Source organism: Coffea arabica, chromosome 3c (assembly GCF_036785885.1).
Source record: "Coffea arabica cultivar ET-39 chromosome 3c, Coffea Arabica ET-39 HiFi, whole genome shotgun sequence".
Lineage (NCBI taxonomy): Eukaryota > Viridiplantae > Streptophyta > Magnoliopsida > Gentianales > Rubiaceae > Coffea > Coffea arabica.
In genome coordinates this window covers 16635260-16707348 of record NC_092314.1, presented here as the reverse complement: position 1 = coordinate 16707348, position 72089 = coordinate 16635260, and the positions used below count along the sequence as shown (strand labels likewise).

Below are 72089 nucleotides of genomic sequence, written 5' to 3'. Positions count from 1 at the left end.
ATACAAAAAAGAATATTAGAACTAGAAGAATTATTTCAAAAAGAAATTTGTGCAGATATTCCTAATGCTTTTTGGGATAGAAAACAACATATGATAGAATTACCTTATAAAAAAGATTTTAATGAAAAAAACATTCCAACAAAAGCTAGACCAATACAAATGAATTTTGAGTTATTAGAATTTTGTAAGAAGGAAATAAAAATGCTAATAAATAAAGGATTAATAACACCCTCAAAATCACCTTGGAGCTGTGCGGCATTCTATGTAATGAATCAAGTTGAAAAAGAAAGAGGAGTTTCAAGATTAGTAATAAATTATAAACCTTTAAATAAAGTATTGCAATGGATTAGATATCCTATTCCTAATAAAAAAGATTTGCTTAATAGATTATTTAATGCAAAAATATTCTCAAAGTTTGATATGAAATCAGGATATTGGCAAATAATAATAGACCCAAAAGATAGATACAAAACAGCATTCACAACACCTTTTGGACATTATGAATGGAAAGTTATGCCATTTGGATTAAAAAATGCACCATCAGAATTTCAAAATATAATGAATGATATTTTCAATCCTTATAGTTCATTTAGTATAGTCTATATAGACGATGTATTAATATTTTTAGAATCAATAGAACAACATTTTAAACATTTAAGTATATTTTTAAAAATAATTAAGAAAAATGGTTTAGTTGTTTCTGCTCCAAAAATGAAATTATTTCAAACAAAAATAAGATTTTTAGGACATAATATATATCAAGGAACAATAAAACCGATTAATAGAGCTTTAGAATTTGCTACTAAATTTCCAAATGAAATAAAAGATAAAAACCAATTACAAAGATTTTTAGGATGTCTAAATTATATAGCAGATTTCTTTCCTAAATTAAGACAAGAATGTTCTATATTATTTAATAGATTAAAGAAAAATCCAAAACCTTGGACAGAGGAACATACTCAAAAAATAAAATATTTAAAAGAAAAAATTGAATCATTACCATGTTTATGTTTACCTCATCCTAAAGCATTCATGATAGTTGAAACAGATGCATCAGAATTAGGATATGGAGGTATATTAAAACAAAAGGTAGATAATTCAAAAGAAGAATTAGTTAGATTTCATTCAGGAACATGGTCTGATCCTCAAAAGAATTATTCAACTATTAAAAAAGAAATTCTATCCATAGTTTTATGCATATCAAAATTCCAAGATGATTTATATAATAAGAAATTTTTGATTAGAATAGATTGTAAATCAGCAAAAGAAATTTTACAAAAAGATGTTCAAAATATAGTTTCTAAACAAATATTTGCAAGATGGCAAGCAATTCTTTCAGTATTTGATTTTGATATTGAATTCATCAAAGGAGAGAATAATTCTCTTCCTGACTTCTTAACAAGAGAATTTTTACAGGGAAATGGAAAGTGAAACTCACAAAGAATATCTTCGAAGACTTCGAGCTGAAAGAGATAACCCTATTCTTCGAAAAAGAGATTCAAATATCTCCCATAGACACTTTACCTACTACATTAAAAATCCTGACAAAACCATTCAACCAATTCCTTATTCTCAAATTCTAAACCATGATACAGTTCATATTAGACACAGCTTTTGGGCTGCAACCACACCAAAAGAACAAGCCTTTCTTTTAAAAAGGCAGATCAATTCAAATATTATTTTTAAAAACGTCCTAGAAAAAGCTGGTCATCCTCCAGAAGATACTCAACATATTAAAACCCGTATTCAACAGCTTAAAGAAAGCCTTAACAGAATTATTTGCTAAAATTTGCAGGAATATGGATTCAAAAGCAGGCAATTCCAGGCCAAAGACTCCTCAAGATTATGAGATGAGTCTTACTCCTGTTTCTCAAAATAGATTTCAAATCTTACAAGACTTTCCAGCTTTGACTTATAGTCAAGCTGCTCGTACTCCAACCTTTCCTCCCATAAGATCTCTTCAACAGATTCCAAGTCCCAATGAAAAATCCAAAGAAAATACTTATTTCACAAAACCAACCACTCAACATATCACTTTGACCAGATTCCAAGAAACACCATTATACACTACACTAAATCAAACCGTTCAAAGAATTTTTCCTCCAAAATGTTATTGGCAACCAGATGACCCTTCCAAAAATCTGGATTATTATGAATTGATTCTTACAGACACTCAGTCTGTAGAAATTTATCCTATTCCAGATAGAAAAAATCCAAATATTATTAGCCATTCAAAATGCATCATAAAGAAAGTTTGTTCACCCAATGAATGGACTTCTCTTTATTCTAAAAAATCCTTCTCAGTCAATTTCATTCCAGATGGATTCACATATCAGGATTACAAAATGGCATGGTATCGTGCTTTCCTTTTTAGACCATTCAATCATTCCTGGTTCTTCACTTTCAAAGAAAGTTGCATTAGAGAATTTCCAATTTGGTTCAACCACTGGTGGAAATGGTTTGGACTCCAAGCAGAGATACTTCCTCCAAATGTGCTTATGGGATTTCAAACTTATCTAAAAAGAGCAAAGGGGGAAGAGTATACAAGACCAATTTTATTCCATATGGAATTCAAAGTACCATGGATATTTTGCTGGAGTTTCAAAATTCATCAAGAATTAGAAAAGCCACTTCCAATGTCTCTAGTCAGAGAATTCAAAATTAAATGGTGGATAGGATTCAATCAAGAATTCGGAGATCAAGCAAATGTGATAAGATTTCTAACAACTGGAGAAAAGCTCAAATGGATAAAAGATTCAACCACTACTTCAACAACTTTATCACCAACTCCAATGACAATGCCACCTAATCCAACTACTATTCTACCTAATCCAACCACTCCAAGGAAAAAAGAAAAAGAAAAAGTCACTAGTATAGCATCCGAGGCATTTTCAAATGACTTTCTGATGAAAAAGATGATGCAGAATCCAGAGATGCTCAAAGAATATTTGGACTATCTACAAAAGCAAGATAAGGATGACAAAAGCGACAAAATAGAGGAGTCAGCAAATTCATCTGAATCAACTTTTGATCCGTTTGGGGGATCATGCGGACAAGACCCAAATGACTTTTAAGAGGTTGCAATTTCAAAAGAAAAAGCAATCACTCAAAGATGTCGGCCACTTCTCAAAGCAAATGAAATTCAAATTCAAATGAAGACTGAGATGAAGATTCAAGTGAAGCCCCGAGCCTCTATAAATAGAATCAGATTTTAGAAGATAGGCATCGGCGAAAAAATCATATTAGCAATCTTAGAAAATCCTCTCAAAAGCCTTCTTACCTACTCTCAACTACTCCTATTAGTTTTCAAAGATATTGTACTCAAAAGTCTGTGTATTAGACTTTAACATTGAATAAAGTCTTCAAAGTTGAATTCCTCTTTAAGTTAATTACAAGTATATATTTCCTTAGTTTTATGCTTATCAAAAGTTTTATATTGCCCAGTAACTTTCTGATAAAGCAAATGATGCAAGAAATATAGAACAAACTACTGTTGAAGATATTATAGAAAAACCTGATGGAAATACTTTAATAAGATTCGCTTCATTAAGAGAAAGACCTAGTTCAAGTTATTCATGGATACCAGCTAGACATTCTAATTATGAATCCACTGAAATAAATTTTCCTGTAGAAAATACTTCAACATTTAAATATAAAACTCCTGTTCCAGAAGTAATAAATCAAAATCAATCAGAATATTCACCTACCCATTCACAAATGAAAGGAGAAATAAATGTTATAAATAAACCATATAAAATAAATCATAAATATTTACAAGAAGATTTTGATGATGAAAAAAATACTGAAAAAAGAATTTGATTTTTTCAATTAGAATCAGAATATAAAGAAAAACTAATTATCGAATGGAAAAATGAAATAGATAAACAAAAGTTTGATTTTCCTTTCTTTACATGGTTAACATTTTATACATCAAAATTAGGAATAAATGATGTTTATAATACACTACAAATAAATGTTCAAACTAATTTATATAAAAAATAGAAATTAAAAGATGATCAAATTATAACCTCTATACATCCCCCATTACAAGAAGTAAAAATCAACATAGGACAAGGAAATATAATAGCCTCACCTTTTAAAAAGGGAAGAGAAGCTGAGTCAAGTACAAATAATAATGTAAATTTAGACGATATTAAAAAAGTTTATCAACAAAATAATTACACAAATCAAATTCTTCATACAATTTCTCAACATATGGAAATATTAAATACTAAAATAGATACAATAAATAAATCAGAATTAAAATTCCCAAATGATATATCAGCAACTCATTTTAAACCTAGAAGTCTGACAAGAGAAAAAGAGCAAGACTTAGTACAAAATATTAACAGTCAAAAAATAAATACTACAGATAATTTATTAAATAAAATATCACAAGCACTACAAAACTTAACCACAGAATCTAAACCTTCAACTCCAAAAATAAATACATTAGATAGAATAATAGAAGAAAATTCAACTGAAGAAATAGAAGATTTATCTGAAAAATTAACAGAATCAGAAATAGAAGAAGAAGATATAATTTTACCAATAAAAAATCAATTTGAAGAAACAGAAGGAAATCAGATAAATAGAATAAAAAGAAAAAATTATAATAAAAATAATTGGAAGATGGTAAGTTCAAAAAATTATTATCCTAGACCCAGTCCTCCGGATATTCAATACGAAGAAAGATCAAAATTTAGAACTACTAAATATGATGGAGATTCAATATATGAATGGAATATAGATGGAAAAGTTGAATATGAAGTATTAAATAATTTGCAAGAAATGGGAATGGCTAGATTAGCTTATAAAATTAAAAATATTCAAGAAAGAAATATTGCAACATTATTAGTCTCAAGATTTACTGGATAATTAAAAAATTGGTGGGATAATGCTTTAACATTACAAGATAAACTATCAATATTAGATCATACACAAGAAATCGAAGATGATCAAGGAAATATTCAAATACAGTCTGATGCTGCAGAATTTTTAATTGTAACAATAGTCATGTATTTTATAGGAAATCCAAAAGAAGAATTAAATTCTAATAAAATATTTTTAACAAATTTAAGATGTCCAACCTTATCAGATTTTAGATGGTATAAAGATATGTTTTTAACAAATGTATTAAGAAGACCGGATTGTAATGCTTCATTCTGGAAAGAAAGATTCATAACTGGATTACCAAGCTTATTTTCACAAAGAATAATGGATAATTTACAAAAAGAAATGGGAACAGATGTCATTTCATTTGAGAATATTACTTTAGGACAATTATTTGCTTTTGTGAAAAAAGAAGGATTAATGTTATGTTCCGAATTAAGATTACAAATAAAATATGGATCAAAACAAAAAGAAGTAGGATCATTCTGTGATGCATTCGGAATTAAAAGAATTAAGTCACCATCAGCATACAAAAAGAAAGTTAAAAAATATTCCAAGAAAATAAGATATAAAAACCCTAAGGAAAATGAACCAACTAAGAAGAGAAAATTTATTAAAAAGAAAATTGTTTGTTATAAATGTGGAAAAATAGGTCATAAAGCAAACAAATGTAAATTAAAAGAAAAAATTACAGAAATCTGTGTAAACGAAGAAGAAATTAAAAATAAATTAATAAATTTGTTAATAAATGAAAAAGATAAAAGTTCTGAAGAAGACTATTATGATGATATTACTAATTCCGAAAGTGAAGAAGATTGTAATTGTACTCCAAAATATATAAATGTTATAACTAAAAAAGAAGACAAAGAATTCTTATTAGACATAATAGACAAAATTGAAGATCCAATAGCTAAAAAAGAATATTTAGAAAGATTAAAAAGCTTAATTATTCAAGAAGACAAAATGCCTAAGATAATAGAACCTTTTAGTATTTCTAAATTAATAGACAAATATCCTAATATAAATATAATGAAAAAGGAAACTACTAAAGATCTTCAATCAGAAATTAATAATCTTAAAATACAAGTAAAACAATTACAACAAGAAATTATAGATTTAAAGACAAAAGACTTAGAAATAGAAGCCAAACTAACATTAATTGATAACAATCAACCTTCAACTTCTAATGTTAAAACAAACGAAATAGAAATAGCAGAAAACCCAGTAAATGAAAATCAATATATAAATACTATAGAAAAAATGACTTTTCAAAAATGGTTTGCCTTAGTAACTATCACAGTAGAAGATTTCAAAGAAACCTTTGTAGCTCTAATATATAGTGGAGCTGATATAAGTTGTATTAAAGAAGGAATAATCCCCACAAAATATTGTGAAAGAACAAATGAAAAACTAATGGCAGCAAATGGAGAAGATTTAAAAGTAAAATATAAATTTACAAAAGGATCAATATGTAATAATGAATATTGTATTAGACATAATTTCATAATTGTAAATAATATAAATCATGATGTAATATTAGAAACACCCTTTTTAATTCAAATATATCCATTTTTAGTAAGTAATGAAGGAATTTCAGTAAACATAATGGGAAAAATTATTACCTTTAAATTTTTAACTCCAATAAGACAAAAGGAATTACAAACGTTACAAACATCTTCAATATATAAGACAATAAATACTATTACTAGAGTACAACAACATATAAATTATATTAAAGAGGAAAAATCTTATTTAAAAATTGAAGAATAACTAAATGATATTAAAATACAAAAAAGAATAATAGAATTAGAAGAATTATTTCAAAAAGAAAGTTGTGCAGATATTCCTAATGCATTTTGGGATAGAAAACAACATATGATAGAATTACCTTATGAAAAAGATTTTAATGAGAAAAATATTCCAACAAAAGCTAGACCAATACAAATGAATTCTGAGTTATTAGAATTTTGTAAAAAAGAAATAAAAATATTAATAAATAAAGGATTAATAACACCTTCAAAATCACCATGGAGCTGTGCTGCATTTTATGTTATGAATCAAGCTGAAAAAGAAAGAGGAGTTCCAAGATTAGTAATAAATTATAAACCTTTAAATAAAGTATTACAATGGATTAGATACCCTATTCCTAATAAAAAAGATTTGCTTAATAGATTATTTAATGCAAAAATCTTTTCAAAATTTGACTTAAAATCAGGATATTGGCAAATAATAATAGACCCAAAAGATAGATATAAAACAGCATTCACAACACCTTTTGGACATTATGAATGGAAAGTTATGCCATTTGGATAAAAAAATGCACCATCAGAATTTCAAAATATAATGAATGATATTTTTAATCCTTACAGTTCATTCAGTATAGTCTATATAGATGATGTATTAATATTTTCAGAATCAATAGAACAACATTTTAAGCATTTAAGTATATTTTTAAAAATAATTAAGACCGATATTATTCCATATGGAGTTCAAAGTACCATGGATATTTTGTTGGAGTTTCAAAATTCATCAAGAATTAGAAAAACCTCTTCCAATGTCACTAGTCAGAGAAATTCAAAATCAAATGGTGGACTGGGTTCAATCAAGAATTCGGAGATCAAACAAATGTGATAAGATTTTTGACTACCGGAGACAAACTCAAATGGACAACTCAGCCAACCACTACTTCAACCACTACTCCAAAGAGGACAAGACAGCCAACCACTACTCCAACAACTACACCTACTCCAACCACTCCACAAAAAAATAAGGAAAAAATGACAGATATAGCATCTGAGGGAATTGCAAGCAACTTTTTGATAAAGCAGATGATGCAGAATCCCGAGATGCTCCAAGAATACTTGAATTATTTGCAAAATCAGAACAAGAAAGAAGAAACAGACAAAATTGATGAGTCAGCTGGATCATCCGAATCCACTTTTGATCCCTTTGGTGGACCATGCGGACAAGACCCAAATGACTTTTGAAAAAGATGTTGGCCACAATTCAAGAAAAGAAAATGAAATTCAAATTCAGATGAAATGCAAAGGCAGACGTCCCTATAAATAGATTGAAGACAGAAAGAGGAAGCATCAGTAGAAAAACAAAGCAATCCTCTCGTGAAAAACCCCATTAGTAAAATCCCAATCTCTCATATTCAATCCCTTTGTACTCAACCACACTTGTACCTTTCCAATATTTTAATAAGAAGAACAAAGTTTGGAAGAATTCCACAATCATCAGATTCAAGCTTCCGTTAGCAACTCTAAATTTTATAAGTTCCATTGTTTAAATAATAGTCTATGTTTATTTGCAGAAACCTGGGTAGAAGTGGTATCAGAGCCACATTACGAATGCATATTTAGACTTTAAAATTATTATTTTATTGGAATTATTTTCTATCTTGAATTTGCTAATTCATGCATACATGTTTATATCTTTATAGAATTTTACTGAAATCATTGGTAAGACTTGGAGGCTTTGTAAGACCGTTGGTAAGTCCAGGATAGGATGTTCCAGGCATAATGCTCAATTGTTCCTGATTAAGTAAAATTTAAATAAAAAATTAAACATGGCTGCATTTCTTAGAGAATTTAAAATAGGATCTAATTCAAAGCAAGCTAATATAGTACAAAGTCATGAATATCATATGCCCATAAATAATTCAGATTGGACAATTCCAGAAGAAAAGATAGAACATATTTACCGAATAGGCCCTTTAGATTTCAAAACAGCATTATCGGTTAAAACTCATGAAGAGACAATATCTATTCAAGAAGAATATCAATCAATTCCATTATTAAATCATAGTACAATTCAAAAATATTTAAGTAAAGGATATAGATATATTCAAATAGGCTTAATACAAATTGCTGTAAAACCTTTATTCCATTTAGGAGTAGATGCTCCCATATATTTAGGTTTAAGAGACACTAGACTCAAACGCTATAAAACTTCTTTACTTTCTATGATTCAGACAAATGTTTGTAATGGACCCATATATTTTAACTGTGTCCCAAACTTTTCAATAGATTTAACAGATCCATACATCCTGAATTCAGTCATATTAGATATTCATCTACAAGGAAATGAATTTGAAAAACATACAAAGAATTTTGCAATAATATATAGAATATACTATAGACCGTTATCTTCACATTTAAATCCAAAATTTATAATGACTCCAACTCTTAAAGAAGAAACAACCTTATTACAAGTAGATGCAGACAGACCTACAACTTATACACCAAAAAGATTAAAATGGAATGAAATAACAATACCAAGTGAATTTGAAATAAAAAATCCACAACTAGCAAGAAATATAGAACAAACTACTGCATAAGATATTATAGAAAATCCTGGGTAGAAGTGGTATCAGAGCATATTTACCGAATAGAATAAAGGATTATCATACTTTAGATGGTATAAAGATATGTTTTTAACAAATGTATTAAGAAGACCAGATTGCAATGCTTTATTCTGGAAAGAAAGATTTATAACAGGATTACAAAGTTTATTTTCACAAAGAATAATGGATAATTTACAAAAGGAAATGGGAACATATATTATAATGGATAATTGTAAATCAGCAAAAGAGAATTTACAAAAAGATGTTCAAAATATAGTTTCAAAACAAATGGCAAGCTATTTTATCTATTTTCGATTTTGAAATAGAATTCATTAAAGGGGAAAATAATTCCTTACCAGATTTCCTTATTAGAGAATTTTTACAAGGACGTGGATCGAGAAATGATGGATCAAAGTGCTGATCGAGAATACACAAATTATCTTAGAAACCAAAGAGATTCTCCTAAACTCCAAAATAAAGAAGCTGTCCTTCAATCCAGAGGATATCAATACTTTGTTCAAGCTAGAAATGGAAGACAAAGTATTCCAACCTATCAAATTCCCCAATATGATACTGTATATATTCAAAGAAGCAATTATGCGACCATTACTCCAAAAGAGAGAGATTTTATCATCCAAAGAGAGATTCAGAGAAACACCATTAGAATTCAAGTTCTACGAAGAACAGAAAGGAGTGAAGAAATTCAGCAACATTATAAAGATCAAAATAAATAATTATCTAATCAGCTTAAAGATGTTGTTTATTAATTTTGCAGGATTATGGATTCAAAAGCAGGAAATTCCAGACCAAAGACTCCTCAAGATTATGAGATGAGTCTTACCGCTGTAACTAAAAATAGATTTCAATTATTACAAGATTTTTCAGCCTTAACCTACAGTCAAGCTGCTCGCACTCCAATTTCCCTTTAAGAGACACTGGACTCAAACGATATAAAACTTCTTTACTTTCTATGATTCAAACAAATGTTTGCAATGGACCCATATGTTTTAACTGTGCCCCAAACTTTTCAATAGATTTAACAGATCCACATATTCTGAATTCAGTTATACTAGATATTCATTTACAAGGAAATGAATTTGAAAAACATACAAAGAATTTTACAATAATATATAGAATATAAAAGGTGAGGCTATTATATCTCCTTGTCCTATATTTATTTTTACTTCTTGTAATGGAGGGTGTATTGATGTTATTATTTGATCATCTTTTAATTATCATTTTTTATATAAATTGGTTTGAACATTTATTTGTGGTGTATTATAGACATCATTTATTCCTATTTTTGAGATATAGAATGACAACCATGTAAAGAAAGGGAAGTCAAATTTTTGCTTTTCTAATTCATCTTTCCATTCTAAGATTAACTTTTCTTTATACTTTGATTCTAATTGAAAAAATCAGATTCTTTTTTCAGTATTTTCTTCATCATCAAAATCTTCTTGTAAGTATTTATGATTTATTTTATATGGTTTATTTATAACATTTATTTCTCCTTTCATTTGTGAATGAGTTGGGGAATATTCTGATTGATTTTGATTTATAACTTCTGGAACAGAAGTTTTATATTTAAAGAAATATTGCAACATTATTAGTTTCAGGATTTACTGGACAATTAAAGAATTGGTGGGATAATGCTTTAACATTACAAGATAAATTATCAATATTAGATCATACACAGGAAATTGAAGATGATCAAGGAAATATTCAAATACAATCAGATGCTGCAGAATTTCTAATAGTAACAATAGTAATGTATTTCATAGGAACTCCAAAAGAAGAATTAAATTCTAATAAAACATTTCTAACAAATTTAAGATGTCCAACATTATCAGACTTTAGATGGTATAAAGATATGTTTTTAACCAATGTATTAAGAAGACCAGATTGTAATGCTTCATTTTGGAAAGAAAGATTCATAACTGGATTACCAAGCTTATTTTCACAAAGAATAATGGATAGTTTACAAAAGGAAATGGGAACAGAGGTAATTTCATTCGAAAATATTACTTTTGGACAATTATTTGCATTTGTGAAAAAAGAAGGATTAATGTTATGTTCAGAATTAAGAATGCAAATAAAATATGGTTAAAAAACAAAAGAAGTAGGATCATTTTGTGATGCATTTGGAATTAAAAAAATTAAATCACCATCTACATATAAAAAGAAAATTAAAAAATATAATAAGAAAATAAGATATAAAAGACCTAAAGAAGATAAACCAGAAAGAAAGAAAAAATTTATTAAAGAGAAAATTGTTTGTTATAAATGTGGAAAGATAGGCCATAAAGCGAACAAATGTAAATTAAAAGAAAAAATTACTGAAATTTGTGCAGAAGAAGAGATTAAAAATAAATTAATAAATTTATTAATAAATGAAAAAGACCAAAGTTCAGAAGATGACTTTTATAATGATATATCTAGTTCAGAAAGTGACGAAAATTGTAATTGTTCTAGTACTCCAAAATATATAAATGTTATAACCAAAAAAGAAGATAAAAAATTTTTGTTAGATATAATAGAAAAAATTAATGATCCAATAGGTAAAAAAGAATATTTAGAAAGATTAAAAAGTTTAATTATTCAAGAAGATAAAATGCCAAAGATAATAGAACCTTTTAGCATTTCGAAATTACTAGATAAATACCCAAATATAAATATAATGAAAAAAGAAACTACTAAAGATCTTCAGTCAGAAATTAATAATCTTAAAATACAAGTAAAACAATTACGACAAGAAATTATAGAATTAAAAACAAAAGATTTAGAAATAGAAGCAAAAATAACATTAATAGAAAATCAGCCCTCAACTTCTAATTCTAAAACAGAAGAAATATTAATATCAGAAAAACCAGTAGATGAAGCTCAATATTTAAATACTATAGAAAAAATGATATTTTAAAAATGGTATGCTTTAGTAACCATTACAGTAGAAGATTTCAAAGAAACCTATGTAGCTCTAATAGATAGTGGAGCTGATTCAAGTTGTATTAAAGAAGGAATAATTCCTACTAAATATTGTGAAAGGACAAATGAAACATTAATGGCAGCAAATGGAGAAAATTTACAGGTAAAATATAAATTTACAAAAGGATCAATATGTAATAATGAATATTGTATTAGACATAATTTCATAATTGTAAAAAATATAAATCATGATATAATATTAGGAACACCTTTTTTAATTCAAATTTATCCATTCTCAGTAAGTCATGAAGGAATTTCAACAAATATAATGGGAAAAACTATTACTTTTAAATTTTTAACTCCAATAAAACAAAGAGAATTACAGATATTACAAACATCTTCTATTTATAAAACAATAAATACTATTACTAAAGTACAACAACATATAAGATATATTAAAGAAGAAAAATCTTATTTAAAAATTGAAGAGCAATTAAAAGAAGTTAAAATACAAAAAAGAATATTAGAATTAGAAGAGTTATTACAAAAAGAGATTTGTGCAGATATTCCTAATGCTTTTTGGGATAGAAAACAACATATGATAGAATTACCATATGAAAGAGATTTTAATGAAAAAAATATTCCAATACAAATAAATTCTGAGTTATTAGAATTTTGTAAAAAAGAAATAAAAATATTAATAGATAAAGGATTAATAACACCTTTAAAAAGGGAAGAGAAGCTGAATGTACAGATAACACTATAAATTTAGAAGATATTAAAAAAATTTATAACGAAATAATTATACAAATCAAATTCTTCATACAATTTCTCAACATATGGAAGTATTAAATACAAAAATAGATACACTAAAGAAACCAGAATCTAAATTCCCTAATGATATTTCAGCACCGCATTTTCAACCTAGAAGTTTAACAAGAGAAAAAGAACAAGAGTTAATCCAAAATATTAATAATCAAAAAACAAATAATACAGATAATATATTAAATAGAATATCTCAATCATTACAAAATTTAACCACACCCCAAACTCTAAAAATAAATACATTAGAAAAAATAATAGAAGAAGAAAATTCATCTGAAGAATCAATAAGTTCAGAAAATAAAGAAGATATGATCTTACCAATAGAAGAACAATTCGTAGAAAAAGTAGACAATCAAATAAATAAAATAAGAAGAAAAAGAGTTTATAATAAAAATAGTAACAAAGATTGGAAAATGATAAGTACTACAAATTATTATTCAAGACCTAGTCCTCCAGATATTCAATATGAAGAAAAATCAAAATTTCGTACTACTAAATATGATGGAGATTCAATTTATGAATGGAATATAGACGGTAAAGCAGAATACGAAATATTAAATAATCTGCAAGAAATGGGAATGGCTAGATTAGCTTATAAAATTAAAAATATTCAAGAAAGAAATATTGCAACATTATTAGTTTCAGGATTTACTGGACAATTAAAAAATTGGTGGGATAATGCTCTAACACTTCAAGATAAATTATCAATATTAGATCATACGCAGGAAATTGAAGATGATGAAGGAAACATTCAAATTCAATCAGATGCTGCAGAATTTTTAATTGTAACCATAGTAATGTACCTTATAGGAAATCCAAAAGAAGAATTAAATTCTAATAAAATATTTTTAACAAATTTAAGATGTCCAACATCATCAGACTTTAGATGGTATAAAGATATGTTTTTAACTAATGTATTAAGAAGACCAGATTGTAATGCTTCATTTTGGAAAGAAAGATTTATTACAGGATTACCAAATTTATTTTCACAAAGAATAATGGATAATTTGCAAAAGGAAATGGGAACAGAGGTTATTTCATTCGAAAATATTATTTTTGGACAATTATTTGCTTTTGTCAAAAAGGAAGGACTAATGTTATGTTCACTTCTTCCCAGGCTACTAAAACTTGAACTTGAAATGAACATGAAATATTTATGTTAAGATAGAACTTACAAAATTTAGAGTTGCTTTTAATAACGGAAGCTGTTGATTGTAGAATCCTCGTAAACTTTGACCTTCTTATTAAAATATTTGGAGAATGATACAAAAGTAGTTGAATACAAAGAGTGGTTGAAAGAAAGAAGGATTTGCTTAAGACTCTGTACTTAAGGATTTCACCGATGCTTGATTTTCTGATTTTGAATCTATTTATAGAGTCAGTCATTCACAACCCTTACTCCAAAAGAGAAAGCTTTTCTCGTACAGAGAGAAATTCAGAGAAGCCTGATTAGAATTCAAGTTCTTCGGAGAGCTGGAAGAAATGAGGAAATTAAAGAAAAAATTTTCCCCTCACTAACTGATATTACATTTACAATCAACAGCAAACAAGCAAACAAAATGCAAGCTGTAACTGAAGGATTCCCTAAAAAAAAAAAAAAAATTTCCCCTCACTAATAGATATTACATTTACAGTTGTTGATGTCAAGTTATTTAATCCACAAATCAAGCTCGGCAATCAACATTCATGTCAGATAACATTTTGAATGGAGTGAAATTGATTCTATTGTCTGACCAACTTTCTTGTGGAAGCATAAGAGAAAAGTCAATATATAAAAGAAGTGGGGAGGGAGGAAGGGGATTGAAATCAAGGGCCTCTAATTTATGAGATTTATATCTTAGACTGTGGACCAAGTTCTCTCGATATTCTTAACTAGGTTGGGGTACCTAACCAAAAAAATAACAATAATAAAGGAATTAATAATTTGGAATTTCCAAGCGCTCAGGTGGACTATGCCATAGTTACATTTCCAATATGAACATACTAAAAAGATTCCAAGAAATCATATGATACTACAACTTATGTGCTGATCACGGCTTTAAATCTCCATTCGCAGGCATAAAAGACCTTTCCGTGTTAAATTCACTAATCTCGTCACGTGATAATTTTTTAGAGCTGAGTTAGTGAAATTCACGTGACAGTGTCTCATTAGGTGACCGAAAACTTCTGTGACTGAGGATTTGAAACCGCTAATCACAATTAAGATATTGTTAGCTGATCTCATAATCAGCATTTTTTTAAATCTCGAATAATTGGGTGAAATCTTTGACTATATTACCAAGAAATGAAAAGCTAAAAGATGCAGGGAATTTGTTGATTGACCCACTCCAAAAATAAAGAAAACTACCGCGTTTAAGAGAAGACCAAAAGACACCAAAATAAATAACCGTCAAATGGGTACCCATATCGTTAAGATATATTTCAGGTGTTAGATTTTTAGAAATATAAGATTAATTTAAAAAAGTATATACATGCAAGGGGATTGATAAGGAAAAATATATAAATACAAGAGAAAATAATAATTATTAGTTTGTGTATATTTACATGGTAGATTGAGTGGAATATAGGTGTGTTAATAAGTGCTCATAATGCACCCGTTAAAAAAAATCCAATAAATAAATAGTTTGGCTAACAAGTGCCTAATGCATAGGGCAGCAGGTGTTAAATATTTGGATAAAGTGTTATTAATTTGAAAAAGCATATAAATATAGGACTGCACTAAATGTAAGTGTATGCATCTATATGATTAATTTAGTCAAGGAGGTATTTGTTAAAATATTTTGAATTTTTCTAGTACGTGCCCAACATATATAAATTTCACCCAATTTATCATACATATACACATTAATAATTACTACCATCCCTTGCATTTATGCAGTTTCTCTAATTAATTTTTTTTAAAAAAAAATTTAACTCATGAAGTATATTTTAATGAGGTCTCTTGAACACTTGTTAGATAGATAAAAAAAAATTATAAATAAATTATAAAAATGGAAGAGGAGAGAAAAGTAGTCGCCCATAATTTGCGGAAGGTTGTGTGGGATTTATGCATTGATTGATGGAGTCCGCAACAGATGACTAGATGAGATATGACTTTTCAATTGCCAGCATTACTACTTCTTGAGCCCACCATCATTACTACACATGCCTTCTAAATTGGCAGCGTGACTGGTTCTTCAGGTAACTCTATGCCCTCCAGTGACGGCTCTCGATGTCAATGGTCAGTGATGGGAATTGCAATGTAGAAAATTGTGAGGTTGATTTGGTCTAACAATAATTTGTACCGGTGCTTAAGGTACATTCAACGCATGCGCAAGAATAAATAAATATTTAAAATTTTTTAAAGATATTTGGTAAAATTATTTTTTTATGAGATTAGATTTTATATTTTTATAATACATACAAAAATTTGACATTTACATCAATAAAATGTACAAATAGACTGTTATTTGACAGTAGATTGTTATAAAAAGAGAAATAAAAGCAAATATAATAGTAGGTAGTTGAGATAAAGATAGCAGATATAAGAGACAAAAATAGATATGATAATGAATAGTTATACATAAAGGGTAATTTAGGAAATCATACGATGATAATTTTTTATTTACACCAAAAGGCTTCCTGCCTTTATATATGGTATAGATAGAGATAAGGGTAAATTTGAAAACACACAAAATTAACACCAAAATTGGTTCACAACCTAAAGAGCCTTTATTATTGTAAAGATATATGGTAAACATAATGGTTAAATTGGTGTAATACTACTATTTGATAATACGGGAAGAAAAAAGAATGGTGAGCAGTTATGGTTGTAGATGAGGAACTTGGAATGGAAAATATTTTAGGTAGATTCCGTGTTGGATCATGTGGTAGATATAATTGTGTATGATAATGGGAAAAAAAAAGATTATAAGTATTTAATATCAAGCGTAATCCATGATAAAGTTTTACTCAATCTAAACTTTGAAAATTGATAATTAGAAAATTTGACCTATTTTTTTACGGTTGAGATTAAGTACTTTAATATAAATTACACTATATCAAAATAAAAATATGAAGATTGATACTTAAAGAAATTTTGACCTTTCTTTTCTCTTTGATATAAATTTCAATAGCCACTTCATTGTATTATTTCTCTTAATGTTTTATTTAATAAATTGGCTTCCAAAACTTAAGACTTCACAGATATAATTTATAAATTTGTATATTAATAGGATAAGTCTTTCCTACATAAGAAAAATCACGATTTTTTCCCATTCAATTAATGCTTCTTTTTTTTTTTTCTTTTTTATACATGAGAAGACTCGAACTCGAGATCTCTTACTTGCACTTTCTCTTCCAAATCACCAAAACTCATCCTTTCTCCCTACATAAGAAAAATCATGTAAGTGTTTTAATTGAAGATTATTCACAAATTCTTTTATAGGATAGCATACTAATACATGTGATGCACATGAGATAAAATATGATTACAAAATGAAAAAAATAGATTGGAAAAAATTATTTATGATGCAAGTTCAGGGGTGTACTCAAGCATAATCAAGTATAATACCTTAGTATTCAAGTTTGTTTGATTATTTTTAATGAGATTAAAATTTTCTTCAAATTTAAGTTGTTTATTTGTCGAATCGAATTTGAATGAGATTTTTATCAAATTTAAATATTATTGGAAATAAAACATTGTTTAAATTGATTTGATTAGTTGGCGAACCCAATTTGAATGAACTCTTAACAAGTTAAGTTCGATTTGAATATTAAATAATTTAATTGATCTTTCGATTCTAATGCAAGTCATGCAACAATCTTTTCTAATTTTTTTTTTTGTTTGGAAATTGATTTATAGGATTCATGTGAAGGCATTAATTACAGATGGGTGACCTCACTTATTTAGTACCTGCAGTTGGAGCCCCACATCCCAATCGAATCAAAACGAAAAACCAAATCAAAAGAACAGAATAAAATAAAGAAGGAAAATGCAATATTCTTGCACCCTGTCCATGTGACCCTAGACTTATCTTTCCATTTATCTACTAATATTAGTATTTTATCAAAATAAAATAGGGATAATTGCAGAAACCTCCCCTGAGGTTTTTGACATTTGCGCTGAGCTCCCCTATGGTTTGAACAATTACACTGACCTCCCTTGAGGTTACTAATCTTTCACAAATTTAGTCCAAACGATTAAAATATTATTTTAAGGAGTGAAATTAGAATTTTGTACCAGATTTGCCCATTGTGCTACATGTCCAATGAATGATAAAGTACTATAAATCAATTAACAATTAATAAACGTTAAGGAGTATAATTTATGGGCAAACACGCATTACTCATTTAAAATACCTGCTCTTTACGGGTATTTTACTTTCAAACATTTAATTTGTGATAAATATATCAACATTTATAAGTAAAATTCAAGAAGTGTTACAGTAATATTCTTACAAAAAGAAAATCGATAGGTTATTTATTTAATATAAATTAAATATTTTTTAAAAAAAGAAATGACCCATAAAGTGTTAATTTTTTATGGCTTTCATCCAATACATGAGTAAAGTATTCGTTCGTTATGTGCATTTTATTCATTTAATTTATGTTAAATATATAAATGTTTGTAACTAAAATTAAAAAAATGTTATATTAATATTTTTACAGAAGAGAGATTGGTAGGTTTTGTATTTAACAAAAATTAAATATTTGAAAGCAAATACAAATTTGTATTTGAGCATAAATATTTGTATTAAAATAAATATTTGAAAGTGAAATACCCGTAAAGAACCGGTACTTTAAATAGTTACCGGTTCTTTATGGGCACACACGCATTACTCATTTAAAGTACCGGTTTTTTACGGGTATTTTACTTTCAAACATTTAATTTATGATAAATATATCAATGTTTGTAAGTAAAATTCAAAAATTGTTACAGTAATATTCTTGCAAAAACGAAATCGGTAGGTTATTTATTTAATATAAATTAAATATTTTTTTTTAAAAAAATGGCCCATAAAGCATTAACTCTTTATGGATTTCATCCATTACATGAGTAAAGTATTGGCTCTTTATATGTATTTTATTTTGAATCATTTAATTTATGTTAAATACATAAATATTTGTAACTAAAATTGAAAAGTGTTATATTAATATTTTTACGGAAGAGAAATTGGTAGTTTTTGTATTTAACAAAATTAAATATTTGAAAGTAAATACAAATCTATATTTGAGACTAAATATTTGTATTAAATTAAATGTTTGAAAGTAAAGTACCTATAAAGAACCGGTACTTTAAATAGGTAATGTGTATTTGTTTATAAACTATACTCCTTAAAGTTTATTAATTGTTAATTGATTTGTAGTACTTTGTCATTCATTGGACATGTAGTACAAAAGACAAATTTGGTAAAATATTTTAATTTCACTCCCTAAAACAATATTTTAATCGTTTGGACTGAATTTGTAAAGGAGTAGTAACCTTAGGGGAGGTCAGTATAATTTTTCAAACTACAGGGGAGGTCAGTGTAAATGTCAGAAATCTCAGGGGAGATTTCTGCAATTATCCCAATAAAATATTCCAGAGTTTATGACCTTTTGAAAATTTACAATTAATTTAATTAATCAATGAGGTAATTAATTTCTGGCTTTGAAATATATAATTTTAAGAGGAGACAGGAAAACCTCGACGAGGGGGGTAATTTCAAGCCTCTTTGCCTCCCCAAAAGTCTTAACGTTTATGAGGTAAATTTGAACTAACTTTTTTTCTTTAAATTTCAAATTAATTAAATGGGCAATCTATAAATTTTTTTCTTGAAATCATGAATTAATTGAATTTACATTATTTTCTGATATTAATTAGCTGACAATTCTCGTTGTATGCAGGTAAAAATTTGAAGCTTTTAAGGAATAAGGCCTTCTAGTCATCTAATTCTGAAGACGTTATACTAGCTGCTCGAGATCAAGATCATTGCAGAAGCCAGATTGAATCGAACAGTACAGTTTTTGATTATTTAATTGGTGGGTTTCCTTTAATCCTTATTAAATTTCGTATTTTTTGCCAGTTTTAATTGTGTAAATTGAACCTTTCTTTCTTTCTTATTCTGCGTTTTTTATTTTCACCTGAATCTTGCCTTTTTCCCCACATTTTAATGTGGGTATTCTGGATATCAATTTGGATATCTTGAATGATTGGTCTTTTTATTTTCCCAAGATATTTTACTTTTTGGTTTATAAAGTTTTAGTGATCCAAAATTTTAAATTTTTGAATTTTCAGAAAAAATCAATTTCTTAGAGATTGAGTTCTTGATAGTCTCAATTGGTTTTTTTTCCCTTTTCTTTTGGAATTTTTGGGGATACCCAATATCTTGGAGAAGCTTTTGTGAATTATTGAATATTTGATGGACATTTGTGAAATGAAGTTTTTGGGTGAATTATGATGTAAATTGGATTAATATTATGCAGAGGAGAGGCTTGAAATTGCAATATATTAAACAAAAGGACAAGAAAATGGGGGTAATGTCAAGAAAGGTTGTACCAGCATGTGGTAATCTCTGCTTCTTTTGTCCTTCAATGCGGGCAAGGTCAAGACAGCCTGTTAAACGATACAAGAAGCTCCTTGCTGATATTTTCCCCCGATCACAGGTAAATTTTGTGCAGTTGCCATCTTAGTCTGGCAATTTTATATCTGTCAGCAAATGTACTAATTTTCATAATGCTTAGTTCTGCCAAAGAAGTCTTAGTTGATTTGGTATGTGACGCTGTTCTTGTAAAATGTGAGACTTAACAACCTTAAAACAGGGAAAGAAAAAAATGATGATGCGAAATATAGTCCACTGTGGTGGTACACATTTTTTTTTAATTTTCTGGTGACGATTTGATTTAACTGGTGGTCTGCTTGTATTTGCCTTTAATCTCTGAAGCTCCTTTGGCAGGATGCTGAGCCAAATGACCGAAAGATTGGGAAGCTTTGTGAGTATGCTTCTAAAAATCCTTTGAGGATACCTAAGGCAAGCCTTATTCATTTATTTGCTCTTGTTTACTAAACCTATGCAAAATATACATAGAGTTTTACAAGCATCAATATTGTTTATACCATTGACATTATATCTGTTTGACATAATATACAAAATCTATATTTGTAGACCTTCATTGTTGCATTTATTTGGTTCTGTGGAACTTTCACCCCCTACAGATTGATCAAAATAGTTTGATCAGATTTGTTCATTCTGATGGTGGGATTTCTATTGGTCCATCTTGCTCAACCATAACTTTCTTGGTATCAGTTCTCATTTCAAACATAATGTGCCTGTTCATAGAACTTAACAGAGTTGCTTCACTTTGTTTTCAGTGTATTAATTTGTGATGTACTCCACTGCATTTGTCTTTTATCTAAAAACTATAGTTGCTTTCTGGAATTATATAATACCTCTTCTCAAACATGGCTGCTTCTTCTTGTTAAAATATTCCTCATGATGGTGAACTTGCATCATTCCACCAGTGCTACAACTTCTATGTCAGATGGTCTATTAGTAGCTACAACTTCTATGTCACTCTACATTAGCTTTTATTTTGTCTGATTCAGATAACAGAGTACTTGGAACAGAAGTTTTACAAGGATTTGCGAAATGAGCACTTTGGCTCTGTAAAAGTTGTTTTACGAATTTATCGGAAGCTGCTATCCTCATGTAAGGAACAGATGTAAGTTTTCATTTGAGCAATACTTTGGCAGTATTGAGCAAGAACTAAAATTTTATTCTCCAAACTGTTCCTATGTAATTTTTTGCCAAAATCTCTATGTCTCTCTGTGTCTCTCTCTAATGAATAAGAATGTTTGCCAGTGGATCTACAACTCCCATTTGGAACTTGTTTTTAGTTCTCATTAATTGATTTTTGGTCAGGTTGCTGTAACCTTGCTTCATTTTTATTTTAAATTTTCTTTCTTTCTTGTTAAAGATCGATATGCAGAGTTTAAGCGTCAAGTGTTACACGAAGGCCAGCAAATACAACAATGCAATGAGAAAGCATCTTGTCTTGTACTGGGTATCCTGCAAGAGCTTTAAAGCAGTGTTGACGTTTTTAAAATCTTTTCAATCCAAAAGAAGGAAAATTTTCTTTGAGAGCATAGTACACACTACCTTGTCATATACAGGATTGCACTCTTCGTGCTTTATCTATATTTGAAAGAGCTATAAAGTATAATATCCCATCATAAAAGATATATTACTTGATATGACTTTCAGGGAATTCAAATGTTAAAGAAAAGATACATAGAAATTAAGATACATGTGGAGCGCTAAATCTCCACTCATCCCCACCAACAAGCAAGAGAAGAAATGGAGGCTGGTGTTTGGATTGTGGATAAATTTTTTTTTGAAAGGCAGGGAGGGTTTGGGGAATGAAGGTTGGAGTAAGACACGGTGGCAAACAAAAATAGTTTCTATAAGCTGTGTGTGATTTTGACAACGATTCTTGCTGAAGAAGGTTTTTGGCTAACAAAAAGTGTACGGGAAAATGGGGCTGTTTTTTTTTAGTATAGGGTAGTCTGTTGATCTGTGTGTGATTTTTGACAACGATTCTTGCTGAAGAAGGTTTTTGGCTAACAAAAAGTGTACGGGAAAATGGGGCTGTTTTTTCTTAGCATAGGGTAGTCTGTTGATCGTGGCAAGGGAAGGACTTGCATTTAGTATTCTGATGTCTACTAGTCCATCCGTTAGTTGCTTTCGAAGTTGTACTGGGTATGGTCTGCGGATGCCAAGATTAATTTAATCCTTTCCTTTTCTTCTGCAGTTTACTTTTTTAAAAGTTACATATAAATCAAACCTTGGTGCTTGGGATGACTCAAACTTTAAGTTGTCGACCTATGTAGGGTGCAATCATGCACGTAACATAGCTTTCCACAACAAAGAAGCAAAAGTAGCCTTGTGGGTGTAACCGGAAGTTGTTGAGAAAGCTCAAATCTTTGTGGCACAACCATTTACCTATCTTGTTAAGTTCTTGCTTTTAATTAGCCAAGTGCAGAATGATCCATATAACTATCTATTTAGATTTTGTAACTGTTTTGCTTTGCTAGTATGTCAATATTTCTTCCTATTTTAATAAGATCCTCAAGCTTGTTGCTATTTACTCAGATCATGGTTCTTCAAAGGCATGAAAATTTCTAAGGTATCATCATTTGGCGAAATGATATGCTTAAGTTACTGTCGCGTTATCTCCAGAAGTTGCTGCCTTATTAAGATAGTTTTGTCATTTAACTTAAAAGCTGCATGTCATCTTGTCCATAATTAAAAAAGAATTACACTTTCTTCAGCTCCTTCCACAAAGTTTTAATCTTAATCAGGATTGGGATCTTTTTCAGGCCACTTTTTGCTAGTAGTTTGCTTGGGATGGTTCGCACCCTTTTAGATCTACCACAGTATGATGAATTGCAGATTCTAGGTTGCAATACACTAGTTGACTTTATCAATGGCCAGGTAAGTTGAACATCAAGTTGATCAATTAGGCCCTGTTTGATGACCCAGTTCAGCATTTAAACTTAATGGATTCAGATTTTAACATATTCAAACCGTTTGGTAACCAAAATTGAACATTTGAATTAATTAAGTGGCACTGAATTTCCTAGGCAAAACGTGCTCCCAAAATTAAGTGATAAGTTATTCATTTATCACTGAATGTGATATGCATTCAAATGTAGTAGATTTAATACTTAACAATTTAATAACTTAATGGATTCAGACTTCAGATTTCAGATTTCAGATTTCAGACTTCAGTTTTCATACTTCAGTTTTTTATCAAATGCACCCTTAGATAAGTAAATGATTAACGCATAGGCAATGAACCTGAAGTAGGCTATAAGTTAATTGCTTTAAGAAATCGAATCATGAACAAATTCAAAACCAGAGTGTAATTTACAGAGAAGTTTTGTTGTCAATGGTTTTCACAATGCACTCTTTGGTTGTATATTCTATAGAAAGATTAGGTAACCAACGTATAGTACTGTCTATAGGGGACCTAAATAACCTCATATTCATGTTATACATTCAGTTGTCATTTCAAATTAAGAAGATTTGACCTCTTTTCTGATTGATGCAGTTGGATGGCACATATATGTTCAACTTGGAGGGCCTCATACCGAAATTGTGTCAATTAGCTCGAGAAGTTGGAGATGATGACAGAGCACTGTGCTTGAGGTCTGCAGGGATGCAAGTTTTGGCTGTCTTGGTAGACTTGCTTTTTCCCTTTACTACCTTGAATTTTTTGTACATGTACAAACATGCCTGCCTGAGTATGAGGTGGATGTGGTTTTCTTGTTTTTCCCTTGTTGGGGAGATTCGTGGTGGGTGTGGTGCTGATAGAAAAGAAGCATCCTTCATCGTACTTATTTTTATATTTTCCTTGAATCTGCTAAACTGGAGCAAAATTAAATCTAATATCAATAGTACACTAGAGGGGTTTCTCATATTGGTGTCATATCCTAACTTCTGAAAGGAAGATATCGGTATTTCTAATTTCTGTATGTTAACTATCAGCTTATGCTGTAGCTTGTCTTTGGGGGAGGGGGGGGGGTTGACTGTAATTAATAATTCTATCAGATAACCTGTTATTTTAGATGTTGAACATTTCCTACAAATGAGGCCTTATTTAATTGCAATTTCATGAGAATTAACGTCAGTGACAAACTCCATTTTCTATATGCCTGCATGGTTGCCGAGTGTTTAAAGGAAATATTACAGGGGCTGTGGAAAACGCCATGAGGCACACTGGGGAAGGAAGTAGGGATCATTAGCGCACCATTAAATACCTGAGGTGCGTCTAGGTATTCATCCCTAGTGCCCCCCAAACAATATGTAGAAAATCAATCTGAGTTTAAGGAGAAATTTGGAGGATTAAGTGGGGAAGTCACTGGAAAGAGAAACAGAAAAGGGAGTAGAATAAAATACGTTCATCTTTTTTTGTGGTGCAACTAAGTGATCAATTAATGAGTCTAATTTGTGGCTGCTGTTCCCTCGCTCATATCTGTTGCATCCAGGAGGAGAAGAGGTGAGGAAAGGAGTGAAAAACAGGAATTTGGGAGGGTTGGAGTGTACTACTGAATTGTACAGAAATTGGAGGTTTGAATTTTGGGTTTTGTAAGTGGATTAAATGAATTTGGTATCCAGCATGAGAAGAAGAGATAATTATGATGAAGTTTCACATCAAAGATAGAGTTATGCTTATGCTCAACTTTAATATCTAGAAATCTTCTCAAGATGTAATGCTAAAATGTTTTCTCTGCAACTCTTTATGGTAGGCCATTTTTCTTAGTTGGCACCATTGCAGTCAATTTCTTTCTTGCACGTTATAATTATCTTTCTTTCTACGTTTTCATTGTCTAGGTGCACTTTATGGGGAAGAACTCCCATATCTCGATGGACTTTGACCATGTAAGAGACTCTTCTCAGTCCTACACTCTACCTCGTAATTTGATGGAGTTTTCTCTTCTACTGGATTTTAGGCAATCCATGACATGTTCTTGCAAGTGTTGGTTTTTTCTAACTTAATGTTGAACTATTTTATCTGATATAGATTATAACAGTGACTTTGGAGAACTACATGGAACTTCCAACCCATTTAGAAAATTGTGAAGTAGAGAAGAAAAATTCCAACCTCTCAGAACAATGGGTCCAAGGATTGCTCAAAGTGGATAAACATGACTCTTCTTTTCCTGACATCAGCCAGAAAGTTTCTTCTTTACCAGATATCACAAGTTCCAAAATGGAAATGGCCACACTGTAAGATGATAGAACATCTAGAATGTGTAGCTTTTATGCACTTGCGGTTCATTCTTATCTACGTTTAATATTTTTTAAACAGGGAGGCAACCAAGAACCCCTCTTACTGGTCCAGAGTTTGTCTATGGAATATAGCCCAATCTGCAAGGGAAGTAACAACTGTACGACGTGTACTTGAACCTCTTTTCCATCGTTTTGACTCTGAAAATTATTGGTCACCAGACAAAGGACTTGCAGGTTCAGTGTTGGCCTATTTGCAGTCATTATTGGAGGAGTCAGGTAGAATATGCTACCTTTCTTTACTCTTTATGCATCCTACTGGACATTGTCATTTCTTGGTTTCTTTTGTAATAGTTTCTCATTTTTATTTACTCTCAACTGTCTCTGAACCAGGTGAAAGCTCCCATCTATTATTATCTATCGTGGTTAAGCACTTGGATCATAAGAATGTTGCCAAACGGCGTGATATGCAGATAAACATCATTGATGTTACAACACAACTTGCAAGAAATGCAAAGCAGCAGGCATCAGTTGCAATTGTTGGTGCAATAAGTGAGCTGGTTAAACATCTGCGCAAATGCCTACTATATTCGTCTGAAGCTTCAAGTCCTCAAGATGCTTCTGATAAATTGAATAACGAGCTTCAGGTTGCTTTGGAAAAGTGCATTTCACAGCTTGCAGACAAGGTTTGTCTTGACTAAGATTTAATGCAGTTCTTTTGGTTCACAAATTGTCTTTCCTGCATAGATCATAGTAGGGTTGACTAGACATTTATTTGTTCTACTGCAACTCGATCTGCGTACTTCTAGCTTCTCTTTTTACAGTTGTTATTCATCCATTGACCCTGCATGCTGGTACATGTACTTTTAACCTGACATTTCTTTTTTCCTCCTTTTGGGCCAAGGAATCCTTTGATAGCCAAGGAATCCTTTGATATATTGTATTTGGAGTCAGCAAGATAATAGTGAAGAATTGGAAATGCCTCTCTTCTTGTTGTGAGGCATACTTCCATGGGTGCTTCTTCAGCTAGCTGACCCTGTGACTTGTAATATTTGGGCCCGAGCTTCAGTTATGTGTTTTAGTCCCATAATGCAAAATATAGACCGCTTCAGTTATCACATGGAGCAGAGGCAATCACGTGTCCAAAGAACATTAAGACATCACAAATTGCTTTACCGAAAAGTCTGGTTACCATGCCTTCCGTGCTTCTGTTTTCTGCTTCCTTCCTTACATTCTTTTTAAAGACACTCTTAGCCTAGCATTTATTAGGTTTCTTTCAGCCCTTGGAAGCAGTTAATGGACTTCTATTGATCTACTCATGTTGAAGTAACTTATCAAATTCGTGGAATGCTTTTATTAGAAAGCTATCCTCATTGTCCATGCAGTTAATTCGTATTATAATTTGGACAAACATGAAATTGTGGACCCATCCTTGATAACAGGTTGCAGATGTTGGACCCATCCTCGATATGATGGGTGTGGTGCTGGAGAGCATTCCAACTGGTTTTGTTGCTGCAAGAGCAACAATCAATGCTGTACATCGAACTGCACAAATTGTCTCTACAGTTCCTAATGTAACATATTATAAGAAGGTACAACCATTAAGATTAAGATGCTATGTTTCTTGTTCAATTTCTATATGATGATAACATCTGCTTCCAATTCCTTGTTTAGGCATTTCCTGATACTCTCTTTCATCCCTTGCTATTGGCAATGGCACATTCAGAGCATGAAACACGAGCTGGGGCACACCATATCTTCTCAACGGTGCTTATGCCATCTCTTAGCAATATGTGGTCAATATTGGACAGGAATCTCTCTCGTACTCTTTCAGAACAGTCTCCTAAGATGTCACGGAAGGTGAAATTCAGAAGCTTTTCCCTTTTGGATGAAAATGATGCCAAATCTGAATTTTCAGATGGAGAAATGAGAGAGGAAGAAGATTCCTATGAAGATCAATCTGTCAGAAGTATGTCACAAGGCCAATTACACAGCTTCAAGGGTGTTGTTCCAGCAGGGAAAGAAGTATGAATCATCTTATTGCCTCTAATTGTCATGCCATTCACCATTTTATGTTTTGCAAAACTTTAAGATATGAGTGAGCACATACATAAATTTTGTTGAAGACTTTTTTGATTTCACAAACCTTACTGCTTATCCTAATGTCTCTTTGACTTGTTAATATCTAGGGGCCTACTTCCCTTCGGCTGCGTAGTCACCAAGTGAATCTTCTTCTTTCATCCATCTGGGTTCAGGCAACATCGGCAGAAAATATTCCTGCAAATTTCGAGGCAATGGCTCATACATATGCTATTTGTCTGCTCTTCAGTCGATCAAAGGTGAACATATGCTATTTTTTTAAGCCATTACAATTTCACATGGCGACTTGTAACATTTACACTTGGAAGCTGTAACCTGTCTTTTTAGTTAAGCTGCAGAATTAACATGAAAAAAGATGATACATAAATATATTGGTCAGTCAATTTTTTATTGACAAATTGACAAATTGGACTTATGTATCACCTGTGTCAACAATGCCAGACAAACTTAGTGCATTTGGATTGATTGTTTTTTCCAGAACTAGTTTTTCCCCACTAAGAAAATCTACAGTAACCTCACTAAAAACACACCAACACCACATAATCATCTCTTCCTTCCCTCCTGCACCACCACCACTGCCCACCACCCTCCAACTCCCCCCACCACCACTCCCAATCAACACTGTCCCCTTCACTCCTCCCTTCCACCACCCCCCCTGACTGCATTCCTCCTCTCTCTCCCTCTCCCCTCTTTTTCTTCCCCCTCCACCACCTCTGACCACATCTTGATTGCGAGCAAATATGGTCCAGGGTGGAGGGGAGAGGGAGAGGAGGAAGGGGGAGGAGGAGTCTTAGAGGGGATGAAGGTGGGAAGCTGTGGTGTGGGGAGAAAAGAGAAGTGAGAGAGGGAGAGGAGGAAGGAGCAGCGGTGGTGGTGGGATGAAGGGGACAGAGGTTTTGTTGGGGGGGGGGATGAGGAGGGGAGGGTAGGGCAGGGCTGGTGGTGGGAGGGGGCAACAATGGTGGATGCAGGAGATGTGGAGGTGGAGGAGGGGAGGTTGTCGAGCAGCTCAAAAAGGCAATTCAAAAAACACCCAGAATAAAATGCACATTCTAATAGTTTTTTAAAAACTACTTCTACAATAAAGTCTAGTAAAAAACCCCCATAAGCTTCCCATTCCAAATGGACCCTTAATGTAACCGTCTGAAAGTTGGTCTATTGGAGAACTTCAAATACATGGTTTCACCTTTGTGTTAACGGGTATGTACTATGTCTGGATTTAGTCCTGCAAATTTGCCTTGACTTGTTGATTGGGGAAAATTGGTTGAACATGACAAGTCTTTGCATTACATTACAACTGCATATGTAGTGCATTAACCAAGCTAACTATCCTATTAACTGATACAAGGGCGGGAGAATAACTGTGTCTTTTATCACGTACAACATGTTACCTTCTCTTGCCTTGGCTTCAAAAGTAGTGTCATTCCTGCCCTGCTCTACATTTTTGCATCTACTTTTCTGGATATTTTTTTCATACTTTGGAAGAAATAAAAGATAAATCTATCTAATATTTGATAACTGAAGCCTAGTATCATCTGTAATTACAATTTGCATATTTTGCTTACAGAATTTTTAAAAGTTCTCATGAAGTACATCATATTACCAGATCCACCTAATTTTTTGCCATTTTTTCAATTCAAAGATAGTCCCAGTCTCCTATTTTTCTGATTGTTTTGTCTACACAGTTGTTATCTCTGGTTTTAATTATCATTTTGTACAAATACAGAATTCCAGTCACATGGCCCTGGTCCGATGTTTCCAGCTGGGTTTTTCTCTGAGGAGTATCTCTCTTAATAGTGATGGTTGGTTGATTTGATTTCCTTCTTATTCTTTCATGAATATTCAATAGGCAAATCATGCAGTATTTTCATTTATCTTGTGAGAGTGGTCCTCTTCATGCATGTGTTCGTTGATGGCATTTCCTCGTGATGTATATAACTTTTCTTGGTTTTTGGGTTCTGCTTGATGTCAATGATCATTCGTAATGCTCCAAATCTCTGAATGAGGTATATGTCTTATTCTCATAATTATAGCACTGGTCAGTGAAAACGGACTAGATATAGTGATATAATCCTATGAGACTGGAGCCCTCCTGAAACATGAAGAGAGAAGAATATCACAGCTTATGACACACAGTAGATGTCAAAATTTCATATGGTTAATGATCATGATAGAACTAAAGACGTATTTGGCAAATCCAAGCCAGTGGTTGGCAGATATGTAGGTTGTGCTGCAGCTCATTGTCTGGTTGCACTAGAGTCCTCAGAATTAAACCTTCTCTCTGGCACAGAATCAATGATGCACACCCATAATAGCAGATATACGACTTAATGTTTTTGCATCCTACATAATGGAAGGAACATTTAGCCTGAAAATGTTAAGTGGAATTGAATAGTAGCTGGATCTTTGATAAATTTCACATAAGGTTACATGCACATGTTGGATTTCAATGTTCTTGATATCACCAGCTTGCACTAGGTGAGGAGTTAAACTCTAGTATCAGTCAGGAAAGATTGGACTGACCAAGATAAGGAATTATAACGAGTTATTGCTGCTCCTTGTAAATGTCTCTTGAGTCCATTTATTATTGATCAGATGGTGGTCTCTCTCATTCTAATTCCTTGCCTGCATGTTGAAGGTGGTCTTCAACCGTCTCAGAGGAGGTCTCTCTTTACTCTGGCTTCATACATGCTTATATTTTTGGCCAGGGCAGGCAATCTTCCTGAGATAATTCCTGTTATTAAGTCATCATTGACTGATGAAACAGTAAGTAGTAAAAAACTTACAGAGGAATAATTTACTTTTGTCCGAGTAGATTGATCATTTACTCTGATATGGACTCAAATATAAAGTCGGAAAATCTTTTCTGCTTATATATATTCTTTTTAAATTAATGATGGGACTTATAAAAATATCTTGCTGACAGGTTGATCCATACCTTAAATTAGTTGAAGATATGAGATTACAGGCTTTGTCCACAACAGTCATTAATGAAACTAAAGGATACGGATCACAGGATGATGAAGTTGCTGCTCTGAAGTCTCTTTCAAAAATTGAGTCGAATGACCAGCATTTAAAAGAACTTGTTATATCTCACTTCATGACCAAGTATGGAAGATTGTCAGAGGTAATTTACATAATTTTACTTCCTCACATTGTGTACTTTCTGTTTGTTTACCATTTTATGTAGGATGCCCAAGTATTAATGTATATCCACGAATATGCTGCTTGCGTGTAGTTTAGCAGTCAAAGTTATCATTATCCTGCTGCTATTTACTCCAATTGGCTTAGGTATCATTTATTTGATATTGGGTTTGAATTTTCTTTTCTGGAGACATCTATACAGGAATTGAGGTGTAGTAGGCCCCATGCAGCTTACTAAATAAGTCATTGATAACAATCCATTGAGTGCAAGGTCTTAAAGTGGAAGACACAACATTTTTCTAGTGTCATGATATGGTGATACCTTATTTATGGATTTGCAGACTTTAACATGTTTGATGCAGAAGTAATGGACACGATTAGGTTATCAGATTAGGACTAAAAATGTGGAACTACAGTCTAGATTAAACTTTTCCAATGTGGTTGCAGGAGCTTGTTTCAAATGACTCTAGTTACTAATCATTTTACAGCATATTATTGTTGTTCTTAAAAAAAAAAGAAAAAGAAAAAGTAGAAAGAAAAAATTTCAGCGGCAGCCAATCTACCTAAAATATCTTTTCAGTACTCTATTAGTGCTCTTTAGTTTTCCATCTTCCCTTTTAAGTTCTTTATGAGGGAAAAAGAAGAAGATAGAGCAGATAGAAACAACTAGAAGCAGACAAGCTAACTGCTACAGTTATTTAATCCTTAGTGTTCATACCTAGATTTACCAATAATGCATTATGTCCAGAAGAGAATGGAATGGGGTGTGTCAATTAAATAAAGTCAATCTCCAAACTGACAATAAATTTGTGGAGAGAATTTATTTTCTAGATGTGCATAAAGTTTAACTGATAGTTGTGCAATTTTTTCTGGAGGAAGCTTCTGCTTTTGCTTCTGACTTAATTTTAGTTGGGTAGACATGGATAACAGGAAACTTTACCTCGCTATAGAAATCTTTGGATATATATTCTCATTGTTCACCATGGGCTGAACCTTACTAGGCTAGATAGCTCAGCCCTAAGCTAAATTTGTCTCGATATTAACATAATAATGACTTGAACTCAAATGAGTAATCTAAATTACTACTACTCATCACATTCCTGCTCTCAAAACGCAATTAGTTATTTCCGGACGTTTTTTCATTAAGCACATGAGTGGGCTTCTTTAAGAAATTTCACTCTATGTTGGCCAGTCTGTGGTACTACTAATTTGTTGTGTGATTCATGAGTTGTATAATCATTACAAACTAAAGTAGAAAACTATCATTGGTTCAAGTTGTCACCCTCTCATGTGTCTGACCATCAAAGAGAATCTAGGTAAATTTGAAGTGTATCTAAACTTAATTCTAAAACATATTGCTCTCAAATTCACGCCTTTTTTGCCCTTTTGGCAAAGTTTCTTAAGATAACATCAAAGTTTTCGTCTTATTTATTCATTGGTTGACCCCTTGCTTCTTCATGCTGAAGTCAATTAAAACTTGATTTACCTGCAACTTTCCAATCAATGCACCTTTTAAAATGATGGAGTATTGAAGGTTAAATCATGCTGCTATACATTTCTGTTCCACATAATTATCTCAAGTTATATTATACTTTCAAGTAAAAGGGTTATGCGAGGTCAAAGGAAAACAAATTGTGATGAATACAGTAATTGCTTAAGCTTTTAGATAAGTTTGTATTCCTGTGGAATTATTTCTTGACCTTTCTACTTCCGCAAACTAGCAAATATACTACTTTGAGAACCTTTAGGCATAAAAGTAGCAAGTTTAGGTTGAAAGTCTTTATATTACTGGTCCCTTTTTTTTTTTCTTTTTTTTGGGTATTAAGGAAAATAATTTTGATCGTTCTGCTTCAAACTTCTCATCTGTCTACTTCTAGGCTGAGTTGTCAAACATAAAAAGCCAACTTCAAGAAGGATTTTCACCAGATGATGCGTACCCGTTGGGAGCTCCATTGTTCATGGAGACACCATGCCCTTCTTCTCCACTTGCAGAAATGGATTTTCAGACATTTAATGAGGTTAGTTCAAAAATAATTAGGCATTGGTTAGCCTGGTGTTTTACTCAGTTTAAGTGAACTTTTTTGCTCTCAGATCATGGCACCAGCTGGGTTAGCCGATGAAGAATCTTTTCCTGATGCAAGTGGAAGTCTATCTGGGCGTAAGACATCTCTGTCTGTCAATTCGCTTGACATTCTTAGCGTCAACCAGCTCTTGGAATCTGTAAGTAATTGCTTTTTACTTCATAATCACTTCTTCTTAGTTTCACACATAACTTTGTCGTTTGAAGGTATTGTTAGTATTTCTGTAGTTGATGGCAAAATTTTGTAATATTTCCATTAAATAAGATAACGGTCGATGTTCTTCAAATTCATAACCTAGTTGGGTAAATTCAGAAAGTTAAAAAGCAGATTGAAAACTAAAATGGTTCAAGAAAGAATGTGGAAACATATTATGTCTACTACACCTTGTTTAGATCTTGAGCAAGTTACACATCATGGTTCTTCCGACACCCCTCACTCTGTTTCCCTAAAACAGATGCTTCTACTAAACCAAGACTGTTATTAGCAAGGCAGAATCATCAGTATTAGAATATGCATGAGCATAAGAACTTTTTCTTGTGGACCAACTTTGGCATCACACAAACGAAAATCATAACATCCAAATTCTCAAGAAGAGTTGCATTGGCATCAATTACTTTTACAGTAGTATCATTGAAACTGGTATTCTCTACTTTGCTCAGAAGCACAATGGTACCAAGTGGTTCTGAGTCTAAATTTAAAGTTGAAGATAATGTCTTTTTTCCTAGGAAATGTTTACATCAATCTGGGCTCTTGGTGTTACTAAGTTTTTCTTTGCTTGCATTTGTTAATTTCTGAATGATAATGCCCACTTCTGGGTAAAATCAGTTAGGAACCTGAGGAAGCATTACAGAGAGATCCATAGGAAAGAACTGAATTTTTCCTTCTTGTTGGTAATTGATCCTTTCTTTTGTCTGTTATTCATAATGCTTGATGGTATGATAAAAAATTCAAGTTCACTTAATACTTGGATCATACTATCTAAATTATAACATTTTTGCGGTCCAAACATGACTTGATAAGATCTAAAGCAAATAGTTCCTAGCAGATTACCACAATAGCGGTCAAATGAAGGATCAAATTATTTCCTAATGGAAGAAGTTCACTACGGGAGATATTGGTTCATCTATTCTACAGCTTTCCACTCTCTTTGGTGCCCAAACTGATGTTTTCCACGAACTCTTGAACTACTAAAGAGTTCTGCAACATTTGCAATTCAGCTTTCTTGAACTACCTTCAGATATATGTTTCTAGTCATGCTACTGTCATATTCCAATAGATCATTTGTGGCCTATTGCACCATCAATGAAGTCTCTGTCAACAGTTGAATCAGTTCTTATGGAGGAGAAAAGAAGATTAATTTGCCTTCATAAACCAATTCATTGTTTATGTACTACCATGCTATGACACAAGCTTGCATACTACTGCACAATGATTATTTTGTACCATGAGCAGGTCTTGGAAACAGCTCGCCATGTTGCAAGCCTGCCAGTTTCTTCTACTCCAATACCTTATGATCAAGTAAAGAGTCAATGCGAGGCCCTTGTAAATGGTAAACAACAAAAGATGCTGGCCCTTCAGAGTTTCAAGGTGCAACAAGAAGCAAAGGCTATACTTAGTGCATGTGAAAACGAAAATAAGGGGCCTGTTTTATCAAACAAGGTGAAACTCCCTTCCTCTCTCTCTCTGTGCACATGTTTTGCCTTTGTACATCAATTATGCATTTACTGTCATGGGTTTTTTTGCCTTTGATCAGGGTGGGTGGGGTGAGGATTTGTACATTTCTTAGATAACCTAAACCCAAGACTTAACCTACTACATTCCTCCTGTTCCTATGAAGGCAACTGATTACTCATAAATTATCCAGCTGAACGGTTGCCAATTTGAAGGTTTATTAAATCTCACATACAGGATATTGACCAATATCTCGACGGCTCTAGTTTGTGAGTCAAGATTTCTGTTGCTGATTGTTGAGGCTTCTGATCACTTCATGTAGGTATTGGATCTATCAGGAGACATAAAATCCACAAACAGTCAACTAATTCAAAGTCGGATTCAGCTTCCATGTGCACAGGAGTGTGTACAAGAACAGTCCTTTAGACTTCCACCTTCAAGCCCATATGACAAATTTTTGAAAGCAGCTGGATGCTAGAGTTCATACAATCTCTTGTAAATTTACCTGTTACAACATGCAAAATTGTTGCAGGGTATTATATATATTGATTTCATTCTTTATACGAATTTTAGGTGGCGTATTGATTTTCTTTTGTAAGAAATATAGGTTTCTCCATTGTGGCAATTATGTTAAAAATGAGAGAATTAAATTACCTGTGAGGGAATGTAAGCGCGGAAGCAATTGTTTGTTCTAAGTTTGAGTGTCAAACTATAGCATGTGTACATCCGGAACATTATTCTAATTTATGTAATGTAGCCTATGGAGGTATTTAATGAATATGATTATTTGATTTTCTATTCAACAAAATACTTTTGTTCAATTTTTCCTTTTCTCTTTAGGGTTTTTCTGAGAGTTTAATGACGTTTTATTTCCTTTTGTTTTTAGCATTACAGCAACTTGTCGAATTGAGTTTGAACGAATTTTTTGTTGAATTTGAATGTTATCAAACATAAAATATCGTGCAAATTTAGTTTGATTAATTGGTGAATCAAACTCCAACGAGCTTTTACCAAGTTGAACTCGATTCGAGTATTCGTGAGTTTGATTCTCTTTTCAAATTTTCTTTTCTTATTTTGTTTCCTTTAGATTATGCATAATATGGTTTGAATACATCCTATCATTTTGATGATGAAGTGTTAGCTGTTGAGGATGGGAAATCTCTTCTATAACCCTTTTCATGTATCACAGATTGAAGTTGATGCCTTGAAAAAAAAACATTTAAATTGAAATAACACTTGATTCAATCTATTTCACGGCATTCATTCTCCAAAACTTTTCTAAAATGACTCTAAATGTTCTAAAATAGTCTTTATAATATTCCCCAAGGGAATACAATGCAAAAAAAAAAAAAAAAAATTATGGTTCAAATTTGAAATATGAAAATTCTAACAGCTTGGCAAAAAAAATTGAAGAAAGACTAGATATCAGTGAAATGAGTTCTCTTTTTAGGTAAGACGAAGCCACAAATTTTGGCAAAATGTAAAATTACGAAGTGCATGGACTGTCTGCATTAATTTTCTCCATATGGCACTGTCTTAGCTTCTTCAACAAATATTCTTAACATACACGTCATCGGCCGGCATACATTTTTTTGAAAGGCCCTCACAATGATTTTTCTGATTATGTGAAAAGATAAGATTGTATACATCTTTTACTCCGTTCAACCTGCAAGAAAATAGTAAGGTTGCAAATGCAATTAAAAATAGGATTCTGTTTGTCTTTTAAATGATTATACAAGTCAAAGGATAGTAACATTGGTAATAACATATCACTGTCTATATCAGTTCTCATATATAACTTCTAAAGAATTTTGACATTGCATTTTTTGTTCTGAAAGCTTTTGGGTTGACAGTAATATCTCAAAAGTTAGGGTACTGAATAACAATTTCAGAAAAATTAGTTTAACACCTGATTCTTCTCTTTTGCATTACATGCCACGGCTTTTACATCTTCTTTTTTTAATTATTAATCTTCTAATATTACCTAACTCTTTTAATTATTAATCTTCTAATATTACCTAACTCTGGAAACTTTCATATTTACGGTGTTGGGAGGAAACGACTCATACAAGGAATACCATAAAAGCCATTAGGTTGAACGTATTTAAAGAGACAAAAATCATGAATTCAAGTTGTGAATGTCGAGAGTCTGCATTGTGGTTTCTGCATGGTCAGCATAAAGAGTATACTTTTCTTGAAGGAACAATACAAAAGTATCGGCCAGAATTTCAGAATCTTGAATTTTTACTCAAAGTCAAAATCAATTATTATATAATTGGCAAATATAGAAAGGCTGATTATCCAGCACTATTTTGCTTGTCAGATGTTTAACGATGCACAGATAATTTCAGACAGCTGCAGGAACCAACCAGGAGTCAATAATGCAGAATGCAACCGAAGAAACCAGATCACTTGGATGCAGCCTTCTCTTCTTTTGACTCCAAGTACCTAAAAGGACAACAAGCCAAACACTAAATCCACTGTGTATAACAGAGAACAAATCCAGTCCACAAACGGAAATAGGCAGGCAGTCAATACAATACAGTTGGTTGCTTCAAAATGAAACTAAGTGGTCCAGGATTCAAGATTAGAAAAGTCATTATACATCCCAACAATAAGCTACAAGGAGCTGACAAGAGACTGACCATTCGCTTACTTGCTGAGCTAAATATCAGTCATAACAAACATTGTTCTTATCAGCTACTACATCCCATCCACTACAAGACACTTGGATGTTCATTGTGACTTGAGAGAGGGAGGCCAGGGATTTAATTATGCAAAAAGAAAGATAAGAAAAACAATTGGATGGATTTCATGGGAAAAGAGGAACATATTTCCCAACTCAATAGAGTAGAAAGTCTTTTAGCAGTGCAAGAGGTATTATAGCAGAAAGGAGGAGAGAGAGAGAGAGACAGTTTTCAACAGGAATCATAGGACATAGTTTTCAACAGGGATCAAAGGACAATAGAAATACTGAGAAATGCTTTTATAGAATGTTGTTTACCTTCGGATTCATGAATCGTTTTCAAGAAAACAGATGATAGATCATTAATCATATTTTGATAAGACACGTGGATGTCTTCACAGTAGGTTATCACTTCTAATCCAGGTTAAACTACCTTCATATGAGGTTTCTTTGACCAAACTTTTAACAGTCCTCAAAAAGTAAAGAAAAAAAACTAAAGGCAATTGAAAACTGCATATTCTGAAGACATACCCCTGGCCTTTTGCCCAACGCGATAGTTGATACAGTTGCACTGTCTCGTTTGAGGCATGGCATACCAAAAGGAGATAGTTGCGAGGTTGTACCATCCATGCAAACCTCATAAACAGTCCAGAGTATACACACATAGCTGCACAAAATAAAATCCCTAACACTTAGAATCCAAAATTGACAAATTATCTGTTACAGAACAGCTAAGATGCTTAAAACCTGCAGTCATATTGCCAGAAATCATTTCTGGGGGTTTCTGTGTGTCTACAAGTCCCTGCCAGAGCATCAAAGGCAATTTAAGCTCAATTGTTACTTTAAGTAGACCAATTTCAAATTACATTTCATAATTGAGCCCTACCGCAACAACAAATCCCCAATTGGCTACAGGACCCCAGAAATGTGTGGTTTTAGGGCCAACAGGACTGTTCCAAAAAGCTCGAAATGACGCCATATCAACTTCCTTTCTTGTACAAGAACTGTCTGAAATTTAACAACAACAATGTTAGACATTGTGAACCAAACATAATGAAATAAAGGTATTAACACATTAATATAAGATGGTTGGCAACCACATTCATGGATCATGAAAACTAAAAAGTACAAGGTTTACGGACAAACTTGCCCCTACAGATTTGGTCTTAAAATTGTTCTCAGCATTTGTTCCTTTAGCTTTTGCATTTAATGTGAATTATATATATATATATACAAGACTAAAAATCAGTTGCCATGCAAAATATCAATCCATTAAAATAACCAATCACCCCCTTGTCACACTTACTCATCTAGCTTGGACAATTAGTCATGTTGGTTTCCTTTCTTTTTTTGGGATTTTTTTTCTAATATGCAAGACACTCTAGGAGCTAAAGTCACCTGCACTGTATTTTGGTCTTCTCATTTTTGGACTAACTCTAGTTTTTGGCAGCCACACAAATGAATGGCGATACCCAAATAGTCTATAAAAATTGCAAAATATGTAGATATTATTATTTTCTAATTCTAGCGCTTCAAAATGAAAAACTTGTATGAGTTAGACAGAAACAATAAGCAGGTAATCTCTATAGTTATTTATAATGACCACATAAAATTCTTAATAGCATCAGCAAAATGCTATGATATATCCCTTAAGCAAGAGATCGAAAGGAAAATCATGGGGAGGAAGGAGGGACAATCAGTTATAATGTTGCATCTCAAATGATAAACACAATTTACAGCAATTAATCTTGGAAATTTACAAAGCTGAACTTTATAATAATGCTCATTGCTATTAGTCTAAGTATTTAAAAAATCCAAATCAGGCATAAGTACAAAAAACTGTGAAAAGTTAACATTGCAATCCAAGTTTAACTCTCCTTTGTATATGTTTGCGACAAAATTAGCAATGGCTTCCCTTCCATTACTTCCGATAGTATCCTTATCATGCCCTGGTTAGTATAAGTAGATTTTCTAATGCCAAACTGCGCTTCTTGAAAAAGAAAATCTTCAATTGGATAAGAATACAAGATAATTAAATTCAACGAAATAAAGAGTACAGGACAAAGAAATTTTTCACTGTCAATTTGGCCACAATGTATATACCCCTAGCAAACATAGTATGCTAAGCCACTAATCCAATCCATCATTGCGAATCAAAATATATGCATCTAAAAATCAAATATCCATACCTCAATGTCAGACGTAAAAACAATTGACAACAAACATGCTTTTCTTTTTAATTATGCGTAATCTCATATTGATCAGCTTAATCCATAGAAAGCAAAGAGAAAAATGTATAAATCTAGGAAAAAAATACTCTCTAGGCTCTAAAGCACACCTCTAAGAAAAAAAAATTTCAAGGACAGAATACATGGGTGCAATACATTTGCAAAATTTGGAATTATTGATTCACTTATTCACGCCTACGGATGACTATTATTTTAGTCAGGCTATTTACTCCGTTTGTGCATTACGTTTGCTCTTCAAAGTTACTAAAGCTGCTATCAACCAAGATACAAAGTGCTTAGCTTGTCTATAGGCATAAATTTATTTTTTCCTATCCTGAGAAGCTTCAAAAAATAGAGTTCCAATCATTTGTAGTATAGTTTAAAATTGAGTTGTTCAGTTTTCGTTGTACAAATATGCAGATAGAATCATATCATTACCACATGTTGGAATAATCAATCTTCCCAAGGAGCCTATACATCAAACAAACCAGGTAATCACAACAAAAATGAAAGCTTAGGCACACACAGATTGATCCCTCAATAGATCTGCTCAGGCACTCATTAATTTAGTTAAGGTGCCCATAACCAATTTTCAAAGTTATATGTGTCTGAAAGGGCTACTAAATGTTAATAGTGCAGTGGAAATTCATGCAAGTATTAATAAAGAGAAGGAAATCAACTTTCATACTTCACAAGAAAAACCTTTGAACCAATGAAATTCAACCACCGGACCATTGAACTCTTCTAGCACATGAACATCACAAGGACTTGGTTTTCCAAGGACTTGGTTTTCTAAGGCCATTAACTTTATGAGTGGGAAATGAATTGGAAGATTCCCAACAAAAATAAACAAACTTTTCTTTCGTAATCATGGAGAAGAAATCCAAAATCCAATTATATAACAAAGTATGAGGGGAAAAACAAGGTCATTGAAAAAAAAACTCCCATATTGATAACTTCATTTTAGTTTAGTCTGTCTACCTCACGTTACATCAATATAGTCACTACACAATTCAAATTCACTGTCATTAAACATAGTTTTTGGGAGGTCAAAATCTGACTATAGTTAAGAGAAATTCAACATCTAACACAATGTCACAATATTTCCACTTAGGTAACATTAGCAGAGTATCAAGCACCAGTGGACAATTGGCAACTCCAGTGTCTAAACCTAGACTATAATAGCAATGAAGAAGCCGTAAGGAAATTTTAAGCATAAATTGCATTTCAAGTAGAAAATGGGATTACCAAGGTGATGTAGCAGCTTGAGCAAAAACACAGACACCTGGAAGGCAAAAGAGGAAAATGTGTGGGAATATATTACTGAATATATTATTAAACTAAAGCAATCACAGGAGAACAAATAACCAGCGATTGAAATTTATGAGTTTTCAGAAAAGGAAATGAAATGCATTCAATTATATGGCCCAAATTTCAATGCTTCAACAAACTGATCAACCCAATTTAGTACATATTACTCCCAGGAGCCATGGATGCGCACCTGCAACTTAATTAAAAAAAAAAAAAAGGAGAACCATGGTGCTAATCATAACCTCCGATTCATAATTGAAAAGGAACTAAAAAAAAAAACTGATTACCACGTATAATTAACAATGGTTCCTGTTCTAGCCAAGCTGGAGGAGTTAGGTCAAGCTGGGGGTAATAACAAAAGCAAAATCTCGCGAGGGAGAGAGAAGGGGTGGAGAAAACAGAAAGAGAGGAAGCCGACAAAACCTGGAGGAAGACGTCAATGTATCACTAGGGATAATTTCAGAAAGCTCCCCTGAGGCTCTTAACAATTTCACTGGCCTCCACTGAAATTTGTAAAATTATACAAATATCCCTGAGGTTAAGGTTTTGAATCTTGATAACAAAGTTAGTCCAATTAAAAAAAGTAACATTAAAAAAGTACTTTAAAAAGAGAGATAAAATTTTTATTTCATAAATACCCCTTATGCATGTATATAAGTCGTATTAGTAAGAGAATAAAAATAATTACAAGATAGAAATAATTAAAACACACATTTAATCACTTAAAAAGTTTACATTTAATAAATTAAACAATACAAATAAGCAGTAAAACTACACTAATGATTACAAAATTCAGTAAAACAGACTAATGATTACAAAATTTCAGTTCAGCTTTTATAAGCCTTAAAATCTTCTTAGAACTTTGAAATTTCATTTGATGGAAATTGTCATGAAACGAACTCCTATGCACACAATCAACAATGAGTCGCCAAACCAGTGGCTATTCTTTTTCAAATAGATGAATACAATCATCCAGTTTTTATTGCCAATTGTTTAAAATTATTTTTGTGGATAAATTATGAGTTAACCCTACGTGGTTTACATGTAATGCTTTTTGGTCTTTTATACGTTATGGTAAGTTATGAGTTATCTCCATGTGATTTATGCAAAATGATTTTTTTATATATGTTATTGTAAAGTATGAATTATCTTCATGTAGTTTATATGTAATGCTTATGGTTTAACCTATGTTTTTTCCCCTTGTCTTTTGGACTATAAAGATACTAAAAGTTTCACATTTTAATATCAAGCACTAAATTTAGCATATTTACCTTATATGAGAGTACTGATTGTGAATGAAAAACAAAAGTGGTAATACGTACTAACTGTTTGAGTGATATTAGAGTTTAAAAACCTTTAACATTTTTGTGTTTATATTATTGAAAAGTTAATGACATTTCCATCTATAATTAACTCCTAATGATCCATCTAGTTACTAGTATTGCTTATTATATCATTTAATATAACAAAAGTCATTCTACTTTAAATTTTACTATCTATGCCCCCTTCTTCCACTATTTCTATTTTTTCAATAAAATTTTAGGACTAATGTCCCTCCCTTGTGCATGGTGTTTATAAAAAAAATTAGTATTCAATTTACTATATAATTTAAATTAGAACAATTGCAACAAGGTAACTATTGAACCAACAAGACTAATTTTAACATTAAATTTTATTACCTATGCCTCCTTCCTTCAAATATTCTTATTTTTTTAAAAAAAAAATGTTAGAACTAGTATCCATTCCCTATGTATGGTGTTTATCCAAAAAAAAATTACTATTCAATTTAGTTCAAGCCAAACATCTCAAAAGGTAACTTTTGAACCCACAAGATTTTAACTTTAAAAATTTTTTTAAAAAAATCCCACAAGATTGTGAGAGGTAACTTACTTTAAGCCACTAGAGATCTTCAATAATTTGCCCACAATATTTTGGTTCATATGATAAGAGTCATAAAAGAAGTAGTAATGGATCTAATTTTGTTATGCCCGCGGATGGAAAAGATGCAAAAACATGGATGCTATGCTACATTGAAAAGAAAATGGAAGGGTGTGATGCCGGGCCATGCATGATCCTCTGTGCTCAAAATTATAACACCACCTTATTTGGGGAGTACCTCAGCAAGGATAATTGCCTGTGTGGTGTTTATTGTTTCCTATAAAAGCAATATCTTCTTGTTCACATTCAAGAAAATTTCAAGAATTCTAATAATGTCATGTAAATTTTGGTAAAATTGTTTGGTACATTGTAATAAAATTGCAACTTAGGAATCATTTCACCATCATTTACTTTAGTGTACACCATATTTATTTCACGTCTTTGTCTATCCAAAATATAAACAAGATTAATTGGAAGAGCATTATTTCCCTAACATGTAAACTTTCTAATATGAATATGGTATGTACTTAGGTTGTATATGTGTATATGCGTTTTTACATGAATATCTAACTATATACCATATGGAGAGAAAGAGAGAGGGGAAGAAAGTGATGTCTATGTGGGTATACATTTATGGTTTGTGCTATATCTATGCATTGTATGCTGCAATTAAAGAAAATTTTTTCTCAGCACATAACCATTAGTTTTTTTTTTTTTTTTGCAAGGACTGACGTTAAATAACTAGAGCATATAGTGGTTAAAATACTCTCAATAAACTAAGTTGCACTATCGATGCACAGAATACTCATGTTTTGTATTCTCAAAATTTTAGGTTGATAAATCAAAAGAAAACGAATCTAAAACCCAAGTAGTTGCGTGGTTACCAAAGCACACAATGTAAAATTATGAGTGTCATAAAGTTGGACTTCTCTCCAAAAAGTGAGAGCCTCTCTCTCTAGAAGTGAGAGCCTTTCCCCTCGGTGTAGGAGTTTGTCGCTGAAAAACTCCCGCCTACCAACACAGCCAAAAATTTTCAAATTCCAGAAACTCAACTTTCAAAACTTTGATTCCCAAGAATGTCCGAGCAGAGATCTCTGAATGAATTTGTCTAAGTCACCAAGAGTTAGAGTTAAGCTCTGATCTCTTCTTAACCCAAACCCAGTTCGGATACCGACCCAAATCTTACATAGACCAGCTCGTTTTCTCAGCAGATGGAAACGCAGCTACATGATCGCGAGCTAGAGGCGAATCCCATGCGTGCATAGATCTGACCTCTGCTGGTCTAAGGACTAGAGTAAAGGGAGGGGGGTTCTTGTTCTCTTGTATCTTCTTGTTTTTTAGTTTGTTTCCTTTCTACTCTATTTTTCGGGTGCTTTGCTCTTGTTTTTTTCATAGTCTTTATTCAGTTTTTCTCTTTCTGTTTTAAGGTTGTGGCTTTTTCCTCAAGTTGATCAGTAGCTCCTGACATCGTAAGATAGTATTGGGAACATCAGGAAGCTTCCAAAAGGGGATGGAGGAGGTCTTGGTCAGTGCGTTGAAAAGGTTTAAGTTGTCTGAGAGAGAGGTAGAAGGAATAGATCTGAGTGATGAGGATGTGGAAGTAAGTGTCCAGGACTGTAAAGGAAGCCTAGTGGGAAGGATAATGGGGGAAAAGATAGCGAATTTCACGGGTGTTAAAAATTTTACCAATCATGTCTGGGGTTACCCCAGAAACCTAAGAGTAACGGAAATAGGTCCAAATGTTTTCCAGTTTTAGTTTGAGAAGGAGGCAGAACGGGAAAAAGCACAAAGAGGGGGTCCATGGATTTTAGACAATCAAGTGCTAGTGATTAGAGAATGGAGTGCGGGTTTTGAAAAAAATATTGAGTGCTTCAGATTCTCGCCCTTATGGGTGCAAATTTGGAACTTACCAACCCACTGGATGAGCAGTGCAGCGGGCCTGAAGATTGGAAGGGTATTCAGAAAAGTGAATGAAGTCATACTGCCACCAGGTGGGGGGAAGGACGGAAGGCACATGAAGATTTCAGCTGAGGTTGACTTACTACAACCTCTAATCAGAGGAACCACTGTAAAACTCAATGGGGAAGTGGTCTGGGTGGAATTCAAGTATGAAAGATGCCCCGATTTCTGCTACAAATGTGGGGTGATAGGTCATGGGGATAAGGTGTGTAAATTGGAAGGGAATCTAAACCAGACTCACAGAGAGGCCCAATTTGGACCATGGATGTGAGCTGGAAATATAATGATATCTCCTCTAAAGGAAGGAACTGGGAAGGAAATGATGCTAAGAACACAGACAAAAGAGTTAGGGGAAGGGAAAATTGAATCATCTACGCCACGGGGTGTTCTGGAATCAAGGGGGCAAAAAGAAGTAATAGGACAAACAGACGGATTTGGAAGTAGGGATGGGGGAGTTAAAGAGAGGAAGGTAGGACAAGAAAGGGAAAAGTGGGAGGAGATACTGGGAAGTAACAATAGAGGGGAAAAGGAGGAAAGGATAAGGTTGGAGGGACAGAAGGAAAATCAACTGCAGGTGGGAAACCAGTACCTCGTATAGAGGGGGAGAGTCAGCCAAGCTTTAAGGACTCCAACATGGATACGGAGGAGCTGGTCCATGAGGTCAGTACTGAAAACCCTAGCCCACCTGGCCAATGGAACAATAAAAAGGAGAACAGGGAGGGAAAGGATCAAGGAAAGTTGACTCTGGGATCTGGTCCAGGGGGGAGGGGAAAAGAAAACAACAATGGGCTTTCCACAGAATTAAAAGAGCGCCATTAGGAGAATTGAAGACAAACATACAGGAAGTGGTACAAGGAGGAAAAAGGAAGAAGGGGGAGGAAAAAGATGAGGGGGAACCAATGGAAGAGGATGATTGGGAGGAACCTTTACAGAAATTAATCAAGAAGGAGGGTCAACTAAGCAAAAAGGAAGGGGAATTGGAGGCCATCCCCATAAGGCCTCCTCAGTGGAAATGAAGGTGCTGGTGTGGAATTGTCGAGGTATGGGAGGACCTTTGATAATTCCCCAGTTGAAGGAGATGATAAATCTCCACTTTCCAAGTATTGTTTTCTTATGTGAGACAAAAAACCAAAAAATAGTTATGGAAAAAGTTAAGAGACAGATAAAATTTGATCATTGCTATGCTGTAGACTCGGTTGGAAGGGCAGGTGGCTTGGCTTTTTTCTGAAAAGAAGAGGTGCAGGTGGATATTATTAGACATGAAAATTTCTTCATAGAGGCAAAAATAAAGGATCTGGAGGCGAAGAGTGAATGGTGGTTGGTAGGGGTGTATACTAGTACTGAGGAGAACACCAGGAAAGAGCAATGGAAGAAAATAGAACAAAAAAAATAGGAATGGGGGGACCACTGGATTTTAGTGGGTGACTTTAATGACATCAGATCAGGAAAAGAAAAATTGGGGGGGGGGCGGAGGGAAAGAACTGAGGGGAGTTTCAGAGAGTTTAACAGGTTTATCAAAGAAAATGAGTTAGTTGACATAGATTTTGAAGGGAAACCATGGACGTGGTGTAATCAATGGGAAAGGGATGGTGAGGTAAGAGAGAGGCTTGATAGATGTTTAGGATCAGTGGGCTGGTACCAACTTTTTGCTAAAGCAATCTGTCATCATCAAGAAACTGAAGCCTCAGACCATAGCATTCTTATTCTGGATAATAACCCCAATCAAAGGAAGCTAAAAAAGAGATTCTATTTTGATCTAAGGTGGGCAAGAAATGAGGATAGTAAAGGAATCATAAAGACAGCATGGGAAATAGAACAGAAAGGATCTAGGATGTTCATAGTGATGAGGAAGATAAGGGAATGTAGAATGGCTCTGCTGGCATGGAACAGAAAGTTGAGGATGAACTCTGGGAAGAAGATTACACAGGTAAAGGAGAAGCTGCTGGAAATAAAAGAGTAAAGTGGAGAAGGGATACGAGGCCAGATAGCAGAATTAAAGCTGAAGCTTAGCAAGGCATATAAGGAGGAGGAACTCTACTGGAGTCAGAAAGCTAGATGCAGGTGGCTGAAGGAGGGGGACAAGAACACAGCTTACTTCCATGCAAGTGTGATGGCTACGAGGAAGAGGAACAAAATCACAATACTGCAGCGAGATAATGGGAACTGGTGTAGTACAGATCAAGAAATGAAGGAGGAGATATGTAGCTATTACCAACAGATGCTCACAACCAAAAACACTGAGGAGGTGGAAGTGCCACAAGATGTTCCTAATACTATCTCAAGACAGATGAATGAGCGACTGATACAACTAGTGGAGGAAGCTGAAATAAAAAAAGCTCTCTTTTCTATGCATCCAAATAAATCTCCGGGCACAGATGGTATGTCTCCTTTGTTTTTCCAAAAGTATTGGAATATAATCAGGCTTGATGTGGTGAATGCTGTTACCAGTTTCTTCCATACTGGTAATATGCTGAGAGCTTTTAATGATACTCTTATTACTTTGATCCCTAAGATAGATAACCCTCTAAACTTGACTCAGTATAGGCCTATCAGTCTGTGCAACACTATGTATAAAATTATCTCTAAGGTTCTGGCTAATAGACTGAAAATGGTTCTTAATAGGTGCATCAGTGAATCTCAATCTGCTTTTGTCCCTGGCAGGCAGATTATGGATAATGTGCTTATTGCTCATGAAGTCATGCATTACCTTAAAAATAAGAGGAAAGGAAAAGTAGGTTTTATGGCCTTGAAACTAGATATGTCTAAAGCTTATGATAGGGTTGAATGGCAGTTTGTAGGGAGGATGATGATGTGCATGGGTTTCTGTCCTATTTTTGTTCGTTGGATCATGTCCTGTGTTTCATCTGTATCATATTCTTTTAACCTGAATGGAGAAAGGGTGGGATACATCAAAACCAGTAGAGGGCTAAGACAAGGAGACCCCCTTTCTCCTTACCTTTTTTTGATTTGTGCAGAGGGATTATCTCATATGATCAACAGGGAGATTAGCCAGGGGAATGTCACAGGAATCAAAGCCAGCAAAGGCAAGCCCCAAATTTCGCATTTATTCTTTGCAGATGACTCATTAATATGCAGCAAAGCAACAGTCCAGGAGGCCAAGCAGGTGAAGGATATCCTACTGGAGTACGCCAAGATGTCTGATCAAATGGTAAATTTTGAAAAATCAGCCGTGTATTTTAGTAGGAATACTCCATCACATGTCAGAGAAAAAGTGTGTCAAGAGCTAGGCAACATGAGGGAAGCAGGGAGTGGCAGATACTTGGGTCTACCAATGGCTATAGGAAGATCAAAAAATCAAGTGTTTGGGTATATCAAGAGCTTAGTCATGAACAAAATGAAAGGCTGGAAAAACAAAATGTTGAGCTCAGCTGGAAAGGAAGTGTTGATTAAATCAGTGATCCAAGCGATGCCCAATTATGCTATGGCTTGCTTCAAATTGCCTAAGGGACTGTGTAGGGATATATGCAGGGTATTGCGAACTTCTGGCGGGGAAGCTCACAACAAGATAGGAATATGCATTGGATAAGTTGGGAGAAATTATCAGAAGTAAAAGGAAAAGGGGGACTGGGGTTTAGAGATTTGGAAGCATTTAATGAAGCCTTACTTGCCAAGCAGTTTTGGAGAATTATTACCTCCCCAAATCTACTGATGAGTAAGGTGCTCAGAGCTAAGTATTTACAGGCCCCAAATGCTCTAGATAGTAATCCCCTCCAATCTGCATCATGGACGTGGAAAAGCATTCACAGTGCATGGAAACTGGTACAAAGAGGTTTGTGGAAAATAGTAGGAGATGGTTGTTAGATAAACATTGGAAGGATAGGTGGATTATGGGTTCAAGTACAGGCAAGGTATCCACAAGCTGTCCTCTAAATTGCCAGATTCAAACTGTAAATCAGTTAATTAAAGATGGAAGATGGAATGCAGAAATTCTACAACAAATTTTCAATCCAGAGGATATAGTTCAGATATTCAGCATGCCAATTAGTTGCTTCAAAAGAAAGGACAGGCTATTCTGGAGTTTCTCAAAATCGGGGGTGTACACGGTGAAGACAGCCTATGCAAATGTACTGAAAGATAAGAAAGGAGACAAGAGGAGGAGAAGAAACAAGTTGGGAAATCAGGAAGCATAGCATATGGAAGCATCTTTGGAAGCTAAACTTAAAGCACAAGCTGAAACTTTTCATTTGGAGGAGTCTACAGAATAGTTTAGCTACCAAAGAGACTGTCTTTAATAGAACAGGGAAGGGGGACATAATTTGCAGTGTCTGTGGGGAGGGAGTTGAAACAATGGAGCACATGTTTTTCCACTGCCCGATAGCTCAATTTGTATGGAAAATAGCACCAGTGAGGTGGGAAGGACTGCATGATCTTCAAAATAATATGTGGAGATGGTGGGAAGCAGTGAATCAGGCAGAGATAATGGCATATGGAAAAGAAAGAATCAACCTAACTGCCAACATACTTTGGCAGATATGGAAAGTAAGGAATAGGACCCATTTTGAACAAAAAAAAGGAGAGGCAAGAGAGATTATTGGGAAGGCACAACAAGAATGGGCTGAATATGAAGAGGTTACAGGACAACAAAGCAAGGAACATGTGGGAGAAGAACGGGCTGTCCAGCAAGTAAGAATGAGAGATTCACCAAAGGAAGGAGTCATCAGAATCAATACAGATGCGGCAATAAATTCAAATTTGATCAGAACGAGAAAGGGGATAATAGCAAGGAAATGGACATGGGAGATTTTGAGAGCTAAAGGAGTAAGGGAGTCAAAGCAGGGACAGGCATTAATGGAAGAAACACTAGCTATTAGAATGGCTCTTCAAATGGCAAGACAAGCGAAATGGGAAAAGATAGAAGTGCTGTCAGATTGTAAAGCAGCAGTTGACATGATTTTCAGCAACAATGTCCAGGACGATCATTTAGCAACCGTTCAGGAAGACATTGAGGACCTAATGAAAGGTTTTGAACAATGCACAGTTTCATTTGTGTCTAGATCAGCTAATGTAGGAAGTCATAGGATAGCAAAATTTGCAACACAGCTAGTTAATGACATTGATTGGGAAAACAACTTCCCAACTTGGTTAGTAGAAGCAGCCAACAATGACTGGAAGGCTGAGACTTCTTTTTTGTAATTAAGCCCTTGTACTATCAAGTGAATATATATAATATGACATCTAACGTTTGAGGAAAAAAAAAATAAAATTATGAGTGTCAAAATTGATGAGTAAATCTATAGTTGAAGATCATGTAGAAGAACACAATTAGACAGGTGATTTATAAAAATAATCATATTTATATTCATAATATCCAAACTAATTCAGTATGTTATAATTTTTCATAATCATAGAACTCGTAACTTCAAATATTGAGCTTTTAGTATTTCTAATTCAATTAGCAACTTTCAAGTTGCTACCCCATATGAAAACTTAGTAGAATTGCACATCAATGATTATTGCGAATGATAATTAAACAAATATATAACAAGCAATTATAAAATTAAAATGTAATGTGAGATGATTTCAATAGTTTTATGAGTACAAAGCCAAAATTCTCACAGTGTATTCATATTCCGACACCTCATTAGTGTGTTTGAGCATGCGTATGTGTGTATATATGTATATATATATATATATATATATATATATATATATATATATATATGAGTGTATGCATATTTCTATGCATGTATGCAAATATCTATATACATTTGTATATACACATACACATACATAAATATGTATGCACGTATATTTACAAATACATATATATTGGAGAAAATATTCAATTTTTTTTTTTTTTGCATACTTCCACGTCATTACAAACTCGTAAAAACCAAGTAATGAGAGTTAAAAGATTGAGGATTGGAAACTTAAGGCTTACCAAATGCATACAGTAAAAATACCGGTGGAAATTGAACATTAAAAGGATAACATTGCAAAACATAAATATAATAGTGAATTATTATACAAAAGAGTTTTTTTTTCTCTCAAATGATCAATAATACACGCACACAGTTAGATTAAACACTCGGAGAGACATCAAAAGAGTTGATCTAATCCGGCATAATTTGGCTGGCCTATAGGCTATAGACGCTACAGATATATGTTTTGCATATTGTTTTGTATAATTATGTATTTTTTTATTCTTTTTATTTTTTGTGATAGATTACTAAGTATTTTGGTTGATTTTGTACTAAAGTTTTTCGATTAAGGAAATGAGGCAAAAGTATTCAATTTGATAGTAAAATGTGCATTTTTTAGATTTTAGAAATACGGCAACGTTCAAGGGATGATTAGAACCATTTGGACCATGGGATGAAGGGAAAAGATCAAGAAGGGTGAACCGGCACCCTAGTTAAAGATACCAGAAGCTGGCTCAATTCTAATGATGCAATTTAATGAGGATTCGGCATTGGATCCAAGAAAATTTCGATCCGTTGTAGCTATTTCCCCGACCATTGACCCCATGTCTCATGTATATCAAATTATATTATGAGACCCATGGCTGCCTTCCTAACTGTTAATCCTATCATTGGTCCCATGTCTCATATAGGTCAAGTAGTATTGCGAAACTGCAAGACAACTCTTCCAGAATAGATTTGTTCTCTAGACTAAAACTCATAACTGAAATGACAAAAGGAAAAAATTTAAAAACGCATAAAAAGCCCCATGTCCCATTTTAACCCATTTTCATTTTCCATTTCATTCAATTTGTTTCAAATGAAAAAAATTGAAAACACATAACATACATATATTTTTTAAGGAAAACAAGATCTCTTTTAGTGAAAATTATGCAACTACCTACAATAATTAAAAATTAAGCAATTTAGTAACAAAAACTTCATCACTTAACACACATAAATTGCTCAAATAATGAAGAAAAGTACTTTACCTCTAGCTTTAAATCATAAACATAAACAAAACAAATAAAGGTAAAGAGAATGCTCCTTCATAGCCACAATTCATTTTTGAAATTGTCTTTGAGATACTTTATTCCTTCTTCAACATTTCTTTGCAAAAAAAAAAAAAAAACCCTAACCCGAGTTTCCTTAAAGGAAATAAAGAAAATCAAAACCATGCCAACATCATAAACTAAAAATTGGTGTGCCTCCTAATAAGTTTTTTACAGTTATTAGTTTGACTATACTCTCTTATTCAATGAGACTTCTTCATAGAGTAATCCACTAGGTCATGGTAAATCATCACAAGGTAGTTCAAATTCTTGACTATAGCTTTGTATTAGTTACCTCTTCCATCCAATATTGTCGCTATCTTACAAAGAGGAAAAACAAGAAGTATCTAACAACCTCAATTGCTCAGGACTTGGTTTAGTTTCAAGGGCCGCATATTCGAAATGAGTGAGAGACTGAAGTGTTTTACTTATCTCAAACTCTTTATAGATATTTCTTTTTGGCTTGCGGCAATTGAGAATTCACCAATGGGACCCCACAATGGTGGCTTTATCTATGATGCCTTTAGAACTTAAATTTATCTATGGTGCCTTTAGAAGCTACATCCATAATTAAAAATGAATCATTTTTGTTCAACTTTAAAGTCACATTGTCTTCTAATTTATGTTACACTCATCTTCCTCTTAAAATATGATAATTTTACAATGCTTTACAAGGTTGTTTTCAAATTCACTAGATAGATAATCTAGATTCCTAATTCATCCAAGTAGCATTAAATTGATCAAAATTAGAATTGTATTGTTGAAACTCATTGAAGTTATCCGTATATAGTGCTTTCATACATTCATAAATAGCAAAATATCTTCCATACAAAGCAGAAGTTATATAATTGGAAAAAACAAGATAAAAGTTTCTATTTTGCTCAATCAATATGCTTTAATTTGTTCAATTTAACATTTAACATACCCTCGCAATTCATTTTCATTCATACCTAAGGGTTTTTTTAGCACCTCTCTCATTGGCGCATTGGAAGTAGTACAAATCCATTTTTGCTCTTTCTTCTCTTGTTGCTTCTTCGCTTCCTTCAGTGTCCTTTTCCAAGTCCCAAAAATTCCTCTAATACTTGCTCAAAATACAATTATTTGAGAAGAATAAAAAATGCACTAAGAAATGAAAATGAGAACAAGTGAAAGACACCAAATAAAATTTGCCACAACTGCACACTTTTTTTTTTCTAATTGTAAGTTCACTGGTCATATATGAGTATGAGTTGAATTCGGTTGTCCATGTCACAAGGAATATTAATCCACTTTTTTATTTTATTCATTCATTTATTTATTTTTATAAGTAGGAGGTTTTGAATCCAAGTTCTTCTACTTATTATCCCTCCTACCTTACCACCTAACTCAACCCTCTTCGGAAATATTAATCCACTTACTTAATCAAATTTCTTTATTATTTAGAATATTAGTCAATGTAAGTAAATGAAACTAAACAAAACAACATAAAACAAGAGAGAGTGAAAATAACAAGACAAAGCACCTCGATCTCATATTTTCGAATTACCTTTGCTAATAAATCACTCGACTAATTGAATTTTTCTTTCTGACCGATGTTATGTTGTTATTTGCTAATTTATGTGATCCCACTTTTGGAAGCATACCTAATATACTTCTAATAATAATAATATGCCTATTCTCGTAGTGTAAAACTTGATATACATTAGTTAAATTCTTTGAAATTACTTATTTTAGCCACAATATATGAGTGTCTAACTTAGGATTAATGCTTTTATCAACTAATATTGAATTTTTTATTAGTTATATCATCCAATACCTTAGTTAGTTTACAATTAATGGCCAGCTAATTGTAGAACATGGAATATAAAAACATTAAGTAATTTGCACAAAGTACATGTTTAATTAACCAACTTCATTTTGTTCAAAAAAGAAAGTGATTCCATCTTTAGCGAGGCAAGGAATTTTTTTTTTATATGTTGGCCAATGAGTCTTGTTTAGAATTGAATATATGATGTGATTCTACATACTCTAAAGTCATCTCTCAAAAGTAAAATCTTGTAAATTTTTTAAAAAGAATTATTAGTGAGTTAAACTTTTTTGGCTATTAATTAAACTAAAACCTAAATGTAAGTGAACAACACATAAAACATATTATCTCTTTTAAAATTTAAATAAAAAGTTGGATTAAGTATCAATGCAAATTCTAAATAAAGTTGGAGAGCTAAAAGTAAACAAATTAAAAATGTCTATTGTGATTTAGTTAATTTGCCCTCTTTTTTTTTTCTCAAACTACAAGATAAATATAAACATTCTAAATAAAAGATAATTACCCTAATATTCTAATCTTATATATATATATATATATATATATATATAGCCGGAGAGCCAAAAATAAACAAATTAGAAAGTTCCACAATGATTTAGTTAAATTACCATCTTTTTTTTCTCATACTACAAAATAAACATAAACACCATAAATTAATGATAATTGCCCTAGTGTTCAACCTTATATATATAGCTGGTGAGCCAAAAGTAAATAAATTAGAAGGTTCTACTCTAATTTAATTAATTTATCCTCTTTTTTTCTCATGCTATAAAATATACAGAAATGCCATAAATTAAAGATAATTACCCTAGTGTCCTAATATATATGTATGTGTGTGTATGTGTGCATATATATATATATATATATATATAATAAAATACTATTCAGCTCCCACTTTGGTATGTTGCTGAGTTAATTATAAACTTCTGCCAAATTGACACGTTATATTTTCGACACACAGCTAAATTTATTTATTTTTATTTGAGTATCTTTTAAGTATCTTCTTTTTAGTAACAGTCAATTCTGTCTTTATATTTTTGCCTACTTATTCTCTTTTTCATTTTTATTTTCTTACCTATAGCAGCTTTTAACGCTTAAATGTTTTGTTTCTGATAACAATTGATTCTTTCTTTATTTTTTCACCTACTTATTCTGTTTTCCTTTTTCACTTATTTGACACTATAGCAACTTTCAATCGATTTCTTATTTTATATAAGTTTGTATTAATTATGCCCTTCTAAATCCTTTTTGTCAATTACCTCATAATTTTTCTATTTTTAACTCTTTTCTATCGCTATTATTTGGTTTGATTTTGTATTTAATATTATTGAAATTTAAATAACTTTTATTCTATCTAAAATTCAATACATTTTGATAAATTTCAATTAATCTATCATATGAAATCATATATAACATTATATCATATAGTAATTCATTGTTTAGTTTTCTATATGGTAAGTTGTTTTCTTGGCTATTCTAACATTTTGCCAAATGGAAGCCCTATCTTTTTTACCACTTGCATATATTTCACAATTTATTTGGTCAATTTTAAATATTTTATTTTTGTTAACAAGAATCAATACCTTCTTTTTTACCAACTTTTTTTCCCTTAATTTTAGTAATTATTGTGTTTAATATTTAATTTGGACAAGTTTTAATTGATTTATTTTTATAATAATTTATAATTTAAGTGCTTATTTTTTTCAACAAGAATGAGTTTCATCTTTTTTTTGCACCAACTTCTTTTTCTTAATTTTCATACTCATTATGTCTAATATTTAACTTGGGCAGGTTTTAAGTACTTTATTTTTGGTAATAATAAACTTTTAAGTGTTTATTTTTGTCAAAAGCCATCAATCCATCCTTTTTCCACTCACTTTTTTCCCATCCTTTTTTCTCCACCCAAATTTTGTCAACAGGAATCAATCCCATCTTTCAATTGATTATTTCTCTATATAGTAAGTTGCTGACGTGATTATTCTCACAATCTACCAAGTAAAAGCCCAATATTTTTGCGACATGTATTTCACACTTTATATTGTCATTTTTAATTGTTTTATTTTTCTTAACAAGAATCAATCTTGTTTTTTTTCCACTTGCATTTTTTCTTCAATTTAGAAGTTATTGTGTTTAATATCTAATTTGGGTAGGTTAATAGTTCAACTTTTAAGGCTATTTTATTTTTGGACAGATTATAAATCGTATGCCATATCTACAATAATTTACTATTTAGTTCCCATTTTGATAGGTTGTTGAATGGGCTACTCTCGAGTTATTCTAAAATTTGGACAAATTTTAATTATTATAGTAAATTTCATTCAATATATCAATATCATACTTCATACGTGTTTACATTATTTGTGCTATCTTTTATCGACTAACTCATAGTTATCTTTTTTTATTTCTCTCCAATCATGTACTCTACTCTTATTATTTGGTTGATTATTTATAAATACTTCTAAAATTTTAATAATTTTCATTTTCCAATCCTTCTATATTTCATATTTTTTAGCATATTACTCACACTAATTCATTTAAATTGTACAATTAGTTATTCTTCTTCTAATTTTTTGAATAATTGTAATTTTTATTACTTGAAATCCAATTCTTTGCAACTTATTATAGGCTAATGTTGTGTCCATATAAGTATGGATATGGGAAAGTTCTCACTAGGTTTTCTTTTTATTCTTTCTTTTAACAAACTAAAACAAGTACCACCCAAATTGGTTTTATTTTTTCAATTCCTTGCTATATGACAAAACAAGAAATTCTTCTATTATTATCTTTATTTTTTTAAAATTTTTTATTCAACAAATAATTGAAGTTTAAGTTCAGTTATATTCTATTATTGTTTCCTTACATGTACAAATTCTACATTATATTTTTTGTTAAAAAATAAAATACAATTATATTTCTTAATATATCTTCTTTTCTCATTTTTGACTTACCAGTAGTAATTAAAATAAGCAAACTTGAATATGTTGTTCATGAATTAACTTGTTATTTTGTTTAACTTCAAAGTTTTTATTTACTATATTAGTTCTTTGAAATCAATATTTGTTTAAGAGAAAAAACTTTAGAAGATAAAAATTTTTTCTTTAGTAATTTAATTCTTTAATGTTATGTGATGCGGGTCAAGGTCAAGGTGTAGCGTCTACAAGTGTTGATCCAGTAAAGGTGCCTACGAGTCCAGTGACAAGAGTTAGGGCCAAATGATTCAAAGAATCTCTTCGAGCTTTGGTGCGCACAATACAAGATCAAGAGCAAGACTAAACAGCCATTGTGGGGCTCGACCACGAAGCTTTACAAAGGACCGTGATGTTGATTCAAGTTCAAGACGGTCGAGACAGTCCATTAGCCCGGGATGAGACATATGTCTAGGGTTTGATCTGAATCTTCTTCAGTCATTAGTTTAGTATGTGTCGTTGCAGACTGGGCCTCAAGTAGTCATGTTTAGGAGTATATTAGTCCAGAATAATATCGGTTAAACCATGTTGGTTATGGACCGATCTAGATTAAGGAGTTAATTAGTATTGGTTTGATCCATGGTAGCTTTTATATTTTTTGTTCGATCATTGTAGAAGACAGATTTTAGAATTTGGAGAAATCAGGAGCACAACCATAAAATGACTTCTTAAGTATGTGTCGCCTATTTAAGATCTCATAGAAAAGTGATAGATGCAGATTATGTACAAGCAAGAGCAATGAGAATGGCAGACATCAAAATAAGCCAAACAATGAAGTTCCTAGCAGTATAATATGGAGGGTACTGGAATATTGGTTTTTCACTGAAAGACTTGTACAAATGCATTGAGTTGAAGGGGAGGAAAGACACCGAACCAGCCATTGTATATTTCATAAGAAGAAAGGCTACCAACCCAACATTCTTGTATATTTCACAAAAAGAAAGGATAATGACCCAATATTCTATTTTGAATATGATATTTGAGGGAAGGCTAAACAATTTTTTCTGAGCAGACGCACAATCCCGAATAGATTACAAGTACTTTAGGGATGTCTTGGTATTTGACCCCACATACAATACCAACGACTATCACAAACCCCTTGTTGTACTGGCCGAGGTCAAAAATCATTTTGGGACTTTCATATTCGAGTGAGCACTAGTATCTTATGAAAGCATAGAGACATATGAATGGGTAATCAACGCACTAGTTTGGGTTGTGGATAGGAAAAGACCTATATCAGTGTTAACTGATGGGGATAAGTCAATGAGACGAGCAATTGAAAACATGTTGCATGAGGCAAAGCATCGGCTATGCTCGTGGCATCTTGCTAAAAATGCAAAAGTTATCCCTTCATGCAAATGTTTGGTAAATTTAGGAAGAAAGTAAGTACAATTGAAGAGTTTGAGGAAGAGTGGCATGCAGTTGTAAGTAGTTGTGGTTTGGATGAGAATGATTGGGTGAAAAAGACATATAGGAGAAGATATTTGTGGGCAAAGCCATTGCTTGGGAATTTGTATTTTAAGGCTTACACTATTTTTTGACATACCTAGCAATTACTATAGCATTGAACACAACATTTGGATGGCTTTCTCAGTAATCAAATTTAGTGATCAAATGCCAGAGTACTACTTGCTAATAGGCGGATTTCTAATAATGTGAGAGAAAATCATCTCTTCTTGCTTTTATCTTCGCCACATACATGGGAATATAGTCACCACATAATATAGTCACCACAAAACTTAATTACATGTAGCTAAATTTATTTGAAAAAAAAAGGATAATCACTTACTGTTCAATCGTTTACTACATGGAATGCCAAAAGCACCATGTAGATTTCACAAGAACAGGCCTCACAAGTGCCATTTTGCACAATTTGGTAATATTTGGTATGTAAGGTAAGAATCAAATAAATGGATTGAGAGTTGAGATAGTGAAACAAAAAAGGGAATAAGTGGACAAAAATAAATGGATGGAATTGATTGTTACAAAAAATAAAATGCTCAAAATCTATTCAAATTCAAAAAAACTATATATGGCCACATGAAAAAATATTGAGCTTCCACCCGATAGAAAATGAAAGTAGTCAATTCAACAACCTACTAAAATGGGAATTGAACAGTGAATTATTATATATATATATACAAATATATATATACATATACACACACGAAATGCAATTGACGAAGAAAAAGAAAAAGAAAAAAAATGAAAAGATAGAAAAAGGTATAAAAGAAAATAGGAATTAAGAATATTAAGTATAATAAGAACATAGGGTGTGCACATGCCCGTCATACTATTTTCCATACTTATTGATAAGTGTACATTTAGTGTGTTTTATTAGTTAGTTTTGGGGTGTTGTATTTAGTTTTATAACTAATTAGCTAGGATTCTAGTGAAAATATGCATTTTATGGTTTAAGTGGTAAAAATTATATTTCTATGGATTTTAATGGTGAAAACTTCATGCTTTTAAAGGTTTAAAGATTCAATCATCAAATAGCATGAATTGAGAAGATAATTGGATGATTAATGATGATTTGAAGTGATTTAAAGAAGACATGAAGTGCAAAATAATCAAAGGATGAAATGCAAGTTTTACAACTTTGACACTTGTTGGTATTTTGACAATATCTTAAGTTAGAAGTATTGGATTGAGATGATTCTTGTACATTTTGAAGTTAAGAGATAGATCTAAATTTAGTATGAACAGATTGAAGTCCAGTTTAGCCGTTTTCATTGTCAAAATGTCAAAATACAGAAGTTCAATTTTGTTGTCAAAAGCTGAAATAGGGGATTGATCAGTTGAGGGTATTTTGGTCATTTTTTGATTCACAGAGTTCCAAATCGAATAATTCTTAATGCATTGGAAAGATAGTTCAAAGGGCTACAACTTTCATGTTTTGTATAAGAGTTAGTTCAACCTCTATCATCAAGAAAATATTAGTTGAAGTGGTGATAAATTCACAAAAGTGAAAATGCTGCAACTTACTCATCAACTTGTCTTGCTTTTACACAATTTTTTTAGCTCAATTCTAGCTAATGATTTTGGCTGTATCTGATTAAGAAGGGTGTGGAAACTTGGAGAAACAACTCTTAGGAGTTTCAAGAGTAAAAAATGACAACTAGAAATAATTCATTTGGCTCTTGAATTCCTCTATAAATATAGGTCTTGGAGAACATTTTCATAACTTTGGAAAGCTAGAGAAACTTCACAAAAATGTAGTCTTCACTAGTTTTTCTTAGGTCATTAACTTAGGTAGGTTAGTATCATTTTATTCTATCTTGTATCATGCTAAGCAAGGATGATGACTGAGGTTTGAAGATGGAAAAGATGTTGCTCACATGTGATGAGTGGTTCCATCTCTTCAACTCTTTAACTCACTACAAGAAAATCGGCCTTTTGTGACAATAAAAAGTCGTTACTGAAAGCCAAAAAGTCGTCATTATATGGATATAGTGACGACTTTTTCCATTGTCACATGATTGTCACAGATTCTATGTCACAAATGGATCTAAATGACAACCTTTTGAAGATCAACACAGAATCTTGTTATTCAATGACGAAGAGAAAGTCGTCACTAATGGATATCATTCTATGACGACTTTTATTGTCACTGTTTCACTTATGTTTTGGTCATAAATGTAGCAAAAGTCGTCAAAAATTTGAGACCTACAGTGATGACTTGAACTTGTCACTATCAGTCCTATTGTTCAATGATAACAATAGTCGTCACTTAATGAACTTGGATGTCAATGACAACCTTTGAAGGTTGTCACTGAGCTTTGTTTTGAAGAGATGAAATTGACCATTATAAATATAGCATTGCCATAACATTTCCAACAAATTATAACAAAATATTCAATTTGACCAAAGGCAAAATTAACGTAGAATGAAACCACAAATTTATATATATGGCCATAAACATCTGTAAATTCATCAAAACAGAAGTCAACGAAAAATATTGGATCTCAAAACCCACATAATCAGTTCAAGCACTAATCGCCAATACATATCCTTCCGAAAAAATAGAGTAATAGATTTCTAAACTAAAGCAAAGATTGTAGCTCCAATGTTAGACTTCAACCATCTCTACTATCATATCCAACATCTTCCTCATGAAAAATATCAAGCTAGACTGCACATTGAAAATAAAGTATTATATGCATTAGAATAGACACTAAACAATGTGACACTTTTATCACTCTCATATTGTAAAAATTGCAGCTTAAAGATAAAATTTAACTCAATTAACAAAACTAAAGCAACCCAAGACAGAATTCTGCATCTCACCAAAACATTTCAAATTGAGAAGAAGAACCAAAACCAGTTATAAGATGCAAAACTAAAGAAAGATTGATTTCTTAGAAAAAGAACTTCTAGAGCAACTAAAGTTGAGAACAAGAAATTCATACAATGCTATTTGCCACTCAATTTGGGCTCTCACCTCAGGGCATGCATTATGATGATGAGTTCAAATGATTGTCTATGCACATTTTCCAGTGAGCTATTGCATTATATGTACTAGCATTCTTGTGATTTCCAACTAGAAGGAATTAAGAATGCTTATCAAGACAAACTTAAGAAATAATCACAAAATAGAACTTGAAACTTGGTTCGTGTGGTTCTATGGTATTAGATAGAGTCTGAAGGGGAATCATAGTTTTATAAGTACATCATGGTCCTTGGTGTAGTAAATAGATGAATCCATGCCGTACGCTAAATTCTAGTTTCATTAGCAATTCAAAGTAATCGTATAACAAGGATTGCAAACATGTTTTAATTAATGGACTTAAGAATGCAATTTTCACTCAATTTCATACATTCATGTGCCTATGTTTTTCTATCACCTCATAATGCATTGACAAGTACTTAAGAGTCAGGAACGCTAAAAACAAATCCAAATTTGTAGTCCAATTTAAGGTTAATGGGAAAATGAAAACCAAGTTGAATTCTGATGCTCTTAATGAAAAGGCATCCTACATTAGAGAGAACATCCAAGCATGCTTAAGCTCAGTCCCTTCCAACAAGAATTCTTCAATAGATGTGTATCACTAGTAACAACATAGAGCAATTCTGGATTACCTGGAGCTTCCCATTGCTAGTTCCAATAGCAAGATGTGTACCACACTGTGCCCAGCAAACTGAACACACACTATCATCTATTCCCAAATCACACAACTTCACTACCTGCACAAAGAAAAACCACAACAAGTTTAATAGCAGCATTTCATAAATCACGTGTCATAGTCCAACCCGGGAATTCGTATATCAAAGACTCACCTTGCTGCTAGAAGCATGCCACAAATAAACATAGTTCTCTAATCCCACAGCCAATACATTATGCAAGGACCAATCCACAAGATTCAGATAAAAATCATCTTGCAATGTTGGTGCATCCAGAACCTATCCAAAAAAAACTACACAACTTCAATTTCAAGCATCCCACATCACAAAAACCAACAAATGTAGCAAAGGAAACAACTGAATTAGCCAATATCAACAAAGGAATGGACAAATGCAGCAAAGGAAACAACCCAAGCACAAATATCAGCAAAGGAATGGATAGCCAAATGAAAACAATTAATAAACAAACACAAACGGAAACAATAATGAACAATAAATAAGAGAGCAACTTACCAACAGTCTTCAAACTTGGCATGGAGCAACTGAAAAGCAAAACAGCGAAATAGAGAAAGTATATATACTTTAATACCTAAACAACATGCAAACTATATTACTGAAATGAAAGTAAAACAGCTGACGAAATGAAAGCAAAAGAGAGTACCAACAAAAAAGCACTAAATGCCTTAAACAAAGCATGCAAATTTGCTCAGCACTTAAAAAATTGACACCTAAGCCAACCATTTTAGTATCTTTTCAAAAATCAATTTTAGACCTCTTCAAGGTTTAGAGTTTTGAGTCATTTGGCAACCTACAATGATCAGCCAAAAAACAAAGAAACACATATAAGCAATGGTCAAAACTAGAGGTTTGTCCTCCAACAAACAATCCCATTTGTCCTTAAAGAGACTAACCATCTCAAAACACAGCCACAAATTTTCAATAGCTAAAATCACCACCAACAATTTGCCTCAAAAGAGCCACCAATAAACCATCAAATCCTGCTCCCAACACATTCACCATTAGTCGAGTCAACGCAAATCAACTGAGTTGGATGTTTAAAGGAAAGGAGGGTCTGAGTTGGGGCTCCAGAAGCTGAAAAGCTTCTCTAAGAGGGACTTATAGATGGGGAATCCGAACCTCAACACAAAAAGGGGGATAGATACATGGAGATCCTCCATTCCATGTTGTTTCACTCTCACAAGTCTCTCAATCTCTCACCATTGAAAGATTTAAGCGGAAAATTGGGCCCATAAACTCAAGATTCAGTCTACCTAACTTCTATTAGACACAAAATATCGAAATTAGATAGAAAATATTGAGATTGTTTACCTCAAATTATGCTTTCACTCCCTTAGCTCTTGTTTTCCTTAAGATTCAGTCTTCAAACTTTGACTTTTCCCCAAAATTCATGGCCAATTTTCTATGTTCTTGCCAGCAAGCAAGTCCTGCACCGATCTAGGGATTTTTTGCTATCTGTGAGGTCAATAAAGCTACCCAAATTTTTTGGGTGGCTCAAATTAGGGATGAAAATGGATCCTTAAAGTAATTTTGTGGATAATTTCAACAAGATGATAGTGGAGCATAGGAAGAGATGGAGAGGATGTGGGTGGTGTATGAAACTTTCAACAAGAGGGAAAGGAAGCGATGTCTGAAAATTTTCTAAGTGTTGTGAGTGTTTTTGTTCAAGAGTTGCCAAAACGACATCGTTTTTGTCTTATTTTGTTAACCCGCTCTCTACACCTTCAATTTTCAAGTTCTCGCTCCCATTTTTGCATGTGTAAAAAACTAACGCTTTCAATTTCTTCTATACAAACTATTTGAACCTTCCTTTACAAAAATAATGCCTTCTCTAATATCTCTTTTTTGTTTTCCCCATCTATATGTAACTAAGTTTGTTTATTATTTTGAATGTTTTTAGCTCACAAGTTGTATTAAAATTTTATTTTTTTGTATTAAAATTTTAGAATAGGAAAATTTAGTGTTTTTAGATAATTTTTTTTTACTAACATAGGATTTTTTGGATCTCTACGAAAAATAATGTTGAAAAAATAAAAATCTTACTAAAAATTTGTTTATGATTCAAAAAAAAAAATCTTTTAATGCAAATATTTTTTGTACCAATTTAATAATTTTATCAATTATATGCGAATTGTGGTCTGACAAGACCTAACAATCAGTTTAGTTGATCAAATAACCAAAATAATTTGCTAATACATGCATGAAATACTAAATATATTTGGTACAAGAATCAATTCATAAACCATAAACAATGTGATTATTGTAATTAATAATAAACTCTAGTCAATCAATTGTGAAGATTTTACTTAAGGTTAACATTAAATTTTACTGTTCTTTGCCATCATTTCACACTATGCTAATCACTAATTTTTCACGTGTTGTTAAGAGAACTAGATAGCGAATATATGATATTTTTTACCTTCATAACAGGTTATTATCTAAGTTTGAAACAATTATAAAATATGTATACATTTTTTATTACAATACCTTCCTCATTTTCCTAATGAAAAATATAGACTAAACTGTAAAGGATAGGGTGCCATAATATAATTAATGAAATTGGTTTATCACATACAAGGCTAAATTGCAAAAGATAAGGTGTCATGGTAGAGTTGATGAAATTAGTTTGCCACATACAGGGCTAAAATGTAAAAGATATGGTGCTATAATAGAATTAATGAAATTTATTTACAACATATGGGGCCATATTGAAAAAATTAAGGTGGCATAGTAGAATTAATGAAAATAAGTTAGGAACAAGTACTTTAGACAGTGACAACTAGTTGTTGTCACTAATTCTAAACCGGTAATCACATTGTGATGATAGACAATGTTTTTCCAAGTCGTCACAATGGTGATTTTCTATCACACCGGCCAGTTGTGTGCCACCTACATTGTGACAACTAATTCCATGTTGTCACTGATGATGAGTCTACCTCAGTCAACTATGACGACATCAAAAGTCGTCACTGAATTTGCTCAATTGTGACAAGTTTTTTGTTGTCACTGAAAATGTTGTCACAAAATGCCAAATTTCTTGTAATGACTCTTGTATTTGAATCTTATGTTTAGTTATAATACAAGTATGATTTTTTCTTTTATGTTTTTCATGTTTTGTTAAAGTTTATGCCTAGAGTTATAGATAAACATTCTATATTTTGTTAGTAATATTTATTTGGTTATTTGATGATGTTATTTTGAGCAAGTTATTTATCACTTTTACTTTTTTAATCATAATTAACTCGCCATTAATTGAGATAATCTTAAGGTGTTAAATTTGCAATGAAAATTGAAATTTAACACTAGTTCAAGGAAGCGATAAATCTAGGGAGTACACTCATGAGAGTAGATGAGTACTTTTGTGGCTTTAGTGACTTGTTTCATATAATTTTATAGAAGAAATGAATTTGTATTTAGTTTCGTAACCACGAGAATTGGGATGGTTTAACTACAAGTATAGTTGATTTACTACGAGAGTATGTTTCACAAACGTTAGGAAATTACGCTATATCTAGCCAAGATAATAACATTTGTTTAGTTGATAATTTCATTTACAAGGTAGTAAGGAATTTTATACTTTTAGAAGTTTTTTATTGTTACTTTTATTACTTTTATTTCTTGGTTGTAGCATTGATTTAATCTTTTACAATTGTGACAGTCTAAAATAATAAAGAAAATAAAAAATTACCGATAATTGACAATCTTCCTTGTGGGTTCGATCTTTAATATCCTATATTCAATTATAACTTGTATACTTGCAAAAAATCGTGTGTAGGATATTTAGAAATTTATAAATATCAAACTTTATTGTGGGTGAACTAATTATTATATGTATACCCCACGCTTGTTAAGTTTTTGATGCCATTATCGGGGAAGATTTTGTTAATATCAGTGCTAAGAACAACTTTATTAGTTTAGACAAATTTACTTATTTTTGTTGTTATTGTTCTGTTTTATGTCTTGTTGAGTTTTAATGTTTTTTTTTGTATGTATCGGTTATCTATTCTTCTTGACTAAATTTGTTTTGAATTACTTTGAAAGCATGTTTGGGAGCTCAAGAAGAGTAGGAAACATGAGCGAACAATGTATGAGTAGTAGAGCATCGACAATGGATTGGTAACACAGACAAAGGTCCATGAATAGAGGTATCCAAGATGTGTCTGAAGGTATGTCATTTGAAAATAGTTTAAAGAGTTTAAAGGTTAAACTTGATTATATAACGTTAAAAGTTCAATTGGACACCATTATGCATATTCTTGAGTAAAAGAGGAATGCTAATGCTTTTAATTCTAATCACATAATTTGTGACTTGTGTGGTGTAAGGCTCGAAAACAACCTTTTTCTAGGCGACCACACAATGGAGCAGTTGATAAGAAAGCACAAGTGCTTGTGAGTAGAAGAGATAAACAATTTAAAGATCATAAACGTAAGAATAAGTAAATAAAAAGGAAATAATTGCAAACCAATTAACTACCCAACTCCTCTTGAGCTTGTAGATTGATTCAAACAAGTTACTTCAAGTTGATGAATTACAATCACTCTTGTGTACAAAGGAAGGATCACTTCCTCCTCGCCCCAAGCCGCACTTGGTCAAGCAAGAAAGTTTTACTATCACTCGGATAACCCTCACAGAACTACACTCATGAAGTATTCACTCACAAATGAAAAGCTTACAATGAACCTCACACCACTAAGACTACAAATCTTCTTTGAAGAGTATTTTCTCACTAAAATCTCTCTAGATCTTTTGTATCTTCAGTGTGCCAAAGTTGTTTGAAATGTCTGACCAACCACTATTTATATAGGACCAAGAAAGTGCCTCATTAATGCTCCCAACGGATAGAAAGTAGCTGAACAGTCAACTAGCCGTTGGTAGTGTCGGACATCCGATAGCACTGTTTTATGCGTTCGACAGCAGGCAGTGAGTTTGAGAAATTTTCTTCAATTCTTTCGGACGTCCGGTAGGCTGGTTTTCTGCGTCCGAAGGTATGATGTAAAACTGAAAATTTTTTTTCAATTCCTTAGGACGTCCGGTAGACTGGTTTTCTGCGTCCGAAGATACTCAATGGTTGTCGGACGTCCGATGCAGTCTTTTTGAGCGTCCGACAGCTTTCAACAACATTTGTTTTCTTTCAATTGCACTTGTTCATGGAATCAAATAACTTCAAAACTGAAAGTATATCTTGAAAAAATATTAGTATCATCCATTTGTTTTGTAAACATCAAAAGATAGGGATCAAGATCAACATTCTCCCCCTTTTTGATGATGACAAAACAATGGATGGAAAGAAACAAAAATAAGTATAAGCTCCCCCTCAATCATCGCATCCAAAACTTATAATTTCAGAGAAACTCCCTTTTACACATAGCATCCATCTCTCCCCCTTTTTGTCATCATAAGATGAGAGTAAACAATCAACTATCATAATCCAACAACAATAACAGAGTATAAAAACAGAAAAATGACAGCAATCACCAACATGTCACAGAGAATTTGATATCAAAAGAAGAATCAACATATGACAGAGAGTTTTGACAAAGCAAACCATCTTTAGATCAGAATTGTTCTTTTCTTTCCCTTTTGATATCATACAGATTCAGTAAAATTCAAAAACTCAGATCAAAGTGTCAGAAATATCAAAAAAAATATTATGAACAAGAATCATTGCAATGATTAACAAAATCTCCTACTTGTTAGAGTTAGCATCATGTCTAACTATCCACATGCATTTCATACCTTTTTTTTATATTCTTTCTCACATAACAATCACTTTTCATGTGACCTTTTTGACAACAGAAATTACACATAACCAAAGAGTGATTCACATGAACGGGTTTAATAAATCTGACTTGCCTTTTCCTGTGGATAGCAAATTCATTGGAATTAGAATTCAACCTATTCTTTTGAAAACATACTTGTTTCTTGTGTTTAAGCAATTTCATTTAGACCATCCATTCTTCTTTTCAAATCACCTTATTCCTTTTTGAACAATTCACAAAGTTTTGTTTTTCTATCAAGTTCAAAGTGTAAAGCAGTCTCATTCTTTTTGAAGTAATCATTTTCAGTTTTCAACTTTTTATTTTGTTGAAAAAGATTTGCATTATCTCGAAACAAAAAATTAATTTTCTGTTTTAACTCCTTGTTTCTAGCATAAGATTTTTTCAAACTATCATGCAATTTTATAATGAAAGATTCAAGATCATCATCAGTTTCATCATCACTTTCAAATTGAGAGTTAGAAGATGTTACCTCATCATCTCCAATGGCCATGAAAGCCAATTGAGCAGATTCTTCATCCTCTTCAATTTCACCATCGGAGTTACACTCATTCCATATGAACTGAAAATTGTTGATTCTTGGTTTTCTTTCATCTTTTCTCTTCTTCATTGGACACTCACTTGCATAGTGTCCAGGTTGGCCGCATTCAAAGCACTTATCAGTTTGCTTTTTGTTAAATTCTAACTACCCTTTATTTCTCAGGTTGTTGAACTGATTTGGGAGTGAATTGTTAGGTCCACCTTTTCTGAATCTCCTCTTGTTGAGTATTCGTTTGAAGCTTCTTGTGATGAGTGCGATATCATTGTCATCACCTTCTGTATCATCTTCATCTAGGGAGGTAGAATCATCTTCATCTTGAGATGCCTTTAGAGCAATGCTCTTTCTTACTTTCGCATCCTCATCCTCTTGCATTTTGGACTTAAACTTCAGCTCATAAGAGGTTAGAGAATTAATAAGAGATTCAATAGGCATAGTATTCAAATCTTTAGCCTCCTCAATAGCAGTCAATTTATTTTTCCAATCATTGGACAAGGCATTCAGGATTTTTCTATTTTTCTCACCAAGAGAATATTCTTTTTCCAACACCTCCAAATCCTTAATAAGGTCATTAAATCTACAATACATCTCATCAATGTTTTCATGAGGTTGCATCTTGAACGATTCATATTTTGTAACTAGAATGGACTTCTTTTGTTCTCTAACATTCTCACTACCTTCATGAATTTCTCTCAGTTTATCCCAAATTTCCTTGGCTGACTTGCAACCTTTGACTCTAATAGATTCATTTGAGTCTAAAGCACAATATAACATATTCATGGCTTTTGCATTTAATGTGAGATGAGCTCTATCTGCAGCAGTCAGTTCACTTCTTGTTTTTGGTCTAGATCTCTGAGTATTTTCATCTATAAGAGAGGCATCATATGGACCTTCATTAATAATAAACCACAATTCAATATCAATAGATTGCAAAAAAATAATCATTCTTTCTTTCCAACTCACATAATTTGACCCATTAAACATAGGTGGTCTAATGACAGAATGTCCTTCAAAAAACATAGCATTATTGGTTGTCATCTTTACTCCAAAGCCGATTGAGCTTAATCTCAAGGAGACCAAGCTCTGATACCAATTGTAAGGCCCGAAAACAACCATTTTCTAGGCGACCACACAATGGAGCAGTTGATAAGAAAGTACAAGTGCTTGTGAGTAGAAGAGATAAACAATTTAAAAATCATAAACGTAAGAATAACTAAATAAAAAGGAAAGAATTGCAAACCAATTAACTACCCAACTCCTCTTGAGCTTGTAGATTGATTCAAACAAGTTACTTCAAGTTGATGAATTACAATCACTCTTGTGTACAAAAGAAGGATCACTTCCTCCTCGCCCCGAGCCGCACTTGGTCAAGCAAGAAAGTTTTACTATCACTCGGATAACCCTCACAGAGCTACACTCATGAAGTATTCACTCACAAATGAAAAGCTTACAATGAACCTCACACCACTAAGACTACAAATCTTCTTTGAAGAGTATTTTCTCACTAAAATCTCTCTAGAGCTTTTGTATCTTCAGTGTGCCAAAGTTGTTTGAAGTGTCTGACCAACCACTATTTATATAGGACCAAGAAAGTGCCTCATTAATGCTTCAAACGGATAGAAAGTAGCTGAACAGTCAACTAGCCGTTGGTAGTGTCGGACGTCCGATAGCACTGTTTTATGCGTCCGACAGCAGGCAGTGAGTTTGAGAAATTTTCTTCAATTCTTTCGGACGTCCGGTAGGCTGGTTTTCTGCGTCCGAAGGTATGATGTAAAACTGGGAATTTTTTTTCAATTCCTTAGGACGTCCGGTAGACTGGTTTTCTGCGTCCGAAGATACTCAATGGTTGTCGGACGTCCGATGCAGTCTTTTTGAGCGTCCGACAGCTTTCAATAACCTTTGTTTTCTTTCAATTGCACTTGTTCATGGAATCAAATAACTTCAAAACTGAAAGTATATCTTGAAAAAATATTAGTATCATCCATTTGTTTTGTAAACATCAAAAGATAGGGATCAAGATCAACATGTGGAGGTTATCATGTTACTCATACATATAGGCAAGCACAAAATGTGGATTATTATGATAAATTTGGACATTGCAATCCTTGTTTTGATCAAAATGGTCCCAATTGGGGCAATTCTTATGCTTATGGTTGGGATAATCAATGTACATATAATGCTTCTCCATATTTATATGATTACCAATCCAATTGTGTCCAATTTGAATCTAAACCATCTTGGAAATTAGCTATAGAAATGTTAGCTAGGCAACATTCGATCGTTTTGATAGGGTTGAAGAAAAATTAGATGAATTAACTTCTTACTTTGGTAGAATACAAGACCAATTGTATTTGTTGTGTGAAGTTATTTCCTCTAATGATATGCAAAATAATCCTAGCATGAATGGTGAGCATGTTGCATGTGAAAATGGATTGCATTTAGATGAAAATGATGCATCTAATGTGTGTTTCAATGAAGAAATATCAATTTCACATGATAATACGTTTGAAACTAACTTTGAATCTCAAGAGGTGAGTATTAATGATTCATGTTTCACACCACTTGAGGAATGTGTTAAAAGTATAGGTTTAAAAGATATTATTGCCCAAGAAAGTCCAGCGAGTGTTCCTTTGGTAAGTACTCAAGTGACACACATTTAAGATAATATCTACGACTCACTTGAGATAGGTAAGCCTTTTCCACCTCTCACATCATTAGAACACGTGGCTTTTGTTGTTAAGCCATCTTTTAATGATCCATCACGATCTAAAATGGTGGATTATTCTTTAACAAAGCCTTCTTGAAAAATGAGGTAAAATAGTCAAGCTAATGACTCTAAAAAAGCGCTTATTGGGAGGCAATCCAATATTTTGGTTATTTATGTTAATAAAGAATGATTTTATGTTTCAATTAGGCATTTAAGTTGTTTCATTGTTCTTCTTTTGTAAGTTTGGGAAATAGAAACAAAAGTGATCAAATGAGATAAAAAAGATAAACTTTGGTCAAGGAATCTCACCTCTCGATTTGAGTAAAAGTTGTTTTTGATTTGTTAAACAGGGTTAAAATGCATATTTTGATCATTTTACACGTGCATGCATTCATTATTTTGACAAAAAAATGATTTAGAATGCATTTTAGGTAATTGGAGTAATATGTATAATTTTTGGAAAGTTTGGAATTTCTGCAAAAAAATTTCAAATTGAAGAAAACGCGACCATACAAATGCGACTTAAGGTCACATTTTCATATCGCGTCTTTTATTCTGCAACATTTCAACAGAAAACGTGACTACAAAAACATGACTCCAAGTAGCGTTTTCAGGACCCCGTGTATTCGATCCTACAATTTTTCAACTGAAAACGTGAGTTCCAAAATGTGACCTCAAGGTCATGTATTCAACTCGCGTATTTGGGGACCAATTTAAAAGACAAAATGTAGGTTCATTTTCTTTTTCTTCTTCTTGCTTCAACTCACGTTTTCTCACACACACTCACACACATTTCACCAGTCTTCTCTTATACACCATTTCCTTGCAAGAAATCATCCAACAATGCATCATTTGACCTTCATAGAACCTTTATAATCGATTAGAATTCACATAAAACATCTCAAAAACATGTTGAAAGTTAGGGTTCTTCATTTCTAAATCCATCAATTGGAGGTCAATTGGGGTGATTTTCATAGACTTTTTGCATCATTTGCACCACCAAATATCACTTTACCAATTTGAGATAAATTTCTTGAACTTAGTTTGGTATTTTAAAAATTCACCATTTACATATCTTTTGAGTTAATGCCATACTTTGAATGGTGAATTTGTGATGTTATTTGTTGATATATATAAGCTCTCTTATGCTTATTTAACATCTCTAAATATGTTTAGATGATCAAATGTAGAAATATGATGATCTATGCAATGTTTCAGTTTATGCATATTCCTATTATATGACCAATATAGTAATTGGTCTTGGAATGTTGCTAAGCATAATTGGATGGTTTAAATTGCTAAAATGTGACTTTTTTTTATAATCCTGATATGTATACATTCCTTATATGGTGACATTTTAACCAATTTGATTGCTTAATC

General features: G+C 32.4%; 4 protein-coding genes and 1 long non-coding RNA gene across 8 annotated transcripts; 3 read left to right on the top strand and 2 right to left on the bottom strand.

Annotated features, from left to right (window-relative positions):
- Positions 1-19594: 19594 nt before the first annotated feature.
- LOC113734805 (protein SEMI-ROLLED LEAF 2) lies at positions 19595-35547 on the top strand. Of its 3 annotated transcripts, none has more exons than XM_027261518.2 (21): positions 19595-19717; positions 19859-19993; positions 20438-20617; positions 20908-20982; positions 21558-21660; positions 23331-23445; positions 24065-24193; positions 25348-25395; positions 25538-25743; positions 25826-26022; positions 26137-26429; positions 27186-27335; positions 27418-27768; positions 27933-28082; positions 29570-29645; positions 30482-30609; positions 30770-30970; positions 32865-33005; positions 33079-33207; positions 34521-34727; positions 35062-35547. In XM_027261518.2, coding segments are annotated over exons 5-21 (2679 nt in total). In that variant the 5' UTR covers positions 19595-19717; positions 19859-19993; positions 20438-20617; positions 20908-20982; positions 21558-21658; the 3' UTR covers positions 35218-35547. The 3 variants fall into 3 exon arrangements, with proteins under 3 accessions (XP_027117319.2, XP_027117318.2, XP_071938511.1); XM_027261517.2 differs by having other exon boundaries at positions 21558-21673; XM_072082410.1 differs by lacking the exons at positions 19595-19717; positions 19859-19993; positions 20438-20617; positions 21558-21660.
- A 1318-nt stretch (positions 35548-36865) lies between these two features.
- On the bottom strand, positions 36866-41402 carry LOC113734803 (mitochondrial pyruvate carrier 1-like). Of its 2 annotated transcripts, none has more exons than XM_027261516.2 (6): positions 41252-41402; positions 40902-40938; positions 38312-38429; positions 38173-38227; positions 37957-38092; positions 36866-37187 (listed from the first exon to the last, which is right to left on the bottom strand). In XM_027261516.2, exons 3-6 carry the CDS (start codon positions 38402-38404, stop codon positions 37148-37150), a joined length of 324 nt encoding a protein of 107 aa, XP_027117317.1. In that variant the 5' UTR covers positions 38405-38429; positions 40902-40938; positions 41252-41402; the 3' UTR covers positions 36866-37147. The 2 variants fall into 2 exon arrangements, with proteins under 2 accessions (XP_027117317.1, XP_027117315.1); XM_027261514.2 differs by having other exon boundaries at positions 38312-38433; positions 41252-41379.
- A 2950-nt stretch (positions 41403-44352) lies between these two features.
- Positions 44353-48348, top strand: LOC140037856 (uncharacterized). The gene is made up of 5 exons (XM_072083002.1): positions 44353-44442; positions 44599-45006; positions 45103-45344; positions 46242-46728; positions 46786-48348. Exons 1-5 carry the CDS (start codon positions 44353-44355, stop codon positions 48346-48348), a joined length of 2790 nt encoding a protein of 929 aa, XP_071939103.1.
- Positions 48349-49109: 761 nt separating this feature from the next.
- Positions 49110-49955, top strand: LOC113735708 (uncharacterized). Its single transcript, XM_027262700.1, has one exon. It carries the CDS (start codon positions 49110-49112, stop codon positions 49953-49955), a length of 846 nt encoding a protein of 281 aa, XP_027118501.1.
- Positions 49956-60423: 10468 nt separating this feature from the next.
- On the bottom strand, positions 60424-61949 carry LOC140038072 (uncharacterized). Its single transcript, XR_011841882.1, has 3 exons — positions 61825-61949; positions 61627-61731; positions 60424-60679 (listed from the first exon to the last, which is right to left on the bottom strand). It is a non-coding gene; the product is annotated as an uncharacterized lncRNA (long non-coding RNA).
- Positions 61950-72089: the final 10140 nt, after the last annotated feature.

Excerpts from the sequence above, each read along its gene's own strand:
- LOC140037856 (XM_072083002.1), top strand. The coding sequence starts at position 44,353 with ATGGAGGAGGTCTTGGTCAGTGCGTTGAAAAGGTTTAAGTTGTCTGAG. Across the intron at positions 45,007-45,102 it reads TGATAGGTCATGGGGATAAG|GAAGGAACTGGGAAGGAAAT; the intron begins GTGTGTAAATTG and ends TCTCCTCTAAAG. Across the intron at positions 46,729-46,785 it reads CTGGGAAGAAGATTACACAG|ATAGCAGAATTAAAGCTGAA; the intron begins GTAAAGGAGAAG and ends ATACGAGGCCAG.
- LOC113734803 (XM_027261516.2), bottom strand. The coding sequence starts at position 38,404 with ATGGCGTCATTTCGAGCTTTTTGGAACAGTCCTGTTGGCCCTAAAACC. Across the intron at positions 38,228-38,311 it reads ATTGGGGATTTGTTGTTGCG|GGACTTGTAGACACACAGAA; the intron begins GTAGGGCTCAAT and ends ATGCTCTGGCAG. Across the intron at positions 37,188-37,956 it reads CGTTGGGCAAAAGGCCAGGG|GTACTTGGAGTCAAAAGAAG; the intron begins GTATGTCTTCAG and ends TTGTCCTTTTAG.
- LOC113734805 (XM_027261517.2), top strand. The coding sequence starts at position 20,483 with ATGGGGGTAATGTCAAGAAAGGTTGTACCAGCATGTGGTAATCTCTGC. Across the intron at positions 29,646-30,481 it reads TATCTCTCTTAATAGTGATG|GTGGTCTTCAACCGTCTCAG; the intron begins GTTGGTTGATTT and ends TGCATGTTGAAG. Across the intron at positions 30,971-32,864 it reads AGTATGGAAGATTGTCAGAG|GCTGAGTTGTCAAACATAAA; the intron begins GTAATTTACATA and ends GTCTACTTCTAG.
- LOC113735708 (XM_027262700.1), top strand. The coding sequence starts at position 49,110 with ATGGAGCACATGTTTTTCCACTGCCCGATAGCTCAATTTGTATGGAAA.